General features: G+C 41.1%; 1 long non-coding RNA gene across 2 annotated transcripts; it reads left to right on the top strand.

Moving 5' to 3' along the window:
• Positions 1 to 22043: 22043 nt before the first annotated feature.
• Positions 22044 to 50363, top strand: Gm30665. 2 transcript variants are annotated; one of them, XR_384357.3, is made up of 3 exons: positions 22044 to 23738; positions 24340 to 24446; positions 24819 to 25452. It is a non-coding gene; the product is annotated as a predicted gene, 30665 (long non-coding RNA). The 2 variants fall into 2 exon arrangements; XR_384358.2 differs by lacking the exon at positions 24819 to 25452 and adding an exon at positions 49930 to 50363 and having other exon boundaries at positions 23546 to 23738.
• Positions 50364 to 72089: the final 21726 nt, after the last annotated feature.

Genomic DNA, 72089 nt, shown 5'->3' with positions numbered 1-72089 from the left:
AGGAGGAGGAGAAAAGTGTTTACTGAACTACTGTGGTATTTTGAATAAAAAACAAGACACTGTATATGTATGTTTCAGTTCCTAAGTTGTTTATGTGCTCTACCAAGTTATTTTCCTGCCCTTATGCTCAACTATACCGCCTTAGTGTGATGGCTGTTCTTGGTGTCAACTTGACCACATCTGAAATTAACTAAAATGCAAGCAGTTAGGTAAAATTGTGAGAGTTTTTTCTTAATTGGATCATTCATTTAAGGTGAGAAACCCCACCGTAAGTAAGGATCTTTTGAGGTGGGGTCACCCACCCTAAATCTGAGCCACACCTTGAGGTTGCAGCTCTCTCTGCTTGCTTGCCCTCACTCTCGTTGATAAGTTCATTTCTTCACCGGCCTTGGAGCCTCTTTCTTTGGAATTCTGGCTTATACTAAAGACTGATTGATACATCCTGCCTTGTGGATGGAGCAACTACTGTCTCGGTCAGGAGAAGCCATTGTTAGAATAGCTTTAAGCCACTCTAATAAATCCCCTTTCTCTCTCTGTTTCTTTATCTCTCTGTCTCTCTCTGTCTCTCTCCCCCCCCCCACAATCACTAATTCATTTCCATTTTAGAATAGGTTTACAAATTTTACAAAAAGCTGGTAAACCTGTTGGTTGGTATACCATTAAATTTATAAATGAATATTTGACACGATGTCCCCTGTGTCACCTTTGAGTATCATATCAATTGCCCATGTTTTTCATAGCTACTCCTGGCCACACAAGGACATCTGATTCTCTAAATTTGAGCAACTAATAAGTGTTACATCTTAATGTGTTTTCTTTTGGTGTTTATGGTAATGACCACATCTTATTTGTTTGTTTGTTTTTATTCTTCTCTCATACAATATATCCCAACCATAGTTTCCCCTCTCTCCATTCCTCCCACTTCCCCCACCCCTCGCCTCTCCCCAGATCAGATCCCCTGCTCCTCTGTTTCCCTTCAGCAAGGGAAGGGCTCCCAGGAATATCAACTGAACATGGCAGAACAAGTTACAATAAGCTGCAGTGTGCCTGCAGCACACAGTTCCATTCCCCAACATTAAACATGTTGATATTCCTCCTCTGTTTTCCAAAATGCTGGGATTTTTTCCCCTTTTGCTTCTGTGTTTTTTGAGGCAATATTCGCCGGCAATTCTCATCTTCTATAGTATTTTTATCAGTATTTTGAAATTATTCTGGCCTCAAACAGTGAACTCAAAATGTTTTTCTTTTCTTACTTGCTAAAGGAAGTACACAAGATTGACACTATACGTTCTTTAACTATAATAGAATTCATTAGTGGAGCCTCTGGACCTACAAGTTTCTTGTAGAAATATTGCAAATTCGGGCTTTAAAAAAATAAAAGTAGGTCAATGTGGATTTTTATATCAGTTTTTGTATCTGTTTTGTTATGTTGTAGTTTGGGGCAGTTTTTAGGCCTAGATGGTTGAGTTCAGTGCCGTGACGTTTTTTACGTGATCTATACATCCTGTTTGTGGGGCCAGTACTGCTGAGCTTGCTTCGGTCCGGTCCTGGTGTGGGCTTGTGGGTTCTCCGTGACCAGAATTTACATGGGTTTTAGATTTTATTAACATTTCTACAAAAGCAAGTTCAAGCTTAGTTGGTTTTATCCGTTTTCCATTTCGTTGATGCCTGGGATTTTGTTTCCTTTCTTGTCTGTATTTGAATTTATTCACTCTTCTCTATTAGAGTTTGGCTTTCTTTCTTTTCCTTTCTTTTCTTTTCTTTTCTTTTCTTTTCTTTTCTCTTCTTTTCTTTCCTTTTCTTTTCTTTTCTTTTCTTTTCTTTTTTCTTTCTTCTTTTCTTTTCTTTTCTTTTCTTTTCTTTTCTTTTCTGCATTTACATTGTTCACAAACTTTCTTAAAATGGAAACTCGGGGGAAATTTTTCTTCCATGCATCAATGAGGTCATTTTGCAAATTCTATCATATCCTTCAACTCCAAATATGTCCCAATTTCATCCCAATTTTTTTTTGACCCAAGATTCTAGAAAGGAGTGTTGCTGAACTTTTTTTGTAGATTTTTTTATTGCTTTGCCTTCTACTTAAATCTCACAAAAAAAAAAAAAAGCACCTCATATGATTCCACTCCTTTCAGGATATTATGACTTGCTTAATGGCTGAATTAAGTAATTCAGTAAGTATGGGCTGTCTTAGAAAAAGGTCCTGTGTACTTGAAGGAAGTTTATCTCGTGGTTATTGGATGCAGCGATCTGTGAGTGCCGGGCAGGGCAGTTTGGTGTTATGCACATACATCATTTCTCTACTTCCTGTCAGCTTGCTCTATCAATCACTGAGACAAATGCTAGAATCTAAGATTTATCTGTATCGCCTGTAACTCCAGTTAGGGTTTTTTTTTTATCCAATAATTCAAAATTCAACCTGTTTTCAAGCTCATACATGTTTAAAATTGTCAGAGAACAGGGCAAAATAAGACCCTGACATATCAACTCCCTATAACCTGTGTAAGCGGTACTATCTAGAAATACTTTGAGTTTTATTTCATTGAGTTTTACTTATTGTCATTGGAATAAAGCAATACCATCTACCCAACACTTACTGTTGCCATGGCGTGTCTTTCCCCACCATTTTAATTTCACAACATGTATGTCTAAATAGTTAAAGTGCACTTCTTCCAGTCGAGTCAGGTATAACATTCTCTTGTTTAGAAAGGTAGTTGAGGCTGCAATTAAGTCTTCCCATGTGTTATTCATGTGCAATTTGTCACACTGGTTCCTTACTTCTGTTTCTGTATTTCTGATCAACTATATTTCTGTCAGACTTTATTTCTCTATTGACTTTTTTGGTATGTTGACTTGTGCCTTAGTAGTGTTTTAGAGAGCACAGCCTATGTTGAGATGAACATATGATTTTGAAACCCCAGCACCCACGTATGAAGCTGAGTAGAACTGTGCCAGCACGGGTGGGGTAGACAGTACATCATAGTGCAACCTCTGAGAGTCCCCCACTTTGTGAACGATGCAAGAAGCTCATAATAGTATTAATCCAGACGTGTCCTGTTTTGGCTCTTTCTTCTTTTAGTTATAAGTCTCACATCTGCATATACTATAATTAATATAGCACATTTTTCTTTAAAGCTTTAATATCTTGTAAGATTTCACTCATGTTTAATTTTTATTTATTTGTGTGCATGCTGTATATGTGTGTTTGTGTGTATGTATGTGTATATATGGATGTGTGTATGTGTATATATGGATGTATATGTCTGTATGTGTGAGTGTATGTGTGTATGTGTATTTATGTGTGTGCATGTGTATATGTGTTCATGTGTGTATATGTATGTATATACATATGTGCATGTGTGTATTTGTGTATATGTGTGCATGTGTGTGCATGTGTGTATTTCTGTATATGTGTGTATGTGTATATATGTATATGTATATGTATATATATACATATATATATGTGTGTGTGTGTGTGTGTGTGTGTATGTGTATGTTTATGTATGTGTGTGTATGTGGTGTATGTATGTGTATGTGTGTATATGTGTGTGTATATTTGGTGTATGTGTGTGACAGCCAGCAGGCTCCAGTGATCTCGGGGTTTCAGGCTGGCACACACTGGCTTTTTGCAAGTGTTCTGGGGATTCAGACGCAGGCCCTCATGTTTGCATAGCCTGTGTTCTTACCTGAGCCTAGAATGTCTCCCTAGCCCAAAAGGTTCAATGACGTTAGAAGCAATGGAGTATGTTTGCACACATATAATAAGGATGCTGCTAAGAGTTTCCTAGGCTTGCTCACACTCACACTCACACTCCCCAGTGCTCCTGTGAGGTTCTCTCTTCTGCCTGCTCTCACCTGTCTTCTGCTAAAAGTCCCTTCAATACAAACCTGCTAGAGGCACGTTCAGACTCTGTGACCAGAATGTGTTTTGAAAGATTTTTTCACATGCTATAGAATTCTATGGTAACAGTTTTGTTTACCACTTTAAGGGTTCATCTCCTTGTTCTCTGAAATCATTACTTAATGAAATATGACCTTTAAAAATCACTATTTCCTTAAAGGTATGGCTTCTTTCTGCTGATGTCATTATCAGCAGTTCAGAGATAGGCTACGGGAAATTTTTTCTTTATTTTTTAATGTCTTTGGACTGCTCCGGATTAGATTACAATGGCTGGATCTCTAGGTTATTGTGCTCCATCCATCTTGGAAACCCAAAGCTTCTGCTTTTCAAATACTTTTTCTTTCCTTCAGGTTTTCAGTTGTACATCGTTAAGACAAGATTGTGGCACCTCAGACAATTAGAAGATTTCCATGTCACCCTATTTCTAATGTTTTGATATCAAATTAACATCAATTAATTATGTGTGTATGTGTGCATGTATGTATGTGTGTATATGTATGTGTATGTGTGTATATGTGTATGTGTGTTCATGTGGTGTATGTATATGTATGTGTGTATATGTGTGTGTGTATATGTATGAGTATGTGTGTATATGTGTGCATGTATGTATGTATGTATATGTGTGTATATGTATGAGTATGTGTGTATATGTGTGCATATACATATGTGTGTATGAGTGTATATGTGTGCATGTGTGTATGTGTATGTATGTATATAAGAACTCCTCTCATAGGCTTCGATCCAAAGCATGGATAAATGTGTCCCATGGAGTCTTCAGTTGGGTGCTGCATGGCTTTCAGGGCTAGCCTATCTATAAATATGGCCTCCATAGGTTCCTTCATGGATTTGAATGTTTAGTTACCAGGAAGTGTAACTATTTGGAAGGAGTAGGAGAATTAGGAGGTGTGGCCTCATTTAGGAAGTGTGTCACTGGGGGTAGGCTGGGAGGTTTCAAAGGCCAGGTCCCTCTCTCCCACTTCTCTCTGCCTGCTACCTAAGGGTCAGGATGTAACACTCAGCTCCTTCTCCAATGCCATGCTTGCCTGTCTTCTTCCATGATCCACACCGTGTTAATAAAGGGCTCACCTCTGAAACTGTAATCAAACCCTAATCAAACATTTTCTTTTATAAGGCTCCCCCTGTTTATAGTGTCTCTTCACAGCAATAGAACAGTGACTAAGAGACTGTTTCTTTGTTTTTTGTTTTTTTGGTTTTTTTTTTTCTTTTAGAGATTCCCTTTGTCTGCTAAAACTCCCAATCTTTTCTGCCTGTGCTCACGTTTTCCAAAAGACCTTTCCATATGTTCCATTCAGACATACCAAATATGCCACTCGTTCACGCTGACATCTGGGCTGGTGGTTCAACATCTGGGTCATCCCTGGTTTGTTCCTCTTTGCTGTTTTATTTTCCATTGAATCACGGGTTCTCGTTTCATGTCTCAAAAATGTTCTATGTCTCCAATTTTTGCCATGTAGACATCTGCTGGAGACTAGAGTTGCAAAGCGTTTACCTCTATGAAATACTTACTATTCTGTTCTCTGCCAGGTGATTACAGAGTGGAGGAAAGATGATTGAAAACACCCAGTCATTAGTTCCACAGCACTGTTTTTGAATGAACTTAGTTACATGCAGCTTAATTGTGAATTTCTGGTTCTGAAGGTAAGGCTTGCAGGTCATGAGGCCTATGCTCCAGGGAGACTCTGGAACCAGTTATGGCCACGATGGACAGCTGTGATCTTCCTGTGCCACAGGAATTCTCTTTCTGCTTTACAGTCCAGCAGATGTAGCTTTGGTAGTTCTGAGAAGCTTTCTTTCCTGATAGTTTTAGTCAAGGTTTTATTGCTAGAAAGAGACAGCATGACCACAGCAATTCTTATACAGGAAAATATTTAACTGGGGATGGCCTATAGTTCAGAGGTTTACTCAGTTATCATCATGGTGGGAAGCACGGCAGCACAAAGACAGATGTCCTGCTGGAGAGATAGCTGAGAGTTCTGCAGGCAGCAGGAAGAGAGAGTGACACTGGGTTTGGCTTGAACATTTGAAGCCTCAAAGCCCAGCCCCTGTGAGATACCTACTCCTACAAGGCCACACCTTTTAGTGGTGCCACTACACTATGGGGGCTACTTTCATTCAAATCACTAGACAGCTACATCTTCCTCTCTACCACCTAGGTAGTTGGCCAATTCTCACTCAAAGGCCTGCCTCTACTGTGACTTCCTAGGGAGACATGAATAAAATCTAGTTTCTGTAGATGGAGCACTTACACTAGACTGGAAAAAAAGAAAAGAAAAAAGAAAAATATTCACCAAGTCTAGTTTAGTGAGCAACTGAGTTTATTGTTTTTATCTACAGGAAAGGGGTTGAAGCATGAATGGCTCAAAAGCATATCCATTACCACAAAGCCCAACCAACATACGTGACTCATGGAGGATGTATCCCTAGAACACCCTGCATGATATATAGGCAGCTAGACAGACTGGGGAGTTTCCTCTTTCCGGCAGTTTTTGCTGCTTGGGCAGGGCCTTTGTGAATATTTTCAGTTTCAGGAACTTTCTAAGACTTGGGTGTTGACTATTTCTTGAGTCTTAGCAAATCTTCTTCCACTATGGAATGTTTATATAAGAAAAAAAAAACCTGTCACATAAAAGATACCATCTGTTACAGCTCTGGCCTCCTCTATCTTTGGTGGTCCCTACCATGTACTCTGGGAAGGTCTTATGTATCTTTAAGGATTTGTGTCTTAGCTTTCCTGCCAAGTAAGTAATAAAAGCTCTGTGTATTCAGGGGTATCTGTGTATATTCTACTTCCCTGAATTTGGAGAGGAGTTGGAGGTTGAATATGATCAAGATTTATTACATGAAATTCTTAAAACATCAATAAGAATATTTTAAAAATATTAGCTATAAAGTGGAAACATGATCACAATTTAGGCGCTGGGCTTGCTGAGATGTTGCATAGAAACCTGTTGCTAGTTACAGCTTGTTTTAATCATTGGCCAAATATATAAGACAGACAATCATATGTCATGTTGGAAGCTGGAGACAGCCACATAGTGTTAAATTAAACACAGTCATACTCTCAAAGACCTTATCCCTTGGCAGGAGGCACAGACTAGTCACCTGGCCTTTGTAAGTTGGTTACACCGAAAGGGATAAGTATGCTTACGATTTGAATTTTTTTAATATAATTTGGTGTGTGATTGATTTGAACAGAGGGACTGCTTGCATCTGGATGCTGAGTAAATGTGGCCTCAGCACAGCCTCCTGTCCCTGAGATGTAATGCGGAGGCATTAAGTTCTAAACTGTAGGAGTACTAAGTTTCACTCCTCCCTCCTCCCAACTCTAAGGAACACTGTTAAAAGGTAGTTTGGGGAGTCGTCCGACACCCGCAAGGGCCCACACAGGATTCCCCACGGGATCCTAAGACCTCTGTTGAGTGGAACACAGCGCATGCCCCAATCCAATCACGCGGAACCTGAGACTGCTGTAAATAGGGAAGCAGACTACCCGGGCCTGACCGGGGGCACAAGCCCCTTCCACTCCACTCAAGCACCGGGGTACCCTGCCAGCGGAGTCGCCCGACACCCGCAAGGGCCCACACAGGATTCCACACAGGATCCTAAGACCTCTAGTGAGTGGAACACAACTTCTGCCAGGAGTCCGGTTCGAACACCAGATATCTGGGTACCTTCCCTGCAAGAAGAGAGCTTGCCTGCAGAGAATACTCTGCCCACTGAAACTAAGGAGAGAGCTAGGCTCCCAGGTCTGCTTATAGAGGCTAACAGAGTCACCTGAAGAACAAGCTCTTAACAGAGACAACTATAACAGCTAGCTTCAGAGATTACCAGATGGCGAAAGGCAAATGTAAGAATCCTACTAACAGAAATCAAGACCACTCACCATCACCAGAACGCAGCACTCCCACCCCATCTAGTCCTGGGCACCCCAACACAACGGAAAATCTAGACCCAGATTTAAAAACATTTCTCATGATGATGATAGAGGACATCAAGAAGGACTTTCCTAAGTCAATTAAAGAATTACAGGAGAGCACTGCTAAAGAGTTACAGGCCCTTAAAGAAAAGCAGGAAAACACAACCAAACAGGTGATGGAAATGAACAAAACCATACTAGAACTAAAAAGGGAAGTAGACACAATAAAGAAAACCCAAAGCGAGGCAACGCTGGAGATAGAAACCCTAGGAAAGAAATCTGGAACCATAGATTCGAGCATCAGCAACAGAATACAAGAAATGGAAGAGAGAATCTCAGGTGCAGAATATTCCATAGAGAACATCAACACAACAGTCAAAGAAAATACAAAATGCAAAAGGATCCTAACTCAAAACATCCAGGAAATCCAGGACACAATGAGAAGACCAAACCTACGGATAATAGGAATTGATGAGAATGAAGATTTTCAACTTAAAGGGCCAGCTAATATCTTCAACAAAATAATAGAAGAAAACTTCCTAAACATAAAGAAAGAGATGCCCATGATCATACAAGAAGCCTACAGAACTCCAAATAGACTGGACCAGAAAAGAAATTCCTCCCAACACATAATAACCAGAACAACAAATGCACTAAATATAGAATATTAAAAGCAGTAAGGGAGAAAGGTCAAGTAACATATAAAGGAAGGCCTATCAGAATTACACCAGACTTTTCACCAGAGACTATGAAAGCCAGAAGAGCCTGGACAGATGTTATACAGACACTAAGAGAACACAAATGCCAGCCCAGGCTACTATACCCAGCCAAACTCTCAATTACCATAGATGGAGAAACCAAAGTATTCCACGAAAAAACCAAATTCACACAATATCTTTCCACGAATCCAGCCCTTCAAAGGATAATAACAGAAAAGAAGCAATACAAGGACAGAAATCACGCCCTAGAACAAGCAAGAAAATAATCCCTCAACAAACCAAAAAGAAGACAGCCACAAGATCAGAATGCCAACTCTAACAACAAAAATAAAAGGAAGCAACAATTACTTTTCCTTAATATCTCTTAATATCAATGGACTCAATTCCCCAATAAAAAGACATAGACTAACAGACTGGCGACACAAACAGGACCCAACATTCTGCTACTTACAGGAAACCCATCTCAGGGAAAAAGACAGACACTACCTCAGAGTGAAGGGCTGGAAAACAATTTTCCAAGCAAATGGTCTGAAGAAACAAGCTGTAGTAGCCATTCTAATATCGGATAAAATCGACGTCCAACCCAAAGTTATCAAAAAAGACAAGGAGGGACACTTCGTACTCATCAAAGGTAAAATCCTCCAAGAGGAACTCTCAATTCTGAATATCTACGCTCCAAATGCAAGGGCAGCCACATTCATTAAAGACACTTTAGTAAAGCTCAAAGCACACATTGCACCTCACACAATAATAGTGGGAGACTTCAACACACCACTTTCATCAATGGACAGATCGTGGAAACAGAAATTAAACAGGGACACAGTGAAACTAACAGAAGTTATGAAACAAATGGATCTGACAGATATCTACAGAACATTTTATCCTAAAACAAAAGGATATACCTTCTTCTCAGCACCTCACGGGACCTTCTCCAAAATTGACCATATAATTGGTCACAAAACAGGCCTCAACAGATACAAAAATATTGAAATTGTCCCATGTATCCTATCAGACCACCATGGCATAAGACTGATCTTCAATAACAACATAAATAATGGAAAGCCAACATTCAAGTGGAAACTGAACAACACTCTTCTCAATGATACCTTGGTCAAGGAAGGAATAAAGAAAGAAATTAAAGACTTTTTAGAGTTTAATGAAAATGAAGCCACAACATACCCAAACCTATGGGACACAATGAAAGCATTTCTAAGAGGGAAACTCATAGCTCTGAGTGCCTCCAAGAAGAAACGGGAGAGAGCACATACTAGCAGCTTGACAGCACATCTAAAACTCTGGAAAAAAAGGAAGCAAATTCACCCAAGAGGAGTAGACGGCAGGAAATAATCAAACTCAGGGGTGAAATCAACCAAATGGAAACAAGAAGAACTATTCAAAGAATTAACCAAACAAGGAGTTGGTTATTTGAGAAAATCAACAAGATAGATAAACCCTTAGCTAGACTCACTAGAGGGCACAGGGACAAAATCCTAATTAACAAAATCAGAAATGAAAAGGGAGACATAACAACAGATCCTGAAGAAATCCAAAACACCATCAGATCCTTCTACAAAAGGCTATACTCAACAAAACTGGAAAACCTGGAAGAAATGGACAAATTTCTGGACAGGTACCAGGTACCAAAGTTGAATCAGGATCAAGTTGACCATCTAAACAGTCCCATATCCCCTAAAGAAATAGAAGCAGTTATTAATAGTCTCCCAGCCAAAAAAAGCCCAGGACCAGACGGGTTTAGTGCAGAGTTCTATCAGACCTTCAAAGAAGATCTAATTCCAGTTCTGCACAAACTATTTCACAAAATAGAAGTAGAAGGTACTCTACCCAACTCATTCTATGAAGCCACTATTACTCTGATACCTAAACCACAGAAAGATCCAACAAAGATAGAGAACTTCAGACCAATTTCTCTTATGAATATCGATGCAAAAATCCTCAATAAAATTCTCACTAACCGAATCCAAGAACACATTAAAGCAATCATTCATCCTGACCAAGTAGGTTTTATTCCAGGGATGCAGGGATGGTTTAATTGACAAAAATCCATCAATGTAATCCATTATATAAACAAAGTCAAAGACAAAAACCACATGATCATCTCGTTAGATGCAGAAAAAGCATTTGACAAGATCCAACACCCATTCATGATAAAAGTTTTGGAAAGATCAGGAATTCAAGGCCCATACCTAAACATGATAAAAGCAATCTACAGCAAACCAGTAGCCAACATCAAAGTAAATGGAGAGAAGCTGGAAGCAATCCCACTAAAATCAGGGACTAGACAAGGCTGCCCACTTTCTCCCTACCTTTTCAACATAGTACTTGAAGTATTAGCCAGAGCAATTCGACAACAAAAGGAGATCAAGGGGATACAAATTGGATAAGAGGAAGTCAAAATATCACTTTTTGCAGATGATATGATAGTATATATAAGTGACCCTAAAAATTCCACCAGAGGACTCCTAAACCTGATAAACAGTTTCGGTGAAGTAGCTGAATATAAAATTAACTCAAACAAGTCAATGGCTTTTCTCTACACAAAGAATAAACAGGCTGAGAAAGAAATTAGGGAAACAACACCCTTCTCAATAGTCACAAATAATATAAAATATCTCGGCGTGACTCTAACTAAGGAAGTGAAAGATCTGTATGATAAAAACTTCAAGTCTCTGAAGAAAGAAATTAAAGAAGATCTCAGAAGATGGAAAGATCTCCCATGCTCATGGATTGGCAGGATCAACATTGTAAAAATGGCTATCTTGCCAAAAGCAATCTACAGATTCAATGCAATCCCCATCAAAATTCCAACTCAATTCTTCAAAGAATTAGAAGGAGCAATTTGCAAATTCATCTGGAATAACAAAAAACCTAAGATAGCAAAAACTCTTCTCAAGGATAAAAGAACCTCTGGTGGAATCACCATACCTGACCTAAAGCTTTACTACAGAGCAATTGTGATAAAAACTGCATGGTACTGGTATAGAGACAGACAAGTAGACCAATGGAATAGAATTGAAGACCCAGAAATGAACCGACACACCTATGGTCACTTGATCTTTGACAAGGGAGCTAAACCATCCAGTGGAAGAAAGACAGCATTTTCAACAATTGGTGCTGGCACAACTGGTTGTTTTCATGTAGAAGAATGCAAATCGATCCATACTTATCTCCTTGTACTAAGGTCAAATCTAAGTGGATCAAGGAACTTCACATAAAACCAGAGACACTGATACTTATAGAGGAGAAAGTGGGAAAAAGCCTTGAAGATATGGGCACAGGGGAAAAATTCCTGAACAGAACAGCAATGGCTTGTGCTGTAAGATTGAGAATTGACAAATGGGACCTAATGAAACTCCGAAGTTTCTACAAGGCAAAAGACACCGTCAATAAGACAAAAAGACCACCAACAGATTGGGAAAGGACCTTTACCTATCCTAAATCAGATAGGGGACTAATATCCAACATATATAAAGAACTCAAGAAGGTGGACTTCAGAAAATCAAATAACCCCATTAAAAAGTGGGGCTCAGAACTGAACAAAGAATTCTCACCTGAGGAATACCAAATGGCAGAGAAGCACCTGAAAAAATGTTCAACATCCTTAATCATCAGGGAAATGCAAATCAAAACAACCCTGAGATTCCACCTCACACCAGTCAGAATGGCTAAGATCAAAAATTCAGGTGACAGCAGATGCTGGCGAGGATGTCGAGAAAGAGGAACACTCCTCCATTGTTGGTGGGATTGCAGGCTTGTACAACCACTCTGGAAATCAGTCTGAGAAATCAGTTCCTCAGAAAATTGGACATAGTACTACCGGAGGATCCAGCAATACCTCTCCTGGGCATATATCCAGAAGATGCCCCAACTGGTAAGAAGGACACATGCTCCACTATGTTCATAGCAGCCTTATTTATAATAGCCAGATGCTGGAAAGAACCCAGATGCCCCTCAACAGAGGAATGGATACAGAAAATGTGGTACATTTACACAATGGAGTACTACTCAGCTATTAAAAAGAATGAATTTATGAAATTCCTAGCCAAATGGATGGACCTGCAGGGCATCATCCTGAGTGAGGTAACACATTCACAAAGGAACTCACACAATATGTACTCACTGATAAGTGGATATTAGCCCAAAACCTAGGATACCCAAGATATAAGATACAATTTCCTAAACACATGAAACTCAAGAAAAATGAAGACTGAAGTGTGGACACTATGCCCCTCCTTAGAAGTGGGAACAAAACATCCATGGAAGCAGTTACAGAGACAAAGTTTGGAGCTGAGATGAAAGGATGGACCATGTAGAGACTGCCATATCCAGGGATCCACCCCATAATCAGCATCCAAACGCTGACACCATTGCATACACTAGCAAGATTTTATCGAAAGAACCCAGATGTAGCTGTCTCTTGTGAGACTATGCCGGGGCCTAGAAAACACAGAAGTGGTTGCTCACAGTCAGGTAATGGATGGATCACAGGGCTCCCAATGGAGGAGCTAGAGAAAGTACCCAAGGAGCTAAAGGGATCTGCAACCCTATAGGTGGAACAACATTATGAACTAACCAGTACCCCGGAGCTCTTGACTCTAGCTGCATATGTATCAAAAGATGGCCTAGTAAGCCATCACTGCAAAGAGAGGCCCATTGGACACGCAAACTTTATATGCCCCAGTACAGGGGAACGCCAGGGCCAAAAAGGGGGATTGGGTGAGTAGGGGAGTGGAGGTGGGTGGGTATGGGGGACTTTTGGTATAGCATTGGAAATGTAAATGAGCTAAATACCTAATAAAAAATGGAAAAAAAAATATACAATAAAAAAAAGTTAAAAAAAGAAAAAAAAAGGTAGTTTGGGGTTTAATCCTATCTGTCCCCCTTTGTTTTTTTTATCTGTGGCATATTAATCAGCACTGACAAGCTCAGAATGGCAAAGGCAGCAGAGGAAAGAAGGGTCTAAATGACTACATTGATGGAATTGGCAGCAATTGCTTAGTGTCACCACAGTACGGGGCACCAAATACTTGTTCCTTGTCCATTCTCATGTCCACTGTCCATATTGCTCATTTTTTTGTTAGAGCTCTCAAACTTTCGTTGATTCCATTCTGTTCTTGCTACAGGCTCGACACTTTGATTACTCAATTTATTATGATGATTTATTATTCCAAACAACCAATTGTGTAGTTGTTGGCTCTGCGTAATCTTTGGTTTTCTGTTTGACTAATTCTTTATCTCTCCCACAAACACTTCCTTTGTTTTTACTCTATTTTTCTCTTTAGATTTTTAAATGTTAAAGATTTAAGTCCTCAACATTTAGCCTTCCAGAAAAGACCAAACATGTTATTGTTTTCGAGAGGCAGAGGCAGGCGAATTTCTGAGTTTGAGGTCAACCTGATCTACAGAGTGAGTTCCAGGACAGCCAGGGCTACACAGAGAAACCCTGTCTGGACAAACAAAAACAAACAAACAAACAAACAAACAAAAGTAGTAATCACCAAACCGGGCCCAGACTAAAAGCCTTGCCTAGCAGAGCACAGCCAATAGAAACGAAGAACAGAGAAGAAGGTTTGCAAAGTTTATATCTAGCAAGTGTTCTGATATCATAAATATAGAAAGAACTCTTACAATTCAACAACAAAATAATTAAATAACCTGTTTTTTTTTAAATGAACAAAGGGCATGGGTAGATGTTTGCCCCAGAATGATATGCAAATGGCTAACAAGTAGAGACATCCAATGTTATCTAATAAATGCAGACCTAAACTCCAGCAAAACCTTACCTCATACTCATCGAGAGAGCTTCTATCAACAGACAAGAACAAGGAAGGATATGAAAGGGAAAACTGCCACCCTTATCTGCATCTCATAGATTTGTAAAATGGTACATTTGTCAACATTCTGCTATGGATCCTAAAAAATTAGAAATGCGATTACCAGATGATCTGACAGTTCGTCTCCTTGTCTATGGAAGCAGGATGTCCCTGACGTACCCATATATCTGTGTTCACAGTATCCCAAGAGTTTCAACTCCATGAAAATATCCATCTATGAGTGAGTGGATCTACACAATGTAGCATGGACATACCTATTTTGGGAGAAGTGGGCACTTCTCATCACAGGCTACAGCTCAGATGAACCCTGAGATAAGCCCAATGGTCAAAATATAAGTGCTTCTATTTTGTGAGGTAATTTAAAGTAGACACAGGAAATAGAGGAGTGGCTACAAGGATGGGGGAGGAGAGAGAGGGGAAATTGTGCATTGGGTGTAGATTTTTTGCTTTTTGGAAGAAAAGCAAAGCTCTGTGCATCCAATAGCATCAACATAGTCAACGCCACTAAAGCGGAAACCTTGAAAAGTTTAGGTAGTAAATTTATATGTCATTTTTTTATGCCTCCCCAAACTGTGAACTTAGTGATATGAAGTTTCTTATAAATATTTTAGTGGGATTTCTTTAAAAAATATATTTACCCTTCATATTTCCAATTGTGCAATATAAAGGAAGAACGATGCTTTCTATTAAACACATAAATCAACAGGATGTGAGTTGGGCAGTACAGACGCAACATCTACAACGCGAAAATCTGAAATCCCAACTGTTCTGCTTCCCATTATTTAAATGCCGTCATAATGCCTCAAGTGAAATGTGGGGCTGCCAAAGGCAGCCTGCTTTGGTTGAATGAGGGTTGCTCCAGTGACCCAGTAGGAAATTTCACAAGGGACTGAACAATGAGCCACGTTCCAGAGACAGGTGCCTAATACCACAGAGTCCCCAAACCCATAATTCTGTGACTATAAGTCACACAGACAATGTTCCAAGCTTTTGGCATTCTGGCTAGACTCACCCCCACAGTTACCTGACTATAGCCAGGTGTGCTCCTAGCAACAGCAAGGTAGCTCAGCCCACTTTAAAAGGGGCTGCTTGGCCCCTCCTTACTCTCTTTAAGCTCTCACCTTTCTTACTCTCATCTCTAGTCCCCCTTCTCTCTCTCCCTTCCCCCTCTCTCCACTTGGCTATGGCCGGTCTCCCTCTTTCTACCTTCCCTCTTTCTCTCTGCCTTTCTACAATAAAGCTCTAAAACCAGAGACTGTCTCTGTTCATCAAGGCCCACCGTGCTTGAAAGATGAGATAGGCTTTCCCCTAACGAGCTGTGTCTTAACCTGCTGGAAGGCCTTCCTGTGCTCCAGCCGTGGCAACTACCCAGCATCCCCTGTCTCCCTGCCCTCTCTTCCCTTCTGCCCCAGGGCTGACAGAGCCACCCGTCCCCCAGGGTCCCCATTTTGTTCTCAGCTCTTCCCCGGTGTCTAGCAGTGTCTGGGGTGCCCGAGACTGAGAACCTGTTATCTCTGGCCTCCCTGAGGCTCAGAGACCTCGGACTGCCCCTTGTTCACCCACATGGGCTGGGTCCATAGCTTCCCACAGACACCCACCCGGGGCCATGTGGAAAGAATGTGGCAGTCCTCTTGCATCCACCTGCCCAGAGTACCAGAACTCTGGTGGGACTTCGGTTTTCTCCCACTCCCTTTATTCCCCCATGCCCACTGCCCCACAGTGAAACGCTTTACACCTGCCAGTATGACGCAACCTTTCATAAACAACAAAACTATTTGAAAACATTAGGTATGATCAGGGTCAGGCCATGCATTTGAAACACAAATGAATTTGTTCTTAGAGTTGAATACTGCCCCTAAAGTTGTTCATTATGGATATGCCAGTGTTACAAGTCCTGAGCCTGAAACACTTCCCGCCCTAAGTACTTCAGATAAAAAATGCTCTACCTGCGTACATTAGCTTGTACGAATGTTCATTAAATATGGCTTTGTTTTCTCCTCTCCTCCTCTCCTTCTCTTCCTCCCTTTCTTCCTTTGCTATCCCTTTCAGTCCTCTAGTTCCTCTGTGTCCTCTTCTCCTTGCCCTGACTCAGCTGCCACTCACTGAAAGCATGCCTACCTTCCTCTCCTCTTCCCTTAACTTCCACGATGGCAACACAGACATACGTCCTTAAAAAAGGCTACCTTTAGTCTACTTGTCCTCAATCCAAACATCAGCTCTTCCCACATGTGATTGAACAATCAGTTCAACCCTGCATTATAGATGATATTGTCTTATACTTTTGCTCAGTTTTAATGCCACAATTTTGTTATTGACAAGATTTTTCAATTCTTGGTATTTTCCTTATGTATCAGACATTTTCTGATACAAAAGAAATAGTTCCTGTGTATAGTTATGTCTTTAGGAATCTCTTCTTTTTCCAATATTCAAAACAACATCCTTGGACCATCATTGACATAAGGCATGACCTGAGACTGACCTCTGGGTTTCCATTCTAGTCTATTGCACTGTCTCTGTCTTCATCTTCACTAAAGCATGTAACAACTAATCTAAGAGGTTATTGTTCTTAGGAAACTGTTTTTCTGCCTACTTCTGAGTTATGTTGTCCACTTTTGATAAGTTACAGTTGTCCTATACTGTTTGAACACATGAACATTTATGTTTGTACCCTTATTGGAATTCTTAGTGCTTCCCAAATCTAGGGATTTGTGATTTTAATCATTTCTGAATATTTTACTTCAAATATTTATTTTCTTACATTTATTTCCCTTTCGAACATCCCTCTCTTTTCCATGTTGTAAAACCTTCCCTTCTCTGAACAATTTCTTGTGTTCATCTCTTTCATTTACATTCAGTTATTGTTAAGCCCTTAACTGTGTTTTATTTAATTAGATACTTTTACTCATAAGATCTTCATTGGGTTCCTCTGTGGTTTTTCCTGCTTACTTTTATAGTGTCTTCTTGCTTATATATTTTCCATCCGATATTCCATAAAATGCATGAAGCAGGGTTGTTTTATGAGTTATAACTGATCAGTTTTATTGCTGGAAGAACATATGTTACTAAATTGCTTCTTCGTAGGAATTTTCTGAGGTATGAGTTGGAAGCACTCTTTTCCAGAGTGAGATGCATTTGTCTTTAGTCTGCATTGAAGAAGGGTACCAGAAAACTGGGTCAGCTTTAAGTGATTCTTTGTAGACATTAATGCCAAAGGTACTAGTGACAGTCCCATCTGAGAAGAACTAGCATTTCAGTTGTCGCTCATTGTCCTGGCTAGTTTTATATAAACTTGACAGAAGCTAAAGTCATCTGAAAGGAGGGAACCTCAAATGAGAAAAAATGTCTCCATTAGTAAGACATTTTCTAACTTTGTGATTGATGGGGAGAAAGCCCAACCCCTTGTGGGTGATACAATCCCTGGGAATGTGGTCCTAGGTTCTATAAGAAAGCAAGCTGAGCTTTGCTCTGTGTTAAGCAAGGCAGTAAGCAGCCCTGTTTCATGGCCTCTGCATCAGCTCCTGCCTTTAGGTACTTAGCCTGCTTGAGTTCCTCCCCTCCCTCCTGTTGTAGATAATGAACTGTTCTATGGAACTAAGAGTTAAACAAGCCCTTTCCTCCTTGAGTTGCTTTTGGTTATGGCATGTCATCACAGCATGAGCAACCCTAACTAAAACAAATTGGTACCAGGAGTGGGATATTGCTGTGACAGACCTGACCATGTTGCTTTGGGGAAGATTATGGAACGACTTTAGAACTTTGGACTTGAAAAAATCAGTGAGGATTCAAAGTTTGGTGAGCTTTTCAGTGGGAGCTTGGAAGACAAGAGTTCTGGGGGCAATGAAGACAATGGAGGTCTCGAATATGCTATTTTGAGTTAAGAGTACATGGTCCTGGTTTTCTGGGGCTGAAGAATGAGAGACCAACATTATTGAGTTTAAGTTTTCTGGGAAGTGTTTCTTTGGTATCAGAACATGAACACTGTGATCTAATGGTGGTCAAGGGTATACCTTGTGCTGGCAGCCAATCTTGGTGGTGTGTAAGTCACCTAGGTGCTACTGGTTTTGAAGGCAAGAAGGGATCATGGAGGGCAGCTGAGGCTTTGCACTATGGGGCAGGGCTGGAGTCTCTGAAGGGAGCCCAGGAGAGGCTATTGGCAAAATTGGAGCCCAGTTACAGCAAGAGAACCCAGCATGTTGGAGATGCTAGTACCGTGGGATGACCGCCAAGAACAACAGTCGTGTGGAGTCGAGCCAGTTGGAGCCAAGAACTAAGCTGTGTGTGATACAGAAGGTAGAGCCAAAGGAGTGAGCCTTTGAAGAAGCCCAGACGATTATGAATGGATCCCAGGCACTGGACATTGAGTTATTTATGTTTCAAGTTTGGGTTTACTTTGTTTAGCTTGTAAATGGTTCTTCCCTCTTGAGGTAAGAAAGAATTTAAGTTATATTTGATTTTATAGGAGCTCACAGTTGAGAGACATTGAGCTTTTAAAGAGATGTCGGAATCTTCCAAAGATGGTGGATTTTAAAAGATACTGAATCGGTGTTTGAATATTTAAAGCCCCGAGACTTTTAAAAATTGGGATGTTTATTTAGCAATGTTGATATCCATGTGTGATCTTGGGAATAAACAAAAAAGTTATGATTTAACAGTGATATTTGTATGACATGTTGACAAGGGGTTATTGTCCTGGCTATTTTTTATATCAATTTGACACAATCTAGTATCTGAAAGGAGAGAACCTCAATTGAGAAAATACCTTCATAAGATCCAGCTGTAGAGCATTTTCTTAATTAGTGATTGATGGGGAGGGCCCATACCATTGTGAGTGGTTTGAGTCCTGGGCTGCTGGTCCTAGGCTTTATAAGGAAGCTTTCTGTATAAGCCAGTAAGCAGTGTTCTTTTTTTTAAAGATGTATTTATTTATTATATATACACGTACACTGTTGCTGTCTTCAGACACACCAGAAGAAGGCATCAGATCCCATTACAGATGGCTGTGAGCCACCATGTGGTTGCTGGGATTTGAACTCAGGACCTCTGGAAGAGCAGTTGGTGCTCTTAACCACTGAGCCATCTTTCCAGCCCTGTAGGCTCCTGCCTCCATTCCTGCCCTGCTTGAACTCCTGTCCTCACTGTTTTTGTCGATGATGAGCTATTATGTGGAACCGTAAGTAAAATAAGCTCCCTTTCTCCACAAGTTGCTTTTGGTCACAGTGTTTCATAATAGCAATAGGAACTCTAACTCAGGAAACTTTCCTTAACCTCCATCCCAAGCCAGAGATGGGAGGACTCATCTTTGTCTTCCCAGATAGCATGCCATCTCTTATAACAACTATACTCAGGACAGTTTCAGTCTGTCTGCTGGTATTGTCTACCCAAGATCGGAGCAGACAAAATCCTCAGTGACTGTGTATTGCTGGCATAAGTACAGCCATATCAAGGGTCCCAATACCTCAGACCCATGGGAATGGCAAGGCCTTCCTCTGGTCAGAGTTTAGATGTTGACAGTGTGTGCAGAAACTACCCCCTCCACAGCTTCACCAAGACGAGTGCACTCTGACTGAATTCCACTATAGTGACCCTACTGATACTAGCTAGCCTGTTCTCTCCTTTAGCTGTGTCTGATAAACCTACTTTCTCATTCAACAAACCCACATACTTGTTTACCTGTATAAAATTAATGTGCTGAGTGTCCCATCTGCCCGTGCATCTCCACCAGACTGCACAACACACCCACCCGATCCCAGTTTTTCTGTTCCATGTCTAGTTTCTTCATTCCTTATCACCATAGACCGAACAATTCCAAAGCCATGCAGGTGGCAACAAGCAAGACTTTGCTGTAGGAGTGAGTACATGCAGAGAGCCAGGCCATCTTTCTCTCTTAACTTCTGTTGCTGTCTATGTCCTGGTACCAGGACATGGCTTTTACATCACCTACTCATAGTTTTCACTCGGAAGAAGACATTTTATCAAACTCTCTTGTATACTGAGAGCACCCATAGGTCTCAGTAGCTCTAGCTTGCAATGTTTCTAGTAATCAAAGATTATATTTGGACTGTAATTACCAAATTCTAGAAAAATAATGCTTTGACTAGCTCTGAGTGCTTAGCTAATGGCCGTATTATCAGTTTTGGGTGTGTTTATAGAAGTTTTAGTATAGAGCATTTTCACTGTAGTCACAAAGTTCATACATTTTGGAAATAACTTAGTCTTGCACAGTGTCATTTTGCAAAGCAATGTCCTATTATAATTTGTGAAAATTCTTCTCTGTGAAAATATTTGAAATTTTCTTTCTTCATTGAGACCTTTATTCCGATTGAAATGGATCTCTATTGAAACCAATTTCCATAGCAATAATTAGTTGCTAAGCCCCACTTACGTAGTAATCCACTGCTTCCTTATTCTTTCATAATTTCCAAGTACACAAAATCTCTAGTGATCCACTTTACTACTAAGTGTATTTAATGATAATCTCTCCGAGCTTGTGTTTTCCTTTGTATAACTATGTCTTACAATTTTATTGAAAAACTAAGTCTTTGAAGTTGAATTAACACAGTGCTTATGAATTTTATAATGATTTAAAGCCTCTTTGGTTTAGAGTTACTATAGTTTACATTAGTATTAGTAAAGTTAATATTTTTGAACAGTGATGTGTCTGCCTCATTTCTTTCATCAGGGTTAGTTCAACACTGTTATGAGCATGAAGCAAAGCAGAAGGCTTTGAGTTTAGAGCTGATGGGATGACGGAAACGTCTAAGTTCTTGAGAAACCATTAGCTTCTTAATCCGTAGAGGGGAGATGGCTTCAGCATCCTTCACTCTGGGCTTGACTATTCATGAGCCTACATCTTACCTTCCCTGTGTATCTCAGTGGTTTATAATTACTTTTTACTGTTTATTCAAGTTCTTTGTTCCCTCCCTTGTATTTCTATGCACAAATTGTCTCTGTACTAATTACATAAACGGTTTCTGTGTTAAATATGTTAACAGTCAGTCATATTTGAGGTGATAATTGTACTTTGTTATTTGAAATTTGTATTGAATTTTCTCCCTACAGTTTTTAATCTCCTGGCTTGTATGATTTTTTTGTTTTATCTTTGAATATATTGTGTATATAAAAGGTGTATAATGTATGTGTCAGTGTGTATGTACATGTGCGCACACGTGTGTGTGTGTGTGTGTGTGTGTGTGTGTGTGTGTGTGTGTGGGTTGGTTGGTTGGTTGTATGGTATGAATAGGAAACATCTCCAACAGACTCAGATGTTAAACTTTTGATCCCCAACTAGTAGTGGGAATTTTAGGAGTTAGAATCTAGCCAGAGAGCGTAGGTTCCAAGGCTTTCAATGTTATTCCTGGTTTTAACCCTTTGGAACTCTCTTTCTCTGCTTCCTGTTCATCATGAGGTGAGATGTCTCACCAGGAGTCCAGAATCAACAGAGCTCAGAACAATACACTGAAATGTCAGAAGACATCAACCAAAGTGAATCCTTTTTACCTTAAATTATGTGTGCTAGGTATCATTAACTAGAATGTTAACAGAATCAATGAGATTCCCCATAAGTAACAGGGTGCTTTAGAGGATTTTAATATTTTATAAACTGAATGGTCAAAGGTTTTTTTTTTTTTAAAACTTTTCTTTTGGGTTGTTTTGCTTTGGTGCTTTTTAGTAATGTTTGAGAGACTATTTCACTGTGTAGCTCTGTCTGACCTGGAACTTAGGTAAATTATACTGGCTTTGAACTCATGGGGAGCCTTCTGCCTCACCCCCAACACACACACACACACACACACACACACACTAGATAGATAGATAGATAGATAGATAGATAATATTTTTCAAAAGAATTAGTGTAAAGGTGGCTAAATATGGAATTTGATGATAAAGTACTTCTCTAGCATTTGCTAGCCTGGCTGTCTCCAGCACTGAAAGAAAAAAGGTTTCTATAAAGACATATATTATATGATATATAATTTATATCAATTCAATATGCCAATTTATTTTGCCTGAATTGCTGTGGTAGTAATTGAGAGTATTTTAACATATAAATGAAAGTTCATGAACAAAGGTACCCACTTCCTCATTATTTTCTTTTGAAAAGAGATTACAAGTGTAAGATAAACTGACTTTAATTGCAAAGAAAAAATGTCAGGAGTGACATTTCAACACTTCTGCATACTAATGAGCTCAGCTAAAAGAAATATAAAATCAACCAGGCGGCTGTCATTAGTTTCTTCGGGATCTCGCTTCCAGAGGAATAAACAATTAATGTGTTAAAATGATTCACTGCTAACATATCATTAGGGACCATAAATATCATCCTGACCATGTTGATTGGACCCTGACAGGGATGGGCACAAATGCCATTTAGTTTGCAGTATGACACGCTAATGAAAATGTTCCAGAATGTTCTGAGATTGGGAGTAAGGGTGTCCCTGTGAGAAGAGAGCACAGTTGGCAGTGGAGAGTTGAGTCAATAAGTCAGCCATCAGACCTTCGGACCAGTCACCGTGTTGCATGCTTCTGACACATCTCACCATAACCCTCGACTTGGCAGCCTCAAAGCAGGGCTGTCTCAGAGACTGTTGCTTAGGCTATGTGAGGCTGAGTACCTCCCAGAGTTTACAGGAGAACGTCCTTCTCGCCTGTTGTAGTTAATTGGGTCACAGTAGTACTTGGTCTTGAACCCTTGCACTGTGTGTGTTACCATCCACAGTCAATCATCCCAATAGAGTGAGTTAATTCTGCACTTTCTAAAGCATTTTAGTGAAGTAAAACTCAGGGTTTTTTTTTCCATATGAAAGTCAAAGAAAATATATGCAGGATATCTTTTAAGAGGATATCTTTTAAGCTGTTATTGACTTTCACTTCATACTCACACACAAGTATTGGGTTAGAAATTTTTATGCAAGTTAAAACAATTTGTCAGCAATTGAGATAAGCAGGAGGGTACATGCTTTGAGCATGCTTGCTGACACAGACAGGGACAATTCTAGCAAACCTATCTCAAGTCTAACCTTCTCCTTTATTAAACAACAATGAAGGAAAAAAAAAACCTTATTAACTCCTCGTCTTCATTGAAAACTGTCCTCAGCATCACAAATTTTAAATAATTCATCCATTCATTCATTTCAGTGCATGCTGGGAACTTTGTGCCTCACAGAATGCCGACGATAATCTCAAATAAAAAGCCTCACCCACTGCCACTCCCAGGGAACTTATAAGCTGTTACAAACCAAAGAACAAAAAATTATGAGGGTGCAATTACAATTCAGACCAATGCCTTAAAGGGAACAATATGTTCCTGTGAGCAAAGGACCTAAACCATGGAGGTTAGAGCTGGGGAGAAAGAGAGGGGGGGAGGGAGAGGGGGAGGGAGAGGGGGAGGGAGAGGGAGAGGGAGAGGGAGAGGGAGAGGGAGAGGGAGAGGGAGAGGGAGAGGGGGAGGGGGATGGGGAGGGAGAGGGAGAGGGAAAGAGAGAGAGAGAGAGAAAGAAAGAGAGAGAGAGACCAGGGACCAAGGGAGAGAGCCAAGGAGGTTGGGGCTGGGGACCAAGAGAGAGAGCCAAAGAGGCTGGGGCTGAGGACCAAGAGAGAGAGCCAAAGAGGCTGGGGCTGAGGACCAAGAGAGAGAGCCAAAGAGGCTGGGGCTTAGGACCAAGGGTGAGAGCCAAGAAGGTTGGAGCTGGGGACCAAGGGCAAGAGCTAGGGAGGCTGGGACTGGAGGCCAAGGGAGAGAGCCAAGGAGGCTGGGGCTGGGGACCAAGGGAGAGCTCCCTAGTGAAATGACCCTTGAGCTAAAATGAAGTGACAGGGATGACTGAGGACAAATATTCTAGAGGGACAGATAGTGAGTACAAAGGCCCTTTGACCAGAGGGAACTTGAGGGCACTCATCCCTGCCCTCATTCACAACGTTTGTGTTTCTCCCCAGGGACAGAATCTGACTAGAGCATTGCTGTTTGCTGCTGTTGCTGCTGTAGCTGCTGCTGTCCCAGGGGTCAAGGCTGAGACCAGGACAAAGGGAACCGTCTGGCTGGAGTGAGAGAATAAGTAGAATATCCAGTGTATAGATAAGCATTCCCAGAAACCCTGCTTTTAGAATGAGCAGAGATGTGCGCTTCGGGCCTTATGTAATAAGATCAACTCTTATCAAAGCAACGGTGAACAATTTAGTAACCTGTGACCCTGAGGAGGATCATAAGACACAAGGCAAACAGCTAGATAAGCCCAACAGTAGGAAGTTTGAGTTGCTGTGAGTCTTGATAAGTTTTCCAGATTTTTCATGTTTTATGAGGTTCTCACTTTCCCCTCCACCCATTATACCACCCTGTGTATATCTCTTTTAAGGAGGACAGCATCAAAGGTTGAAATTGACATTGATTAAGATTCATTTTGGTCTCATTTTCATAGCTACTGAGAGGGGACTTCACTTCATACAATACAATGTCTGCCTTCCACTCAGTCAAGAAGAGGTTGGCTTTGTAGACAAGAGAGCTGAGAAAACGCAGAGACAAACCCCCAGATTCAGGGGCTGGACAGACGATGGTTCAGCATCCCAGAGCACAAGCTGCTCTCTCAGAGGATCCAGTGCAGTTGTCAGCATCCAATGGCAGCTTACAACAATCAGAATTCCCAGGGCATCCAGTGTCCTCTTCTGGTCTCAGCAACCACCAGGCTCAACCATGATACAACATATACAAGTGAAGGCAAGAGACTTGTACACACAAATTAAAAAACAAACCTACGGAACACGATGGGTCATTTTATAGTGTATCTCCTTGCACAAGGTGGGGGCAGGGTGACAGAGCATAAAGACAGTCCTCCCTGGTTAATATCAAGGCATGGAGAGTTACCTACTTGTGCAAGGTTGAAGAAGAGAGAAGTAGCTTGGTTGAGAAGTCTGAGGATCACCTATCCAATCAGAACTTTAGCATCAATCACCCTGTTTTGATTTTTATAGGAATCTGTTGGAGTCTGGAGCAAGATATTAATATAAAACAATGGCCTCCTGTAATTTTTCCCTAAGAATTGAAACTTAATATCATTGTGCCTTTATCTCATTTATGTTGGCATTATATTGGCCTAGGACTTCCTAGCATAGTCCTTCTTTCTCTTGCCTTATGTCCCCTCTTATCTGTCATACCTCTTTATTATTACTAAATTCTAGTTTTAAGTGTGTGTGTGTGTGTGTGTGTGTGTGTGTGTGTGTGTTGGAGAGTCAAAGGACAACTTGTGTATCATCCTCAGGAATGGCAATGACCTCCCGTGACGGAGAGTCACTCATTGGCCTGGAGCTCACCATGTACACTATTTGGTTGGCCAGAGAACCTTGGGGATCTACTGGGATCAGAGCCTGTGTTCCTGAACTGCCTTGTGTACATGGGCCTTGGGGTTTTATATTCTTATGCTTGCAATGCAAGCTATTCACCTCCCTTTTCTAATTTTTTTCATTAGATATTTTCTTAATTTACATTTCAAATGTTATCCCCTTTCCTCATTTCCCTTCCAAAAACCCCTATTCTCCCCCCCTCCCCCTGCTTACCAACCCACCCACTCCTGCTTCCCTATCCTGGCAAGTCCCCTACACTGAGGCATCCAGCCTTCACAGAGTACCAAGGGCCTCTCCTCTCATTGATGTCCAACAAGGCCATCCTCTGCTACATACTTGGCTGGATCCATGAGTCCCTCCATGTGTACTCTAATGCACTTCTTGGGCCTCTGTATGCACACTCCTCACACCCTTGACCTTTCACCTCTAGGCTTTCAGAAGACTCCATATTTCTGTCCGTCCCCTCAAATACTGCCTCCCAGAGTATCCTAAAGTGACCTCAGTTTTCTCTCACGCTCCTCTGACTCTGGGAGCTGGATTTTGTCATTGTCTGTCCAGCATTTCACTCCACCTCAGTTCAGTTCCTTGCTCATCACTAAACCTCTCTAGCGTTGCATTTCTGCTCAACCTTCTGTTTTTCTTCCCGGAGTCAGCCGCCCACACTGCCATGCCTTGAAGATCCAGGTTCTCTGGGTCTCTCCAACACTCCTAACCACAGTCATAAATCTAGATGACTTTAGTGTCTCTGTAGAGAGTGTTTATGACATCTGGTCTCCCATCCTCAACTATAGAGGGAGTCTTCCTTCCACCTTAGCAGTCACTGCCGGAGACTTGTCTCAGCCTTGTCATTGCTGATAACTGAAACTACCCCATTATCTCAGTTGTAAACACCTCATCTTCAGACCACTTGCTTCTCTCTTTCCAGATCAGTCTGATTCCTCAGCCCTGTGCAGAGCTATGGTCACTTTTTTTTCCATCTCAGTTGACTGTCCTTCCTACCTGTGCTTTATGCATGCATTTCTCTGCTTATGCTGAAGTCATAATAAATAGAGAATGAAGGGACAATGAGGTGGCTCAGTGAGCATAGGAGCTTGCAGCCAAGGTTGACAAGCTGAGTTCAATTCCCAGGACCCACATAGGAAGGAGAGAGCCCCTCCCCACCAAACACAAGTACACTGTGGTACATGCTTACTTCCCAAAACATGATAAATAAATGTGAGAAAATTTTTGAAAAAGAAGTGAATATAAGACCATAAAGTGCATAGAACTATTTAACTATTTTAAAAATTACAATAAAGCAATAATTATAAAATATGCAAAATATAATGACAATGTCTATGTATACCACATTCAAGTTAAACTTCCACCTACATTCAAATCCATTTAAGTATATTTATTTGGAAATAAAGTTTACAAAGAAATAAGTAAATCATTAAAGACAGAAGCTGAAAAGGGATAGGCAGTAGGAATTTCCAGGAGCGATGAAAGAAAAGAAAGTACAAATCAAAAGCAATAAAAGTAGAAAGCAAAATAAATAGAATGAAAAGAAAACTAAGAGGGAGATTGATAAAAGCAATGAATGATTAACAAAAAGTGAGCTAGAGTTCTGAAAACACTAAAAGGTAAGATAAATGACAAAAAATACTCAATGGCACTCTACCTTCAATTATAAATATGAAATATGACATTTCACCTGAATGGAAAGTAGCATTGAACTCATGATAAAGTCAGTATCCTTAAAAGAAGAAGCACAAAAGTCATTCTCTCTCTGTCTTTCTCTCTGTCTCTGACTCCCTTCTTCTTTCTCCCCCTCTCTCTCCCTCCATTTCTAACTCTGGCTCCTGCCCTCTCTTTCTTTCCATCTCTCTCCCCTTCCCCTCTCTGTTTCTCTCTCTACCTTTCTCTCTCCCCTCTCTGTCTCTGTTTCTTCCTTCACTCTCTCCCCCCTCTCTGTCTTTTTCTCCATCACTCTCTATCTATCTCAGTCTCCTTCCTTCTCTCTCTCCATCTCCTTCCTCCTCTGTCTTTCTCTCTGTCTCTGTCTCCCTCCATCCCCCCTCTCTCCCCCTCACCCACACACACCCACCCACTTTACTCCTATTCAAAGGAGATACAGCTTTCTGAAACTCAGGATACATAGCCATACTAGTACCCTGATATCCGACTCTTCCATCTCCATCTCTGGGATTTTGAAAAGTTAACTTGTATTTCTTGAATCACCAACTCTATCCCATTTTGTGGCAGCAAGGAAAGCAGAGGTTAAAATTACTAGTGTAATACCCAAGGCAGGGACTAGAAGCAGGGTACAGTAGACTGCGGCTTCTCTGTGCAGAAAATAGCAGCTGGAGTCAGAAAGTGCTCTGGCATGAAGTAAGATGTGTCCCCAGTCACCTGGATAGTAGAAGCTGGAGCCCTAGTGTTGTGTGGAGATTAGGAAGTACAGGTGTGGTGACGGGCATTGTGCCAGACATATTAAGCACTTAATAAATGGTGGGCTGTAATCTTATTAATAAATGACAGTTGAAATCTTATTAATTAACAATGCAGTCTAATTTTCTGCTTGTTAGGGTTGTGGCGGCTTGAGTCAGGGAGGTGTTATAGTTGCTAGCAGTGACTGAAGGATGAGGAAGCTACACTGGGTGAGAAAAGAAAAGCAGAATTATGTCAACTCCCAACATGTATGCTTCTCTATCATGTTAACGATGTGTCTATAAGAACATTTAAATATGTTAAATACCACATAGCTACTTTCTGAAATGGGTCTCTACTATCTAAACCCAAAAACTTCTTGAGCAAAAAGGAATGTGGCCATGTCCATTGACATGGAGACAGTGGGTCTCTGTGACCACTGCCCTTTAGAAGATTCTGTCTCAAGTTTCCTTTCAGTGACCTGGAAAATGTTACTTGAAGCCCATTTCTCAATCCGATCAACTTCCAAGCTGCCTAAATTCCAGTTCTTCCAGAAGCCAGATGCCCCTCTAACTGAATTGTCTGCTCACTCTTTAATCAAGGAAATGGCAAGCTGATATCGTAACTGCTTCTGTCTGGCAAAGAAGCACACACTTGTTGATGGATGGGCTTGATGCAATTCTAAAAGAAAATATCAAAGACAATGCACGATCCTTAATGTGCTACTATTTAAGGGAAGCAACTGAGAGAAAGGCATATGCTCTGATTTTATAGGGTTTGTTTTGTTTTGTTGGTGGTGTTGGGATTTGAACCCAAGGCATCATGGGTGATAAGCCAGTGCTCCATGGCTGAGTTATAACCTAGGACTGAACAGGACACTTTATGAGTGAATACAAGTATGCACTGCCATTCTTCTTGACTGATATGTGGCCATCACCCATGCAGAAGGCTCTGGATCAAAAAAATCCCCAGGGACCTGAAGGCACAATTTTTTTTTTGTAACCTACTTTTAATAAGGGTCCAACTTCTCCTCTAGCCCACCACCCAGCAGAGGTAGTTGAAGAGAAAAGTTATTAGGGTATGGGGAAAGTGGACCTGTTCAACAATAGTTCTTTGGGGTGAGCTTGATGTTCTTGGGCAGCAGTAAAGTCCTGTAGCAAAACACCAAACATGACTTAGCAGCTGTAGACCAGTCCCCCTAGGCAGGCCGACAACAGGCACGAACCAGAAGCTACAGTCCAGTCCTTTCAGCAAGCAGACACGAGGCAGCTGTAGTTGAATCCTGAAGAACTGCGAGGCTCTTCCACTGGTCTAACTCGAGGCTACAGAAGTGACCAGCTGCCACAGGAACCCCCATGAGCAGCTCTTGGGAGAGTTTCTCTCAATGGCGGTGTTATCACAAGTTGAGTTCAATAATGCTATGTAAGGTGAACCAATCCATGCGTGCCTTTAGTGAAGAATAGTGAGAAAGAGCAAACCAAACCAATGCTTTGTGCTTGTCTCCCACTGTCTGTGGGGTCATATTTCTACTCCTTCATCAAGAGTTCTTTCACATGTCTGCTATATCCAAACATCCTTTCACCCGTGTCTGCTTCAGGAAAACAGCCTTTCATGTGTTTGCTTGAGCAAGACATCCTTTCACCCGTGTGCCCCAGCAAAACATTTGGCATAACTAATTTTCTCAAAAAACTAGAAGTTTCCACTTCAAGAACCTATCAGAAGTCATCAGGATAACCATTCCAGCTTGGGATAATACCCAAATTGTGCATATTTAAATACAACAATGTTAGATTTCATCAATCTTGGCATATGAGAAATGTATATAATTCTAAAGTGGACACATATTGTAAATGGGCTGGTCAGTTTAACAGGGATACCCTGTACACAATAAATATACAATTTGAGAGTAAGGTTCTATGGCTGTTGTAGGTGAGGTGAGGTTCTGATTGCCTTCAAGTCCTTGGACTTGTAGGGGAACAAACAGCTTTGGATGTTATAGGATGTCCTGACCTCTGCTCATGCATTTGCCTCTTTCTGCTCTTAACTTGGTTTTTTCCATGGGCAGACTTGGCCAGAGGTACCTACGTGTGCTCGGCTTTACGGTGATTCATCTCAGATGTTTCTTCTGTGTATCTCAACTTGTTCTTATCACTACTGCATGTCAACAGGCTCCTTTTGGTTCCACTGCCTTTTACTGTCCCCACAATAACCAGATTTTCACACTGGGAAAAGTGACCTCAGCACACAAGCAAGCGAGCTAGTCAATACCAATGACACTCTTTCCTTGTGGAATCTTGACTCGAGTACAAAGGACATCTATGAAAATCCTCTTCTTTTAGAAAGTTTTGTGCCATTGACTCTTCCCTTGCTCAGACAAATCAATCCTCTTCTGTAGAGTGAGCATGCCAGAGACTTCACAGACGCCATCATCCCAAAGTGGTCGCATATAACAGTCCAAAACTTTCATCGTGAGATTATAGAGATTGCAGAGCACCCGAGAGCTTCCTCTGTGCATTTATGATAACAGACTCAGCCTCTCTAGTTCATCTTCCTTACTTATGCACAACTGTCCTACGCTGCTTGAGTAAACGAAGGAGCATTTTAAAATGTCCTTTCCTTGCAGCAATGATATGCTGTTCTTTAAGCCACATTATTGAAATGTGAATATTTAATTTGTACCAAAGTTCCATGTCTTACACGCATTCTCACGACCGGCCAGGAAAGACACAACAAACCAGAATCTTCTGCGGCAAAACTTTATTGCTTACATCTTCAGGAGCAAGAGTGCAAAACTCAAACCCAAAAACGAAAGCGAAACCCCGTCCCTATTTAGGAGAGTTATCCTTCGCCTAGGACATATCACTCCCTGATTGGCTGCAGCCCATGGCCGAGTTGTCATTACGGGAAAGGCAGAACACATGGTGGGAAAACTGCCCCTGCACGTGTGCAGATTATGTTTACCACTTAGAACACAGCTGTCAGCGCCATCTTGTAATGGCAAATGTGAGAGCGGCTCCCAACATCTCCCCCTTTTCTTTTAATAAGAAAATAAGAGCAATAGGCCACCCATATTAATGAGAGTGGAGATAGAGGTCAAATCCCCAGTGTGCAGGTAAAGGAGCCATGTACAGGATTAGCTCTTAGGCTCACAGGCTTTTACCCAGAACAACCCTGACCTGCTCCCGTGTCGTTTTTCCTGGGGAGAAGGACACTTGAACACTCAACCTTCTTGAAAGATGACATGTCTCCCTAGAATAGGCTCATATATGCCGCAGAGCCCTTCTACTGCAGTGCTTAGCCGTGCAACTCTCTCGGGCTGCTGAAGCACACTCACTCTATCCCGTGCAATGAGACTAGCCTCGTGGGGTGCAAGAGCTGAATGGCCAGCGACCTATTGCTTAAGCATAGATATATCAGGGGAAGCACCATGTTCTAGAGCTTCAAGTGCCTGGGCAATAACCACCTTGTCTCTCCTAGTTTGGGCCTTAAGCTTACAGACCAACCAAAGAAGCAACACTAATCCACAGCAAAGTATATCTCCAAATAATCCCACCCATACCCATTCTTTAAAGAAGGAAAATGCTGAGGAGATCCAATTGGGTAATCCTTTGATCAGGGACAGGTCCAAGCGCGTGGAGTTGACCTGAATAATGGCAAGTCTCAATTCCCGAAGGGTCTGTTCAAATTCAGCCATCCAATTCTGTAACATATACTGAGAAAGACTTTTTGACAAGTTAGCTGCCCTAGTAAATTTCTCATACTGAATGGAAGTAACGCATAATGAGGGGTCCCCCAAGCTCCCGACAAACCCTGAGCCAGTCTTGTAAACCTTTGTTCTTTCTTGGGACTATGGCCGCTCTGCACTCCTGTGTGGCTTGCTCATAAATAAGCTATTCTACCAGAGGTGCGGCTTGCTCTGAATCTCCAAAAATACGCTCTGCTGCCTCTGTCATTCTGGCCACAAAATCTGAGAATGACTCCTGAGGTCCCTGGACGATCTTTGTTAGTTGTCCAGTGGCTTCACCTGCTCGGGAGAGTGCCTTCCAGGTCCTAATAGCCTTTTCATCTGATTCAGAACTATTAAGAACTGGCTCCTTGAGCTCACCTAGTGATGAGTATAGGCTCCTTCTCCTAGAGACCTCCGCTGATTGATCTTTTTTCTTTTCTTTTTCCTTCTCCTTCCTTCTAATCTCTCCCCAGGTATTCTTATCTGACCTAAACTTTTCCTCGGGTTCAAGACCCGTGGAAAGGCCTGTATACTTATTTTGTGTACCATATTTCCTCTTTGCTCCTACTCTCTCTCCCCGCTTTACTTCTGATAGATTGCCCTGAATTTCATCCAGAATTTTCAGCCCTGCCTTAACCACTTGATAACATGTGAAAAGGAACAAAAAGGCTCCTAACACTAGAGAAAGTTCAAGGCCAAACATACCTTGTAAAGCTATTTCCCACTTTACTTCTGATAGACTGTCTTGAATTTCGTTAGAAAGTTCAAGGCCAGACTTACCTTGTAAAGCTATTTCCCACTTTACTTCTGATAGACTGTCTTGAATTTCGTTAGAAAGTTCAAGACCAGACTTACCTTGTAAAGCTATACTTACGGGTACCCTGTTCCCCAGCTGAAGAGTTCTGAATTCACGCAGTTGAATCCTTCTTAACAGTCTGTGTTGCGGGAACACTTTATTACCACCGTTCCCCAGCTGAAGAGTTCTGAATTCACGCAGTTGAATCCTTCTCAACAGTCTGTTTTACGGGAACACTTCATTACCATGACCCGCAGTTCTGGTTCCGGAATGAGGGATCTTCCTTGCGCCGGTGATGGTAACTGTCCCGGGTTTTCTTGTCCCGGGTTTTCTCGTCCCAGGTCTTCTCGTCCCGGGTCTTCTCGTCCCGGGTCTTCTCGTCCCGGGTTCCAGCACCAACTCTTACACACGTTCTCACGACCGGCCAGGAAAGACACAACAAACCAGAATCTTCTGCGGCAAAACTTTATTGCTTACATCTTCAGGAGCAAGAGTGCAAAACTCAAACCCAAAAACGAAAGCGAAACCCCGTCCCTATTTAGGAGAGTTATCCTTCGCCTAGGACGTATCACTCCCTGATTGGCTGCAGCCCATGGCCGAGTTGTCATTACGGGAAAGGCAGAACACATGGTGGGAAAACTGCCCCTGCACGTGTGCAGATTATGTTTACCACTTAGAACACAGCTGTCAGCGCCATCTTGTAATGGCAAATGTGAGGGCGGCTCCCAACATCCATGGAAAAGTGATGAGTGAGTTAAGCACCCATCAAAGATGTGAGGCAAGATGCTAGTCATGGCTCAGCCAATGACTGTTTGACATAAGACCCCAAGGCTGTGTCAACACATGGTGAGAACAGCTGGTTGAAAATGGAGAGAGATCAATATTGTGACACTTTAGTGACATGAGGGGTCACATTTCAGGTAGATGTGTCTTGTTTTCAATGGACCCTTTTGTTAACTACCTTGACATCCCTTATAGGTAGGTCAATATTAGCACTTTCTGACATGAAGCACTTTGGTCCATCAAACATGACACCCGACAAGTGTCTCATAATGCTACTTGCATGTGACAAGTGTAGCCAAGTCTTATAGACACTGGTGGCTTTTTTTCCCTCATGTCTAACACCAAAAACTAGTCCCGCTTTAGCCAGGTTTGTAGTCTTCATCCTAACTGGGTCATAATGATATGAACATCAGATGCTGTTTAAGTTGAGCTTTCAAGAGCAGAGTTCTCGACACTGGCTTTTACTTCTCTTTGAAGTTTACAGTCATTTTATTTCAACCTCAGATGGACAAGAACAGATAGATACTACATGTGGGTCTCAGTTTTGCTGTGCATTCTTGGGGAATCAGCTCTGCTTTTGAATGTAAGCATGGTCAGCTGCACTGTGGGAAAGCCAATCTCACCCTCCAGGGCTTGCTAAATGCCTTCTTTCCCACTGGGCAGCTATCAGGTCAGGTGCTGTTGAAGAATCCATCAGAGGATTTTCACTTTTCAACTTGGTTAAAATCGCATACCAAGCCAAACACAATTAGGTACACTCATGGGGCAGATGTTACAGCATTCAATAATAAAGTATAAATTCCTTCCCTTAATTTGAGTAATGCATTTCACATGACCTCCTTTGAAAATTTCGAAACTGATTTTCCTCAAAACAGGTCTGTATGTTATTTGGATGCAGGCCCAAACAGGTTAAAATTGATTTAATACTTTCCTCTCAGAGAACATTATGTAAATGAGAGCAAGTCAGCACTGAACGGCTTATGGTAATGCCTGCTTCTACACAAATTAGATCTGCATCGGGGATAAAGAGACAGCAGTGAATTGTTTGAGCAACTTCTGAGTCTCCAAATGCAAGATGCTATGGTCATTTTAAATAAATTATTTCATATTGGGTGAAGCCAATGTCCACTGTTAGTTTGTTGAAAGCAACTCATTGATAGGATTAACTAAATAATGTATGGATATGTGTGTGTGGTCAAACTGGATAGTATCATTGTAGCACCAAAACCACACATTTCGGACGGGTATGATAGTCTATTTCATCTTCTGTTGTCCAGAAGTTGTGCGTTTTGTTACGTTGCTGTCACAAAGTATCTGAGGAGACAGTTTAGAAGGAGAAAAGGCCTATTTGGCTCATAACTTCAGGGGTTTCAATCTTTGGATGACTGGATCTATTATTTAGGCCTATGATGAGGCAGACTGTCATGCTGGTTGGAGCATATGGAAGAGGTGACCAAGTTACCTCATGTCAGATAGGAAGCAGCAATATATACAGAGAGAGAGAGAGAGAGAGAGAGAGAGAGAGAGAGAGAGAGAGAGAGAGAGAGAGAGAGACTAAAAATACTCTACATTTCATCCATAGTGGCTTACTTCCTTGAAACAGATTTTCTCCCAATATTCCATTTAGCAATGAATTTCTCACAGGATTAACCCTTGATGTGGTTAGTGTCCCCATGTTCCAATCTCTCCTCAACACCACCACCAATTTGGGACCAAGCTTTCAACATGTGAACCAACCCATGACAATACCTTTGATAGATAGACCTTGGGTTACCATTTTACTTAACCACAACTCAAGGGGGATTTTTGTTTCTGTTTTAGGCATTTTGGTCAGTTTTCCCTGTAGTGGAATTTAGAATATGCTGAGTTTTCCCAATCTATATCAGTAGTGCCATTACAGGCTCCAAATGACTCACTAAATGCCATAAGTGGAAGCAATTCCACCCATCTTTGATTTCAAGGATAATATCTGCAATGCACATGTATTGCTACATCCCAGTGTAGCATGCATGACAGCAATTGGTCCTGGTACACATGGCTTCTTGGCCTTCTGGGAAGCCTCTCTAGTCACAGGGTGAGACATATTTGTAATTCTTCTGTATTATTATGCCAGTGAGAAAGTAAAGTCGATAAGATTTTCAGAAGACACACTTAACTCACAGAGCTCATGAAGGCCCCTGCAAAGACCTGTGCTTTACCAGCCAGTCAGATGCTTTCTCCACAGCACATGCAACTCTGTGATAGGATATAGAATGTCCTGAAGAGAAAAGAAATGCCCCCTATTGATTTATAGGATATAGAATGTCCTGAAGAGAAAAGAAATGTCCCCTATTGATTTAAATTTGCTAAGTGAAGACTAAGTTGGCAAAATATCAGCATGGAAAAGGGTACAATTTCTGCATGCAATGGCATTTTTTTTATGTATACCTGGAGCTACACAGCAAAGGAATAAATTCAAAAGGCCAGTTAGATTAGTGATTCTCAACGACTCCTTTGGAGGCAGAACAACTATCGCAATGGCCACTTAAGACCATCAGAAAACAAAGATACTTAGATTATGATTCATAATTGTAACATAATTGCAGTTATGAAGAAGTAATAAAACTACTTTATGGTTGGCAGTCACTACATGAAGAACTGTGTTAAAGGGATACAATATTAGGAAGATTGAGAAACACTGGGTTAGATTCGGGGCCATACAAAGGCAGTGAATTATGAAAGGGCTGCTCCAATGAAGGGGGCTTTTGGCCTCTAGGGATGATTAAACTTGGGGAGAGTGCCTAGGAAGTCCACAGAGGAACTCATGGGAGATGTGGCTCTCTGTGAGGTTGTGTGGATTTTTATTGTTGCTTCTATCCTAGCTCTAGAGTTCTTCCCTTCTTGCTGGTGTGAAGTGACTCCTCTTTCATAAGACTTTTATGTTCTGTTTTTTAGACACAGACAGGAATAACACAAGATACTTTTTTAGAATCTGTTTTTTTTTCTCAGTTGGCTTCTACTCAAAAAATAATTTCATGTTAAAGCTGCATATTTATAGCTGAATTGCCTTCAGCCTACTTGGGAAGAAAGTATGTTGAACCATGACTTCACATTGGTAATGGAATGGATGGAGAGCAACCCCTTCAGACACATTCAGTAGCCTTTACGCCCAATATAATCTCCCAGTATTCTTTCTGCATTACAGCTTTCATGGTCTTTAAATTATCTAATATTTACTGTCTAGTTTCTAGATAGCAGCCATCCTATATGTCAAAGCTTTGTTCATGTCCCTTATGGACCTGTGTGATCAATTTCTGCTTTCAGATGCATGCCTCATTTCTACATGGCTTGATTAGTACATCTATAGAAGTTTCTAGAAATCTCAGTGAAGTAGAGAAACCATATTGTGAGGGAGATGGGCATTTTTAATCTTGTCTTTGCTCTGTGAGCCATTGGCAGCAAGTCCTTCAAAAGCACCATTATGCAGACAAAGTTTCAGTCCTTGTAGTCACTAGTCACAAGGACAGAGTTGACATAGTTGATGACTGTTCAGTGAGGCCAATGATGACGTTGGTGAGTAGTGGGGAAGCGCTCCTTAGTTGTATAGTCTTTTCTTAATGGATCTTATTATTTCCCATAGATGTATTCCTTTTTCCAACCTCTCCTCTCTCTTTACATTCAGATTAAGCACAATCATCCTTGATCAGAAGTATTCATTTATTTGGAAAAAAAAAAAACAGTCATGGCTTAGATCAGTGCTTCTCAACCTTCCTAATGCTGCAACCCTTTAATACAGTTCCTCATGTTGTGGTGACCCCCCCATCCCCATCCAAAAGATTATTTTTATTGCTACTTCATATCTGTAATTCTCCTACTGTTATAACTTGCATTGTAAATATCTGTGTTTTCCGATGGTGTTAAGTAACCCCTGTGAAACAGTCGTCTAATCCCCAAAGGGGGTCACAACCCACAGTTGAGAACTGCTGTCTTAGAATGATGCAATTGACATCATCATGTACCAGTAGGTAGCATGTTAAAGTTTCATTCACTATCCACTTTGAGGCCTAATCCCTCAGGCAGCAGACTGTAACAGGGTAGCCTGCTGGTACTCATGATGAAAAGCTCTATCAAGCTTCAGTATAATGTGTACATTGTTTATTTACTCACATGATGAATTTCTTTGGCTGAGCAACTACCTGGTATAGCATATGCTTGGCTCATGGTCAACAAATAATTTGGAGTGGGTGAATCAATCTGTGTTGTCTAGGGTATAGGTTAGGTAGAACTAAGGGGCTAATTACCCAATGATTAAAATCTAGACTCAGCGACTCCTTGGAACGGATATAGACAAACAAATAGAAGTTAACTAATTTGGAATTGAATTGAAGACAATTAATCCTTCACCTTTGGAATACAAATAACCAGTACAATATTCTCCCACTGGATGCATTTAGACAAAATAAGATTCATATTTTTAAATGAAAAAACAAAGTATAGATGATTCATATGTCTAGGGAAGTATTCTGATGGGAACTTCCAACTCTGAATAAAAGCACCCTTCTACAAAAGCATGCTTTTAATAATAAGGAAAGTGGATAAATTTGTGATATCTGTGGTGAGTCATCTCCAGGGATTTTTTTTTTATTCTATGATATCTGTGTGGCTTGCTATGGGCAAGCACACACCATAGAGAAAGCCCATGTCTACTCTTCCATCGGTAGGACCCATCATCCTCATCTACGAGCAGGGTAGATGACATCATTTTGTCATTTTGATTCCAGGTCAGGTGACTATGAACTTCCCCACCTTGGGAACCAGCAGCAAGGACACACCATTAGACCTTCATCTTACTGACAGCCATTAATATGCCTATTGCAGTGCGGAAAAGCATGTCCTGGGATGGAGACATTTCCTATATTGTTTCTTAGAAAGGGAGATTTAGGAGAATAAAAAGACATAGCACATAGTAGAGGAGATTTATAACATATACATACATACATACATACATACATACATACATACATACATGTGTGTGTGCATATGTCATATAATATACATATATGTTCAGTAAATGACTGTATATGGTCAAATCATATACAGTCATCTGTATAGGAGCAAGATGGGCCATCTAATAGAAAACAGACAAATGACTTGAACAGAGATTGTAACACAACATAATAGAAACTCCTTCCAGGTATTAAGTTGTTTCTAAGTAAATAACTGGGTCCCAAAACCCCGCGAATGATCATGAAAGTAGAAAAGTACCCGGGGTACGGAAAGGAAAAATTGACAGAACCACAGCATTCAAAATTAATGAGTTTTTCAGAGAAAGAAAAGAAGGATAAATAATGAAGAGAAATACAGACCAATAGAGATAAATCCACAAACTATTAGATGTTAATAATATTAAACAACTTTTAGAATACTATATGCTTAGGGCTAGACAGAAACATGAGCATAGTTAAGGCCTTCACATAAGACTTGGAGCCTAGAAACTTCTAGGGTGAAAAGATACAACTCAAGATTTAGAGAGCTGGAGCTCTCTGAAGAAAGAAATGAATAGAAAAGAAAATAGTTCTAAATACTGATAATGTGCTTACATTAAATTATAAAGCAGCAGGGTTGAACGGAGCAAGCGAGGGTCCTAAAATTCAACTCCCAACAACCACATGAAGGCTCACAACCATCTGTGCTGGCATACATAAAATAAATAAGTAAATCTAAAAATAAAATAAAAAAAATTTTTAAAAAATTACAAAGCATATAATGTAGAGGAAAACATCAGCAGGGAGCAAAGAAAAAAACCAAGAGTGGGGAAAGTATCTGTGAATTATACATGGGGCAGGGAATTAATATGAATACCTACCAAAATGAAACACTGAAAATCTCATCCAATTAATAGGACTAGGGAACTAAGTAGACATCTTGCAAAAAAAAAATGTATGTAGCCAATAAATACATAATCTACCACTTGTGGATGTTATCTGCAGTACACTGGAGTTGACATGACACAGAGATGCTTGCTTTTGCTGTCCTAAGACATGGAATCAGCTTAGACCCCCCATCAGCAGAGGGGCTGTTAAAGAACGTCTGGCATAGATACACAATGGAATTTTATCCAGCCACAAAAGAAGACATTTCCTAGACAATTGAGGCAACTGGAGATTTATGTTAAGTGACATAAAGGTAAAACACCATATATTTTCTCTGAAGGGCAGACTAGGTTTAAGTTGAGAGATAGATGGATAGACAGACAAACAAGGAATAGAAACGTGGTGCAGGAGAGATGGCTCAGCACTATCAGATATATCTTACATTATAAAGTCAATGAAAAAGCAGACACTATTACATGTCACACACATCTTTGCTCTTGAGTCCAATCCCATGCCTACATGTCTTCCATGTAGCCTGACTGGAGCTGTTGATTGAAAACAGTCTTCCTACTAGGAGAAAAAAAAATTAATTTAGTCATGGTTCTACTCTATCACTTCTTTCCTATTTTTCTTTCATCTAGTAGTTTTTTCATACAATATGTTCTGGTTGTTCTCCTCCTCAACTGTTCTGAGATACGCACACACAAACACACACCACACACACACATACACACACACACACCTCCCAAATCCCCATCCTTTCTGTTTCTCTTAGAAACAGACATCTAAGGGATAATAATGAGATAAAATGAGATTTAAAAAAAAAAAACAGAATAGGACAAAAAAAAAAAAAAAAACAAACACAAGAAAAAGATCCAAGGGGGAAATAGCCATATAAACCACAAAGAGACAAAGACACATGTTTGTTCACAGAAAAACCCATAACAGCACACAGCTAGAAGCCATAATACATGCAAAGGTCCTGTGAGACTTTATTAAAATGCTATGACAAAACATGACGCTGCCGCTGAGTGTTTTGTGTTGGCCACTGATGGGCATGGGTGGTTAAACCTTAACAGTGCTTTGTGTCTCTAGTGAGAATCCTTTAAAAGAAACTAATTTTTCAGTTGTGAGTGATTATCGATTGGATATAGAGTCTGGGTTAGGGAGGGGCCTGCATTTACCTTTCCCTTTCAGTTGTAGGACCCACGCAGGTCCTGTGCATGCTGCCACAGTCTCTGTGAGGTCACACATGGAACTGTCTTGCCATGTTTAGAGGGCCTACTTTCCTTAACGTTCTCCAACCCCTCTGGTTCTTACATGCTTTTAGCCTTCTAGTCTGCAGGGTTCCCTGAGCCCTGAAGGGAGGGTTCAGATGGAAACATCCCATTTGGGACTGAGTGTTCCAAGGACTCTCACTCACTGCACATTGTGTGGCTGTGGGTCTCCGTCTTTGTTTTTTTTTTTATCTACTGCAGGAGGAAGCTTCTCTGATGATGATAACCGAGCAAGGCCCTGATCTATGAGTATAGCAAGAAGGTCAGTAAAGCACAAAATGTTCTCTCCTTGCCGTTTGTTTCCTACCTTGCAAACATCTTTACCTCAGATAGGCACGCTGGAAATGTCACCAAGTTCTCTGAAATTAATCATGTCTTCACATTTGAAGAAGACAAACCAATGCTTGACTGAGTCACAGTTGACATTCGGGACTTCAAAAACATCCTCCAGTAAATATTAAATTTCTGGAAACAAAATGAACTTAAAAACTTAACTTTGGTGGAAACAGGTTCCTTGTAGTGAGGAATAGTTCCTGGAAGAACTCCTTTGAGGTAGGCTTCCTGTCCACCACAGTTGCAGAATTATTCGACTTTTCCTTGACCAAGATTTTGTTGGAGTCAGATAATGTGTCAAAAATTGAAGGCCTCTTGAGGCAGAGCAGTATGAAGGCACACACACACACACACACACACACACACACACACACACACACACACACACTTCTGACTGAATTGCTCTGCTTGGCTTCATGCTAACTTTGGCAATATGTTCTAATTTTCTGGCTCATTCTCTGGATCATTCTGTCTTCACCTGTGTCTAGCTTGTTCTCTCTAGCACCTGTCTTTGTAAAACTGTCCCACTAAGACTGCCATACTACCACACACCTGTTGTGGGAAATATTAAAAACAAACCGGCATGTTTCTGCTGGCAACTCTCTGCTCCAGCACCTGGCCAGCTATGCACTGTCAGGCAAAAGCCATCCTGTTTTTATCTTGTGGAGACTCTGACTCAGAACTCCACGTCTCTCCACCCAGCTCACTAGGTTCCCACTGACGGGTCGTTACCATGCCAACCCCGTGCTTCAAATCCCCCATGGCCTTTGTGGTGCACATCTGGCAAACCCACGCTTTGCTGCTATACCTTTCTCTCTTGAACCCAGATGAGCCACCTTGTGTAGGAAAACACAACACAAACCTAATTCAGAAACAGTGATAACTCAATCTCTGGGTGCAGCAACTAAAACCTAATCTTGTAAGCCTTATTAAAATCTGATTCCTCCTGTGGCAAATCCTTGCTGATCTGCCATGATACTGAGAAACTCTAGCAGCTACATCTTACCCCTCTGCTGTTCCATTCCAAAAAGGGCCTAACTCCCTCCTGTGTCCTCTCTTCCTCCCTCCAACCCAGAAGTCCCGCCCATTCACCCAGTGATTGGCTCCTTTATTCATTAGGTGATTGGTTCACAAGAACAGCCAGGCCCATCCACAACATAAACCCACATCCACACACCCACATCCACACACTCACATTCACACACTCACATCCACACACTCACATTCACACACTCACATTCACACACTCACATTCACACACTCACATTCACACACTCACATTCACACACTCACATCCACACACTCACATTCACACACTCACATTCACACACTCACATTCACACACTCACATCCACACACTCACATTCACACACTCACATTCACACACCCACATCCACACACTCACATTCACACACTCACATCCACACACTCACATTCACACACTCACATTCACACACTCACATTCACACACTCACATCCACACACTCACATTCACACACTCACATTCACACACCCACATCCACACACTCACATTCACACACTCACATTCACACACCCACATCCACACACTCACATTCACACACCCACATCCACACACTCACATTCACACACTCACATTCACACACCCACATCCACACACTCACATTCACACACTCACATCCACACACCCACATCCACACACTCACATTCACACACCCACATCCACACACTCACATCCACACACTCACATCCACACACTCACATTCACACACTCACATTCACACACCCACATCCACACACTCACATTCACACACTCACATTCACACACCCACATCCACACACTCACATTCACACACTCACATTCACACACCCACATCCACACACTCACATTCACACACTCACATTCACACACCCACATCCACACACTCACATTCACACACTCACATTCACACACCCACATCCACACACTCACATTCACACACCCACATCCACACACTCACATTCACACACTCACATTCACACACCCACATCCACACACTCACATCCACACACTCACATTCACACACTCACATTCACACACTCACATTCACACACCCACATCCACACACTCACATTCACACACCCACATCCACACACTCACATTCACACACTCACATTCACACACCCACATCCACACACTCACATCCACACACTCACATCCACACACCCACATCCACACACTCACATCCACACACTCACATCCACACACCCACATCCACACACTCACATTCACATACCCACACATGCACTCTCCCTGTACTGCTCTTAAGTAGCCTCTCCTGTGCTGTTCTTGTGTGAGTTGGACAAATCCTATCTCTGACTCATTTTGTCAAATCTTTCTCTTCTTCTTCACTTTGTCTACCCCTCAATTAGATATCACTTTCAAACATGTCTGCTTCCTTCTACAAACTAACCTTAAACTTCATTGTTAGGGATTAAAAGCATGTATTAAGGACATGTCTGTATTCTTGCCAGATCATACTATAGTACAGGGTGTGTCTACATTCTGGCTGGGTCATATAGACTTAGTTCTTTGCCAGAGCAGTCATGTTGCTGGATTAAATTTCTCCTACAGACTGTCATTTTAAACACAGATTCTAGGACGTTGTCTGTTCCATTTGCAAGTCTGAGTGTATAAAACATACACTGCTATCAGGATTTATCTTTTGCCATTAGGATTCTTGAAGCATTTTATTTCTTACCATTATTATTGTTGTATGTGTATGAAGCATTTTTAAGTGTGGGCACACCTATGCTAGGGTGCATGTGTGGATTTCAGAAGACAACTGTGGGAGCTGGTTCTCTCATTCCACTGTGGATCCTGAAAATGAAACTCATGTTATTAGTCTTACCCAAGCAGGCATTTCCTGCTGAGCCATTATTAGAATTTATAGCCTTGTTATGTATGTACCTGACCTTTGTAAATTCTGTCTCTATTTATTGCCATTGGACATAAACGGTCTTAGGCAAATGATAGGTGTTTTCTCCCCATGCAGAAGAATGAAGACACGTACACACATGTGTGCATGTGTACATGCATGTGTGTGCATATAAACACACAGAGACCCATGAAAACTTAACCATAAATTGTTTGAAATAGTTTTCCAGGGTCAATTTCAATTCTAAGAAATCTCAAATTACCTATTCACTTTCACTTTGCAAGCTAGTAATTAGAGGAAAGAAAAAAAATTATATACAGTGTGTCATACTTTCTATTTTTATCAGTCATTTAAAAACGTGGCCAAACTCATTAATTCTGATGAAAGGAAAAGTTTCCTGCCATTGTTTATTTCAAGAGAACTAAAGCTCTCCACTTCAATTTAAGGCATTAATGACATAAAATGGAGTTTTATCTATCATATTCATACTTCTTATTAGAATTTTCTTTCCCTTTTCCTGTGTGGGATGTGTGTGTGTGTGTGTTTTATGACATATTGCCATTTTTTCATGGAATTTTAGCCTCTGTATGTAAGTTCTTATGAGCTGAAGCAGATATTTAAGTGGTTTGGGACCATATTGTAATGTTAAGAGCATGCATTTTGGAGTGGAATGTTGGGGTTCAATAATGTCTTCAGTACTAACTATGTAACTTGCACAGTATATTTAAATCCTTGGCCTTTTATTGCCTCATGTATTAAATGGATAAAATACTAAGTCCTAGATCAAGGTAGTTTAAGAAAATGAAGTGAGCTCATGTGTATAAACTGTATAGACAATGCTTAACTTATTGTAAATTCTCAATAATTGCTATATATCTGTTATCTATGTATTACTCATTAGATTTCATGAGACAAAAATATCCATTTATGAACATACTGACTATTGTTAGAAAATTAACTGTGTTTAGGGAAATATTTGGCTGAACAAGGTCTAACATGTAGGGAATACAGTATGGACTAGTAGACAACAAAAAGATCAGAAATCTCTAAACCAAACTGAAGAAGCACTGGCTGAGAGCAGAAGCATGGTGGGAAAGCACAGGGAAGAAGGGAGAGCTTTGAACTGCTGGTGGAGGGGGATAGGGCCTGGCTCCAAGATGGCAGAAACAACATAGAAAGGGAGCCAGAACCGCCATGAGCTTCTTGCTACAAAGTTGCACTGGAGTATGCAAACATCTTCCTTTTGTCCTCAAGGGGCATAGAGACCCCAGGGCTGTTAATTGTGTGGTTCCTAAGCAGAAACTGCCCAGAAGCCATAATCATGCTCTCTTCTCTGTCACTGAGGAGTTTTCATTGGCTTTCAGTTGTGCCTATTCTCTGATTGTCACAAGACTCCCGAAGGTGAGTGTCTTCTTGAAAGCAGGGCAAGATATGAATAAAAATGAGCCTCATATTGGAAACCTAGCCTCCTAATTCTGTTGAAGATATTTTTAATTATTCGTGCATTTGCATGTGTATGCATCTACTTTATGTGTAGACAGAAGAGAACAACTTGCAGGGGCAGCTCATTCTTTCTTCCACTCTGCAGGTTCCAAGATCAAGCTCAGGTAGTTAAGGCTTGGTGGCAAGCTCCCTTTCCCATTGAGCCATCTTGTCAGCCCCGAGTCTTGGTTGAGTTCTTACTTCCTCTTCTGGTTTCTATGGCAGAGTAAATATATGACTGATGTTAGGTACATGTTTTGTGTGCTTTGACATCCTAAACTGCCTCACCCACTATCATCCATATTAGGCAGCTATTTGTAGCTGTTAAATACCTGAGATAAAGCAACTTAAAAAGAGAAACAGTTTATTTGGTTCACATTTTCAAAAGATTGACATTGTAACCACTTGAATTTTTACCCATGTGTTATAAGGGAATGGTACATAATTGGTGGAGAGGGTGGTGAAAGAGTCCAGTTCTTTATCCTTGTCATCAAAGAAACAAAGACAGACTGACTTGCAGCTTGATAGACAGAAGGAAGGACAGGTCCCAATATCATTTTCAAGAGCAAGTTCCCAGTGACTTAACTCCCCCTGGGTCCCATGTCTTAGAGGTTGTTTCCTACCAAAGCACCACATATTTGCAACCATCTTCCCATACATGAGCCATTAGGGTGCTTCCCACCCATACTTTCTTACTCATTCCTTCTAACATTCATACCTTCTTAAGATTCATACCTTCTTAAGATTCATTCCTTCTTGCCATTCATACTTTCTTACACTCATTCCTTCTTACCATTCATACCTTCTTATAATTCATACCTTCTTACCATTCATACTTTCTTACCATTCATACCTTCTTACCATTCATACCTTCTTATCATTCATACCTTCTTATAATTCATACCTTCTTAAGACTCATTCCTTCTTGCCATTCATACTTTCTTACACTCATTCCTTCTTACCATTCATACCTTCTTATAATTCATACCTTTTTGCCATTCATACCTTCTTAAGACTCATTCCTTCTTGCCATTCATACTTTCTTACACTCATTCCTTCTTACCATTCATATCTTACCATTCATTTTTCCTTACCCTCATTCCTTCTTACCACTCATACATGCTTATATAGTTTTACAGATGGTCTTGTCTACAGGGTACACTTTATCAGTCAAGAATTCAGAGCTCCTCAGGTAACACATTTATGGCTTTCTATCCATTTTTTTAAATAAAGCAAGGATAGCATCATTAAAGGTTACCCTAGCACCCTAATCTTATATAAATATCTAACTCTAGCATTTCTTAAGATGTACTTTCTTAAAATGGGCCTTCTTGAGGCTGGGGTTCTTGGCAAAATCTGCTTTTAGTAGGCTAAGGTTCTTGGCAGTTTCAATGGTTTCCTCAAGTTCAGGTTTGTTTTTTAGGGATAAATATTGAAGTCTGTCATGGGGCATGTACTATGGCATGATATGATGCAGCTTCGGATTTAATCGAGATCTGAGGCAATGATGTGAAAGTCCTAGTATTGAGTTTGTTGTTCATTCACTCACACACCTTTGAGACCTTTTCTAGAAAAGCAATTGTAGCAAAAGATGAGAAAGTCTGTATCCTTACAGAGAGGAAGGTGGGGGTGGGGAAGGATAGGACAAGGAGGCAAAGGAGGTGGAGGAGAAAAATTGAGATGAGGAAGAGGAGGAGGAGGAAGGGAACGAGGAGGAGGGAGACAAGGAAGAAGGAGAAAAGGAGGAGGGGAACAGGGAGGAGAATGACACAGAGGAGGGGGAGGGGGAGGGGAGGAGTGGGAGGAGGGGGAGGAGGGGGAGGAGGGGGAGGAGGGGGAGGAGGGGGAGGAGGGGGAGGAGGAGGAGGACTTATTTAAAGAGACTGATGGACTGGAGTCTCAAGAAGTTGAGCTGTTTCTGCACAGAGAATCTGACTCCAGGATTCCGGATTCAGAAGCACAGCTCTCATCCTATAACGTCCATTCAGAGGACAGAGCTTCAGCACAGACAAAGCAAGTGCTTTGGAATAGAAGCCCAGAATAGTTCGGCATGCATCTTTGCTGGATCTTTATTTTCTCTTTGTTTGAAAACGTTCCCTTTTTTTGTTTTTTATTTTTCTCTCATAAATTACATCCTGACCCCACAGTTTTACCCACTCTCCTCCCAATCCCTCTTCCTACCTCCCCTCTCACCCAGATCTATTTCTCTCTTTAAAAACATAAAAGAACAGGTCTCCCAGGGACATCCCAAGAACATGACGAACATGGCATACCAAATTAGAATCAGACTAGTCACAAACCAAGATGCCAGATAAGACAACCCCATAGGAGAAAAGGGTCCCAAGCACAGGTAAAAGAGTCAGATACATTCCCCACTCCTACTGTTCAGAGTCCCAAGAACACCAAGCTATAGAATTATAAGGTATGCAGAGGACCAGCTCAGACCTACACATGGTCCTTGATTGTGGCTTCAGTTTCTGTGAACTACTATGAGCACTGCTGACTTGATTCTGTGGGCTGTGTTCTCAATGTGTCTTTGACACCTCTGGCTTCTACAATCCTTCCTTACCCTCTTTGGCAGGATCCAGGAACTGTTTGGCTGTGGGTCTCTGCATCTGCTCCTATCAGTTCCTGGATGATGTCCCTCGGACGACAGTTGGGCTAGACATCTCAGGTTATAGTTGCTCACCTGCTCCAGGCATTGGTCTCACGCTGTTAGGAGTGGGAAAACTCTTAGGGGCTCTGGGCTTTCCACTTCTATGTGCTAAAAGAGGCATCTCCTGGGTCCTCCCAAATAATAAACTCTTCTATCCAAGCCACATCTCCTGGAAGGTGCCCAAATATACCTGTCCTCTTTTAAGCTAAGCCATGTCATTAAGACGTGTTTTCTCCTATTTGTCCACTCATTTGTGTGTGTGTGCGTGTGCGTGTGCATGTGTGTGTGTGTGTAAGGAACCAGCATCTAATCAGGTTACTTTGCCATACTACTGAATATCTTTTTATTAACAACATTTTGAGCTCTGAATCCAGTGCTACATCTTTACTTTAAAAATAACGCTGCTGTCTATTTTGTGGTAATGGCCAAAAATATCTAGTTTCCTGATGACTAGAAGCAAATAGTTAGGATCTTTCTGGTATTAAGTAAATGAGTCCAACTGGTAAACAACGAAATTAAGGCAATACTTAGACCCAACTGCTATTTACAAATCACTCCCTTGTATTGCTCACATTCTACAGAACACTGAGCCAGGGAACTTGTTATAGACTATCAAAAGAGGAATAATGTGTTCTTAAATTAATTGTCTTCTGGAACAAAAATAATAATTCAAAGACTGTACTCTGAAATTGAAAGATATTTTTAAAAATTCCACCCAGAACAATCCAGTTTGGAGAATAATTTATTTTATAATAGGAAACAGGGACTAGGAAATACAAATATGTATATATTTAATATTATTAAAATAGCTTTGGATTATTAATAATCTGATATAATAGTTAAAGAGGTTTTTCTGGACAATTCTTTTTAATCTTACAAAAATACTGAATTTTAGGGTCCTAGAAATATACAGTAGCTTCGTGGCTTCCCTTCCTATATTTTTCGTGATTTTTCTCTGGACTGATTCCCTCTTGTCTGCTGGTTGCCCGTAAGTAACATCTGGCTATGCATGGATGGTAGCACTTTTCTTTGTAACTAGATCAGGGAGGCTGATTTATTAATGGACTCACTGACTGGCAACAGAGAGCCAACCACGGCTGGATGGTGATATGTTAACTAGCTGTGAGACTCAGCTCCAATTTTGTTAGTAACTGAGCAGAGTGAAATATTTATGTCCTCTGCCCTACTTCAACAGGCACATTATAACTGATTTCCTTTTTATAACAATTGGATTACAAGGACCTGACTACACATGTAGAACAAAGGTTTAGGCATGTAGTTTTGTATACTGTCTACAGAGGCCACTGAATGGGCCAGACTGTCGTTATGTTCCAAATGTGGACTATGTGTGAGATGCAGAAGAGCTTTCAAATCTGATGTGTCTCTGCTCCAGGTGTATGAAGTGACTAAATAACTTGAAGGATTTTCAAATACCTATAACAATTTTACATCTAAACACTTAACCTATCATAAGAATGCCATGTTTACAACATACACATTGTCTTAGTCAGGGTTTCTATTCCTGCACACACAAAAAAATCATGACCAAGAAGCAAATTGGGGAGGAAAGGGTTTATTCAGCTTACACTTCCCATATTGCTGTTCATCACCAAAGGAAGTCAAGACAGGAACTCACACAAGGCAGGAACTTGGAGGCAGGAGTTGATGCAGAGGCAATGGAGGGGGCTGCTTACTAGATTGCTTCCCCTGGCTTGCTTAGCTTGCTTTCTTATAGAACCCAGGACTACCAGGCCAGGGATGGCACCATGGGCTCTCCCACCTTGATCAGTAATTGAGAAGTCATTTCCCTGAGGGAGAACTCCCTCTGTGAGAACTCCAGCTTGTGTCAAGTTGACACAGAAAGTCAGCCAGCACACCCATCATTCTGTGTTTACTACTTTTGTGGTGTGAACACTGCTGTTGTAGCAATGTTGAGACATACCATGCCTTAGTGTTACTTAAGTCCTCTTGTCACCACAGGTCACCTTGGGTCACTAGCACGTGTTCGTCCTGCCGATTGAAACCTTTTACTCTTGGACCAGCTCATACTCCTTTCCCACTCCAGAGTTCGGCACTTGTGATAACCACCACTTGGCGCCACTGCTGGCCATTTGACGGTGTTAGGTCCCACGTGTGAGTGATCTCATCATTTCAGGCCTTATCAATACATCGGAAGATTTCCTTGTACCCTCAAAGCATGCCCAGATGGAGTCCCAGGCTAAGAGGGGGATATGGACACAAGCTCCCATTGTTAAAGAAGAAGCTACATAACTGACAACCACTGGAAAGGACGATTTAGTCTCTCCAATGGAGTCTCACCTGCTATACAAACCATTCTTAAGGACAGCCATACCCAGCAGTAGATGACAACACAAAACAAACTCAATGGGATTTTTTGAGATTATTTTTGCCTCATGGTTTTAGAACTTTTTGACTTTTTAAAAGAAATCTTATTGGTCATTTGATTGTATATTATGGGTTCCAACTTAAGTGTTTTTATGTTTTGTGTGCATGTGCTTCTGTGTGTGTGTGCGTGTGTTTCTTGTACTTTTTTTTGCCTCTTTTTACTCTTTTTGGGGTTATTCTTTTGCTTTGTTTGGGGTTTTTTTGTTGCCTGAATGTTTTCTAAAGAGAGAGAGAGAAAAGAGACAAAGGGTTGGAAGGGAGGGGGTGGGGAGGATCCTGGAGATGAGGGGGAGAGGCCATGATCAGAATATACTGTAGGGAAAAAAAACATTATTTTCAACAAAGAATAAAATATAAGAATAAAACAAAATGCTATTTTAATATGACCTCTTTTATAAATTTACATGTCAGTATCCATAATTCTAAAAAAAGTTCAAATAATATCAAGGCTGCTTTAATGATACGAGAACAAACAGATATTATGTTACCAGTGCATAATATTGTTCACTGAATCATTTATCATGTTTAATATCTCAGATCATTGCATATTACATATGCATGGCAACAATAAGGGTATTTAGCATAGATATTGCTTTCCTCCGCTATTGAAATAGCATTGTCCTGAGACATGATCAAAATGTGGTCAAGTCTTGTCTGTATTGACTTTTACATAATGATAACCCTGAGTGTCTCTGTGTGGTTTTTAACCATGATAAATAGTAGAATTGTAAGGTTATGTTTAAAAATAAAATCTATGCTCAGGTGCAATCCAGAACAATAAACTCCAGATGTGGTGATGAGACTCAGGCATTGGTATTTTCTGAATCCTCCCCCCGGCCGCCCCACCCCCACCCCCTCAGATGTTTTCAATGTACATCGAGGGCTATCTGCTCCTTAAGGAAATAAAGCCATTAACAGAACTGAAAACCTACTTGTTTCAGCTGCACAGATCTACCACCAGTTTTCTCACCAAACGTCTTACTCTGAAAAACTATCTATTGAAGGATGAAAATCCGAAGGAAAAGTCGCGGTGATGCTTTGAAAGGCACTTCGGAAAATGCGATGCCAACTCTGTCCTGCCAACATTGGCACATGCTTCCTGTAGAAACCGAAACTGCATTCCTTCTCGTTTTCTTGGAAAAGCAGCTTGGAAAGTACCCATGTAGCAGAGAGTCTACCACAAAACCCTAGCAAGAATTCGACCAATCTATGCAAAGATAAACTCTTAATCTACACTCAATTTTCCATGGACATATGATATTTTTAGAGTATTCTTCTGGCAAACACAGATAAGGCCACCTCTTACTTTCCATTCCATATACAAACTGTCTTTCACGGCAAGCCAGAGCTCCATGGTATGGACCAGGCTGCCTATAAATGACGAGGCTAGTGCGCATGTGCCTGTCCCTCAAGCCCCTCAGGATGGATGGCTCCTACCCTCTGATTCTAGCTGAGGCTGAGCAATTCGCAAGGAAACAATTCAACCCTGTGCATAATTCACAAAACGATAGGTGCACGCACTACTGATGAAGAAAAGAAAGAACGGGAACAAACTTGTCTGAGTCGTGTCTGCTAACAACTGTGTTTTGGTAAGAGACGAGGTGAGGAAATAGTTGTCATCTCTGTACTAAACCTACTTGGGTAGGATGCTGCTGCTCAAAGGGTCTTCATCAATGGCGGGTGATCCAGCCATCATTTGCTACTAATCTGAGATAAGTCCAGCAATGGAAGTAAGCATTCAGAAACTTTATAGCGATTTGACAAAGTCATTTTGTAACTGTAAAATCGAATAAAAATGTTGGCTTGTGTCTTAGATGCCTTTTTCCATTTCATTTTTTAAATGTAATTTTATTACATTTCCGTTTATATTTTAAGGGGGAAAAGAAGAAAAAAAAAACCCAAACCCTCAGCCAGTGACACTGAAAATAACAAATAAAATGGCCCTTTCACCACCAGCAGGCTCTGCTCTAATTTTCTTCCAAAAGCATTTTTGTAAAACCCAGTGTTCCTAGTGTTAAAACGAGATTGAAAGACGCTAAAATGAGATTTAAAAAAATTGTGCAGCTGTAGTTCAATTGTGCTGCTTCTGAACTCCTAAAATAGAAAGTAACTCATCTCCCTCATTTTCTTTATAGAGTTACAATGTTAATGCGAACACCACAGCATGCATGTAAAACTGAGGTGATATGACGGAACTGTTGACCTTCCTGGGACAAGGATAGTCTTTGGCCATTGCTTTGCCTGCTTTTATGTCCCTTCCTCTCTGACCCTTATTCTTTGTGCCTCCCAACCTCCCATCAAAATCACCTGCAACAGATTTAGTTGTTTGTACACTATGAGCCTTCTTTTAAAAATATGCTGCATAACAACATATTCTACTATATCACACTTTAGGGAGAAATGGCCATGTCGTGGAGGCTTGGCCCAGCGCTGGTAGAGACAGAGGCAGTGGAATTATAAAGTTGGAACCTAGTGAGGAGTCCGGAAGTAACCATCTTCAAGGAAGCCCTTAAGGCCTCAGCCCTTTCCTCCCCTCCCCCCGCCCTTCTCTTTCTGTGAGTATATTGAGACACTCTGCCTAGCCACGCCCTCATACCTCCCCACCACCTCAAAGTAATGAATCCGGCTGATGACCGAACCTTCAAAATTGTGACCCAAATAAACCTCTTCTCTTCGTTAAGTTGGTTTATCACATTTATTTGTTACAATGCAAAAGGATGGACTAGCAAGCAAGCACTCGGTATTCGGATTCAACTGAACATAGAGCTCTTGTCACAGTTATTCAAAGAAAGAATTTTTATCCCAACATTACAAGGGGGGGGGGGTGTCTTGCCTTACCACCTACTCAGTTATGACCGAGACTTTAGCATAAGAATCACTGCCCTTTAATGTGGCAAACGCCGAGGTTTAACTTAGTGGCTGCAGATGTCTGACACTCCTGTTACGGAGGGATAGGGTTTACTGTTCTCCGCCAACCAACAGGATAATGGGAGAGTGACGTTCTGTGACTTTTGTGGCTGTTTCAGGAAAGGCTGTGTGGCTTCTTTCTAGTTCTCCTGCAACTCCAGCACTTCAGACATCCCCTTTGGGAAGCTCCATCTAAGAAGGGAGTCTCTGCTGGCAGAAGCTCAGCAAGACTACGGGTGTCTACTGCACTCAGCGTTTAAACTTCCTTGGCCTACATGTAACGTGTGAAGGAGTGAGGGAGTCTGCAGGTCATTCCAGTGTGGACTGTGTAGATCACTTGTAGTCGGTCAGTTCCTTCCAACCATCCTGGCTTTACCAGGAGAATACTCAGATACCACAAAGCCGAGACAGCGCATGCCTGCTGCTCTTTGTTCAAATCCCCGAGGCACACTATTCCTATGTAGAATAAGATGATGAATGGTTATGCCTCCAATTTACAACCAATGGTTTTGCAGTAAGACAGCCCAACCTAGCAAGGGATCATGTCTTCCCCGGTTACATGTTGCTCTAATATGAAGCACAGCACAATTGATACCGGAGAAAGCTGATGAGTGGAGAAGCTCTGCTCTTGGAAGAAAGGGATCTTTTCTTGACTCTGCTTTTGATAGCAAATTTGTCTTTCAATATCCACAGGGGATTGTCTTAAACACACAGGCGCGCACACACACACACACACACACACACACACACACACACACACACTTATACCCCCCAAACACATAAGTAAGTAGAAGAGTTGATATTATGATATTGCAGTTTTTAAAAATAAAATACATCTCCCCCCAGCTTTTAGACTCTTCTATATTTTAGTTGTGAGCCTAGCCTTTAATGACTGAGCCATCTCTTTAGCCCTAGTGTCAGGACAAATTTGAGTTGAGGGCTATATTTGGGTAAACTGAAAGTACTTTATTTGCCTAAGTCTGGTTAATGATGAAAGGTGGTATCTCATAACTTTGCATTCCCAGCGCATGGAGGATTTAAGTCTATCCAGATGCTCTTCTGCTTAGCTGTTATTCGGTTTGCACTGGCTCTCTGCTGGCCTTGAGACTTCAAGGGCCACTGTGTGCAAGTGAGCCAACGTCCTCCGGTGCCTGAGAGCACCAGTCAGGAAGTCAGCGTTGATACAGAAAGCAGAACACCTTACAAATAACTGACTTCCAAATTCCTACACCAACCCGCAGCAGCACCAGTCTTCCTGCCTGTTTGATCAATCTCCATTACATCTTATGCCAAAACCATTTCAAGCTTTCATTAGGTATTATTTGTGTAATATAATGAAAACTAAAAACTGTTCAATTAAAGCAGCTTCTAACTATAAAATTTAGTCAAATATCTTCTGTTGGGCGATACATCACTTTTGCCGCCATCTAAAAATAGGGATTATTTCAGTGTTTATATGACATGCATGGAGCGCTAGGTCCAATTCTCCAAAGTACATAAAACCCAGAATGATGACACACACCTGCGATCCCAGCAGGAAGATCAGAGCGGTACAATGTCATCTTCTTAGGCTATATAGAGAATTCAAGGCTGGCCTTGGCTCTATTAGACCACCTCAAAACATGAATGAATAAATGAATAAGACAGTAAGTAAAATGTTTTTATGTTGCTGCTTTTTATTTAGAGGCAGCCGTTCTAGGAACTCATCAAGGCTGCTGAATGAGGGACAGTTTCATTATGGAAGCATGGCTGACAACCTCTGAGACTATGTAAAGACAAAGAAAAGTAGGAGCCGGCTTACTCGTGAGATGCTGTGGGTCAGTTCTGAAGTGGTGCAGCTAAAGGATGGACGCACATGAACTTTGTAAGGAAAACAGGTTAACTTAGCATTAATTCAATGGAAACTCAAAGCCCGAAATTGGGCAGCCCTGTTGTTTTTGCCCCTGAGGAGGTCACAATGGGAGAAGAGTGTTCAACTGCAAGAGAAGAAAGAGAATGCCACTCAAAATGAGAAGCCAGAGAAATTGGATCCCACAATCCCTTCTTAAGATATATCCCCCAATAATAAGTACCTCCCACAAGGCTCTACCTCTTAAAGGGCCACTAGCTCACCACCACAATGACAATCAAGTTTCCTAGAGAAAGACTTTTGAAAATGCATCTGGACCACTGCCGAGTGGATACATCTTCAGTCTCTCAGAGAAGACACGATGTAGGCTCCGATGAAGGTGGCACGGTTGACAGTGGTAGCCAGTGGTCAGATGTAATTTGAAGCTAACACCATCAGGAGTTTTCAATTGTACTAAAAATGGAATGTGTGAGAAAATAAGAGTCCAAAATAACTTCGAATTTTGTCTCATGCCACATGAAAGGAAAGCTGGAAATAAAGCAGGAGCCCGGTGCTCCCTGGCATCCAACCTGGGGTTCTGTGCAGATGCTTCAAAGGAGCCCAGCCCACGACTGAGGTCTCAGTAGCCACAGCGTGACAGCAGAGCTGCAAGCTGTCTTGGTGACTTTGAGAAGAAGTTCTTTGTCAGGCCCCTTTATTTGGAACTTGAAACACATATTCTGGACGCCAGGGTCCGGCAGCTGCTTTGAGGGTTTGCTCTCGAGCTTCTTAAAGCTTCAACCTGTCATTACTGAGGTCGGAAGGGGGGAGCATCATTTTGATGTCCTTGCAGATTTTCTGGTTGACTCAAAATAACTCTACATGGTATAGTAGACGGAATCCAACTGGGAAGTAGACCAGATTCAAATTCCTCATCTCCAAAGTCAAAACTAGATGAGTGAGAGATTTTCAACCCATCGACACAAGTGATGTAGACTTTTGGAACCTCTGCTGGGATCTACTCTCTCTTCCTTGGGTAAAAGGCAACTCTCTGAAAACAGTCAAAGGAGCCCCTGATGCTTGCAAGGACCAGTGGACGTTCAAGAGCAGTGGTCTTGACACCTCTCTAGTTCCAAAACTTGGATTTGGTATTGTTAATTATTTCTCTGTCTGAAAATGGTCTAAGGAGATGAGATTCAGCTACAATTTTATTTAAAGGATTTAAAAATAGAGAACGTGGTGCTCTTGTACTCGTGTGGCCCAGAGCAGACAGCTCCATGGCTCATGTAATAAAGAGGCTCCGCTGTCATTGGTATTGGAGTTTACGGTTGGAAGGCTTGGGCTTCAAGCTCACTGAAGGCCATGTGAGGGTAGGGCTGGAATTCCAACCCAAGCCTTTCTGTCTACAAAACCGAATGATCCAACAGGAACAGGAGATGGGTTTGCATGGATGTACTTGGATGCTGCAAAAAGTTCTTTCAGGCTAGGACGTGGCTATACCTGAGCTCCTTTCCCCAAGCAGGTGCCCTTGTCCACTGGGTTTGTGCCACCTGGCCAACACTGCTCCCACTAGGCTAAGACAACTGAGCAATGTTCTCACAAAAAAAACTCTGTGTGTGTCATTTGCTGGTATGGTTGAATTACCTTATTGCAGTCTATGAGATTGACAGATAAAGATTTTTTCTTGAAAAGCACAGACAAATTTTGCTGCCTCCCTCTCCCTTCCCTTTGGACCAAGAATTATTAACTATATGCCTGTTAAAAGATGACCTGAAAAACTCTACAAAAGCCAGATAAAACATTAATGTGAAACTGGCCAGTGAACCCGAGAATCCAAGAATCATTCACTAGATAAGACAAAAAAGAAAGAGGACAGCTCACCAAGAGCCTAAGAGGACATTCAAAATATAAATCCAGGAACTCAAGGTCTTTAGAATAGTTTTCTCAGGGGGAAAAAGATTCTGAGAAGTGATCCAAACGAAAGTTTAAAAATTAAAAAATGAAATGGGAGTTAAAGAGACAAAAACTTGTAATGAAAAGAACCTAAAACTATTTATTTAGTCAAGGGTATTTGGCTTATTTCAAAAACACTGCTAGAAGAAAGAATTTTCTCTTCTCTCAGGGATAAAGGCACAAAATATTAAAAGATATCACTAATGGAGCACATGGCGTGCTGCCCAGTGAGCTGTGTCTAACACTTGACTAATTCTGAAGTCATGTTAATTTCATGTTATAATTTGCCACATAATGGCAGTCACGTTGGCCATACAGAGATGCGGTCTAGAAAGCCTCCGAATACTGTCTTTGAAAGGAAGCATGCCGTGATCTCATTGAGAGGTGACTTCCTCATTATCCTGGGGCTGAAAGTGCTCTTATAAATAGCTATTAGTTATTTCTGTATCACACGGGGAAAGAGAAAAGTAACGCTTTGAATGCTGTGTGGCTCTGGGGTTACACAAGCACAGAAAGCCAACTGAAGTCGGAGGCTCTTTCAGCCAGGAAAGGGACAAGTTAGACCCCACATCGGATGGCTGAGACTTTCTGCAAGGCATTCTGGGAGTTTACTCGGACTTGCCTTTCCTCCTTTGTTGCTTCTTGCTTTTCCCTTTCCATGTTTTCCCTGCCTTGGATTTTTGGTGCAGATACTTGTAGTTCCACTAGGAACTCATGGATCCTTCTTTTAGTCTCATGTTAGCACCTTGTGCTGCAATCGAGTTGGTAGACAGAAGGTACATCCTGACATCAACAGGTTTCTTTATGACCTGGAGAGATGGCTCTCCATTTGAAAACACCGGCTGCTCTTCCAGAGGGGCCAAGGCTCGATTTTTATCATCTATATGGTAGCTTACAACTGTCTATAACTCCAGTGTCATCTATATGGTAGCTTACAACTGTCTATAACTCCAGTGTCTGGAAATTCAATACTCTTCTTTGGCCTCCTTGGGTACCAGGTACAAACTTGGTGCACAGACATCCAAGCAGTCAACACACACACACACACACACACACACACACACACACACACATACTATATGTGTGTAAATATATAAAGTTTCTTCCATGCTAAGTTCAAAATCTGGAAGCATGGTGCTTAGAAATGCTTTTCACAAAGTAGGAACGACCGACTCACCAAAGCACAGAGTAGACACACGTGAGCACACCAAGGAAACACTCACTATTTACTAGGAGAAAATTTAACGACTCTAGTAGGGGAGTTAAGACTGAACATAAAAATAATAAGTCAACAATTCAAGGTTGAATTGGAGACTTTTCAACATTTACTTGAAAAGGATACAAAGGGTCTTCCTCCCCTGTAACTTTGAGAACTTTTCTAGGGACTTAAGTGAAAAGAGGGATGGACCTAAATGGTTGTGGAAAGAGATGATAAACACCAGGCAGAATTCTGGCCTTCTATGGCCCGTAAAAACCATTCAAAATGAAATGCGTGCCAGGCCCCACCCTATCTATTCAGTTCTGCAAGAGGATAAGCAGCAGTGTGGTCACCAAAGTGATAGCAACTAGCTTAGTTAGTAGTTAGGCAAGATTTAGAATCTTAACCATCTCTTTTATTACTTGGCAGCTTACAGGGTATCCAATTCAGGCCATGAATAATCCCTTTGAAACAAAACATCTCCTCTAGTGGGATAATTAGACCATTACTAAGGACAAACTATCCAACATCAAAAGCTTAGAATCTAAGAAACCACGTGATGGGCGGTCCTCTCCCTAAATTAAAAGAGCATGCTCAGCATTAAGACTTTAGGGCAGTAAATAAGGGATCTGGAATAATTGCACACAAGTCAAGGAACTCCAGCTCACACTGGAATAAAACATGACCGGCTTCTGAGAAGAGAATGTATTAGATATTTTCAGAGCTCGAGCAAGCTGGTGCTTGGAAGCCTGTCCTCCATTTGTGATCGAGCCATTAATCATCCCCATGAGGTTTCCTGTTACTCCAGCTTGTCTTTAGTAACAAAGTCAAGAATGTTGCTCTAGTAGTGTTTGAGATGAGGGCTGAAGTCAATGGAAGGCCCAGGTAGTGAAAATTACAGTGCGACTACTCCTAAAAGTACAAGATGTTTCCTCTCATTTTCTATGTGCCTCACGTGCACAACCAAGTTACCTGTTACTACTGATCCAAGCATCAAGCCACCACATGCGGTAAAAATGGCTATCAGCTCGTCAGCTCTACTCTTGCTTAACTTTTGGTTTTACGTTGGTGGTGAGCTTATCTCATTCCCCCCACAACTGCTAGGGAATGATCAGAGTATGTTAACTTTCAATACACATTTCTTATTAAAAGGTTTGGGTTCAAGAACATACAAACCCCCACAGGTTACAGCATTGGAACACTTGGTCCCCATTTGGTGGAACTGTTGAGGGAAGTCTAGGAGGTATTGCCTTGTAGAGGAAGTATGTCACTGGAGCCAGGCTTTGAGAGGTTAAGTACTTGCACCATTTCCAGGGTGCTCTTTCTGCTTTCTGCTCACTCTAGAGATTTGCATCCATAGCTGCTGCTCCAGGTGCTGTGCTTTTTGCCTGTAGCCACATTGTCCCCAGCATCACAGACTCTTATCCGTTTGAATCCATAAGTCAAATCAACGATTTATTCCATAAGTTGCCTTGGTCATAGTGCATTTTCATAGAAACAGAAAACCTAACTAAAACAGACAGTACTAAGCAAATAAAGATACTTAGATTTTCTGCAAATGTAATGAGGCCACTTCTAAAAACCTGCTATTTCAAGGCACCAGTAATAGATGGATATGTTCTGAAGTCCTCTCTCTCTCTCTCTTCCTTCTCCCTTCTGCAGACATTAAGTCACAGTGAAATTATCAAATAAAGACATTTGAAAAGATGAAAGGACAAAAGAGCAGAAACAGCAGCATTTCCTAGGAATCTATTCAGTGGGATGCTGTGCTCGTGAAGTAGCACAATTTTGAACCAGCCAAGTAGCTAAGTTCAAAAGCACTAATCATTTAGCAGATCTATTTTGCTCTATAGAACTCTGGCATGCTGAGGATCAGAAGTCCTAAGATCAGGATTCATGAGACCGTTCCAGCCATCATCAAGGCCTGCCTGCCTTCTGGACAGGTCTACTTACCTAGATAATAGCCACCTTATGTTACCACTGCTAAATAATTCTTTAGATCAAAGTAAGTCTATCTAAACATTGTACCAAATATTTTCTACCTTTGAAAAGCATAAAACGTTGTCTTCTGGGATCAGTTCTAGAGCTTTCTGAGTATCCATTGCTCATCCAGGGAGAGAAGTGGTCATAATATGGGTGGGATTTTCTTCTCTGACTGTATCCTCTGACCCACAGGGTGAATAAGAGCCATTATTCTGGATTTTTTCACTATTTTTGTGAATTTTACTTATTAACACAAATTCCTGAATTTTATTGTTGAGTGTATTTCTAAATGTAATTTTATGCAGCTTTACTCTCCCTATTAAGCAGTTTAGAATTGAATGATTGTTGAATGAATAATGGTCTAAGTATTTTTCAGTTCCATTCTAACTCAGTCATATATTCATTTCATGTCTGTGCAGAGATAATTCCAAAGGATTAAGGTTTTTTAAGGACACATAAATGCTAAATATGAGCAAGGAAATTACTTGGTGAGAAATTTAAAGTAGTGTTTTTACTACTCAGCTTTTAAATTTATTTATTGGTTGGTTTGCTGTGTGTGTGTGTGTGTGTGTGTGTGTGTGTGTGTGTGTGTGTGTTGTGTTCAATTGTGTAGGTGTTTACTTACCATAGCACACATGTGGAAGTAGTTTAGTTAGTGTTTCTATTACCGTGAAGAAACACCATGACCGCAGAAACACTTTTAAAGGAAAACATTTAATTGGAACTAGCTTACAGGTTCAGAGATTTAGTCATTATAATCATGATAAGAAGCATGGTGAAATGCAGGCAAACATGGTGCTGGAGAAAGGTCTGAGAGTTCTACATCTGGATCCACAGGCAGCAGAAGGAGACAGACACACTGGGTCTGGCTTGAGTACCTTAGACCTGAAAGCCCACCCCAAATGACACACTTCCTCCAACAAGGCCACAGCTCCTAACTGTATGTATGGAGGCCATTTTTATTCAAACCACCACATCGAGTCAGAGGACAATTTGCAATCATCAATTCTCCCTTTCTACCTTGGGGTCAAACTTGGCAGCAAGCTCCTTTACCCACTGCTCCACCCTTTTTGTTGCTATAACAAAAGATTTAAGGTACTCTAACATTATAATGGAAAGGTTTATTTAGCTCACAGTCCCAGATATCGGGAGAGCTAACAGTATCTTGGCTCCGTCACTGGGCCATCCTCTCATGCAGAGCATGTCAAGGAAAGGGACAAGGTGGGCATGCTCCTGTATCTGGTCTTCTTTCCTCTTCTTAAGAGTCACCAATCAGATCCAAACCAGCCATGGGAGTGTCACCCTGGCAACGTGATCTCACACCAGTACCTTTCTCAAGGCCCTGGCTATCACCACGATTATTCGGTTGTTTCTGCTCTCCTGATACTTCTTGCTTGCAGTCACATGGAAAACCCTATTCAAACCGTAGCAGCATTATCTGGAGTCTTAGCAACTCATCCTTCAACACCCAAAGTGCTGTCTGTGTTCATTTTCTCCTCCCATAGAAACCATAGTTAATATAAAAATAAGTGTAGACAAAGAAAGCAATGGGTTCATAAATAATTCTTGCTCGCAAAGCTTGCTAATAAAGTTACTTGGCCAACACCTCTTTATAGAAATCATGTTGGAAAAATTATTAGTAGATATTCATTTAAGCTCAAAAGTCATGCTTACTTTGTGTCATATATATGCACACTACTCCATGCGGGTATGCATGGAACTACTATAGGGTGGGACTTTTTCCACCATACACATCTCACTGTTAGAACTCTGTGGCTGTGATATTTAAAGCCTGTGCCAGCCAGGAATCTGTTGCCCCAGGCCATTCAACCAGACACTCCTGCAAACAGAGCAGTAACAGGAAAATTTGGGGTTGCGAAGGGGATAGAATATTGCTCTTTCTTCCTGCCATTGCCCACATAATTGTATGATAGAAGTCATCTGTCTCTCTGATAATTATCCATAGCACTCTTGTTCTTTTCTACTCGCAAAAGAATAACTCTATTCCATGAGACTTTTCACTCTGAATCCAGAAGTGGCAAGCTCCTTTCCCCTACGCAGATAAGGAGCAGGTTGCTAATTTTGTCCAGCTTCACACCTACTTATTTGAGTCTTATTTGTCTGTTTTTCCATCCTTGTTCACAAGATTATCTAAAGCAAGTTATAGATTCATCAAAAATATAGCAAAATATATGCCTACATGATTTCCAATTGGGAACAAAGAGAAAGTGAGCAGGAAGAAAAAGAAGAAGTAGGACCAGTTGTCACCTCGGTTATCTAACTCGGGTCCTGAAGCCTCTTGTACTTGCTAGAGCATGGCTGTTCTAGGCATGCTTGCTCTTGACTTTCAGGAAGGAGAGCTTGGTTTATCCACTTCAAGATGTCCATAAGCAAAAGTGATCTAATCAGGGGAGCAGAGCTAATCCTGGGCTGCAATTAAAACAGACAAACAAAAACAAACAACAACTCCTTCATTTGATATATGTAGATCAAAGTTTGTCTATCGCTATCAGCTTTCTTACTTGGTTGCAAGAGCTTTGTAGCCTGTGGTAGCAAGTCTGTCAGAATTCAGTATGATGTGCTCCGGGACATGAAGTTCCAAGCTTGTTTGGCCTAATAGAAGGAAATGCTAGCAGTTCCTAGATGGAGAAGTGTCCCTTGAGGTTCTCCACAAACATTGTTCCTCAGCTGAGCCTTTAAAAGTGTTTGGTGGCACAGAGATTCCAAGTCAGTGCAAGCAGAGGGACACAGCTGTCCTCTGTTGTCTATGTTTGGCCTTCAGCGGCTGAGCCAAGTGTAGAATTTACATTCCCCCACTGAAGATAGAGAAAACAAGCAGGCATAAGCCCTTGGCTTGGAGACCACTGGGAGACACATTCAGGTGAGTTGAAGCATTTTGAACCATTCTAACTCAGATGGATCAGTCACCATGTTCAAGTCTGTGTGGCACAAGTCTTTAGTACTTGCATCCAGAAAAGTGGATAAAAACCAAATGTTTCCAAAAGAGCACCTTAAGTCCTCTAAGGGTAAGCACTGGGATATTATTTTTGGACATTTTCTCTTGATTTTTAATATAAGCATTTGTAAAGCAGGACACTGTCTCTGTCATCACGAGAGTGGACACATAAAATATATTCAAAGAATTGAGGTCAGTTTTCAAGAAACTTGCAATGAAAGCACACATAGTGGAACTGACCTCAAGGACTGCTAGGATTCCTTTCCATATTTGTACTCTAAATTCTGTAAAAACTAAAGTAGAGATGCCAGCTTCCATTGTTTAGGATATTTGGGTGGAAGAGAGGCGAACCTTAATCACAAAACATGTAAACACTCCTAAAGTAGTTTGGTTGTCTGTTTACTGATGGCCTTCCTTGAAAAGTAGATGCTGTTTGGAAATCTCTGTGGTAGATTTGAAGACAACTGAGAGATAGTTGCTCTTGTCCCATTGAGAAATGGGCTGTGACTCCATTCCTGAGTGTCAGTGTCATTGCTAGCAGCTGGATTGAGACAGTACATGAAGCCTCCAGGGTCTCCCTTGGTGTTTACAGCATGTACTCTTAAAGCCATAGAAGCTGCTCTGTAGGATACAGTCACCCCAATGCCACCCGGATGACACCCAGGCTGGTTGTGAGAAAAGCCTTTTCATAGAGAAAGCAAAACTGGCCGGACCCCATATTATAAATGAAACCCATGCAGGTCCTTCCAAATTGGTTGAGATAATATGATACCAAAGCATGCCCCTGGTGAATCCCGTGCAACTTCCTAGCCCACAAAATATATTTGGTAAAGTAAAAATGACTCTTGGCATATACCACTACATTTTGGGCTACAGCAACAGATAGCTTGAATGTCTGAATTACCCAACTACATGACAGAAAGCTATCTAGGAGGCAAATACAGGTTTTTTTTCCTCTATTCATACAGCAAGTATGCACATGGCATTGATAATGGTGCCAGGTACTTTGCTCATGACAAGGATCCAAAGTTGAGTATGACATGATCCTTGTCCACAGCTACTTGTCTCCCCGGTGGGCCGACAACTAAACTAAGACGTTGGGTTCAACTATAAGCAAGGTAAGCATGCAACGACACAGCTCCAGTGAACACAAGCACTACCACACACATGAAGGGTTCCTCTTACAGTTCGGACAGTTTAAGTTTCACCGTGTTTGAATTGCAAAAATAAAATGACACAGCTATTCCAAAGGCTGTAGTATGAATGTGTCTCTCAAAGTTGAGAGATACTGGAGCTTGGTGATGGGCATTAGGCTGGAAGTCCTGAGAATATTATACAAGCACATAGGAGAGACAGAAGGGAAGGAGTTTTGCATGGGGCTTTTTGCTTTCACTATTAAAGCCTAGAGAATTAATTGAGTCCATGGACATATTGTCATTATTATTGATAACATGATTTAGGGATTGTGACATTCATTCTAATTGATGCAGTATAACTAGCCCAAAATAATTTATTAATATTATTATTTAAATACATATTTTGAAATATGTGAGAAATTGTATCAAGGAATAAAATAAAAGTAAAGTCAGGAATTTGTTCCATGTGGTCTTGAGAAAAATAAAAGTATATACCTTCATGGTGTTTATGATGCAATTTCACATGATCATTTGAGAAAGCTAAATGTATTAAGCATAGGTAAAAACATTATAGCACATTAAATTGCAAAGCAAACTTCCAAGAATCAAAGAAAATGGATAAGTTTAATCGGTTTAAATTTCTATAATTTTGGACAGTTTAAATTCTTTTGGGGTTGAATGGCAAAGTAAAAAAATGATGTAGCCCAACAGATTCAATACAGACAGCTTGCTGCTACACTAAAATAAGAAATCCAGACATAAATTTACTTTTAGTTTGGGTAAATCAAGCAATCCTGGTAACCAAATGACTTTTATCCTTAGGCTCTGCAAGCACCGACATTGTCTTAGGACATCACATTACACTCAGGTATTGACAGTTCCTGAATTGCCCTCCACATCTGTGTTTAGCCTTAGATAGACACCATTTCTTCCTCCCATCTTATTTTTACACATAATACTTTATAATGAATGAATTCATGCAATGAACCCCAACCATTCTTGCTTCCCATTCCTCTCAGGTCCACCCTCCCACCCTCAGGCTGCCACTGACACCCCAACCCCCACCTCCTCAACTCACACCCTACTCCATCCCACCCCTGCAAATATGCCAAATACTATTTGTGTTGACCATATACTCACTGGAACATGGTCAAACTCCCAGTGGCTGGCCCCTTAAAGATAACTGAGTCCTTTCCTACCCTGAGAGGTTATTTCTCTGCCAGCGAAATGAGCCAATTCAAACCAGATTAGAATATATTAAAGGGAGGTTTATTGGGTAGCTGCTCTTGGGAGAGTTCACTGACCCCTAGGATCGAGGCCAAGGGGAGGGATAGAGAAGGAAAAGAGAGAGAGGGTGCGGGTACATAGAGAGGAGAGAAAGAGAACAAGAGAGAGAGAAAGAGATCAAAATGTCTGGATTATATAGGAAGGAGCCTCGTCGGGAAAGGTCAGCCTAGCCCCTGGGCTGGAAAGTTCAGGGTTGGTGGTAGGGTGTGCCAGGTAGGGACGCTGGGAGAACCTGGAGGCCAGTTTTTGATAATGTAAGGTACACACCTCTGTCCCTTGTTCTGGATCCAAAACCAAACATCCCAGCATTTTGTTGATTATAAATAAATAAATAAATAAATAAATAAATAAATAAATAAGGGGCACTGTAATCATCCATGTGTTCTTCCTGCTGAAATCTGCTTTCACATACTATTTGAGCCCAGGATATCATTTTTTTGGTGAATCATAGATCCTTACACTACTAGACCTGCACTTTTCCAAGCTGCAGAAGGTCTCACAGATCCTGGACAGCAATGAAACAGCCAACTCTCCGAGGATTTGATCAGCATCCCAAAAAGCCATTTGTTCCCCCAAACAAAACTGTGCCCCAATATAAAATGGGGAAATTTTGTATCCAGTTGTTTAGCTTTTCAGTAGAAACCAACTAATAGACTCAGCTCTATGGCTGAGTCTAATAAGCTTGTTCAAATGTCTTAACGCACTATTAAGTTAAAAAAAAATGTTTGGGAGATGACAGTGTGGGTCTTCGCAATTATATGGTTAAATAAAGCACACTGGTAAATTTGAAAGAAACTTCACAAGTGCATCCCAAAGGAAAGATAAAACTTCTACTGTTCTTATTATAAATAAAATAATGTGTTTTTTTTTTCCCTTACTAGATTTTGTTTCTTTCTTTTTTTCTTTTCTTCTTTTGGCTACTTAACATAAGACAGGCTCCTATAGGAAAGGGGCAGGGGGGGGGGCTTCAAAATTTAAAAATGCCGCCATCTGATTGGCCTGTAGGCAAGTCCTTGGAGGCATGTTCTTGATTGATGCCTGATGTGGGAGAACCCAGTACAACCCTTTCTTCCCCAAGGTGCTTTTGGTCTCCATCTTCATCGAAGCAATGAAAAGCAACCTGGAACATTCCCTTTGAACCTTTTTTCTTGCAAAGGAAGTTATTGGGGTAACTTTTCTTCATATTTTGTGAAGGTGTGTCTCTGTGTTTTTCAATTTTCAACTCTGTACCTGCAGAGAGCTAAGTCCTGGCAGGATTCTATGACCCATTACCAAATTTTCTGTTCTGTAAATAGGTGACCTCCCTCATCCGCCTAAAAACAATCTAAAAATGTATCAGAGTCGTCCTACTGCTGATCGGTCTGTAATAAAAGAGTTGATGGCCAATAACTGTAGCAGAAAGGAGGGGGCGGAACTTCTGGGCAGAGAGAGTATAACAGGTTTTAAAAAAAGCAGAAGCAAGATATTTTGGAGGTGCTGGATCTATCTACAAATAAAAAATAGGAATTTATTATAAAAATGATCCTAGAAATCTGAATGCTGGATCTATCTACAAAGAAAAAATAGGAATTTATTATAAAAATGATCCTAGAAGTCTGAACGGTGTTTATTTTTTGTTCCAGTACCATGCTGTTTTTAGCTTTATGGCGTTGTGGTACAGCTTGGATTTAGGTATGGTGAGAACTCCAGAATCACTCAATTTACTCAAGTTGCTTTGACCATTTGGGGTCTTCTTTTTTTTTTTCCACATGAGTTTTTAGGATAATTTACTATTTTTTGTGAAGAATGTCACTGAAATTTTGATTAGAACTTCATTAACCATGTGGATTATTTTGGATGGCGTAGCCACTTTGACAATGAAAATTATGCCAATGCATGAGATTATTCACTTTTTAAAATTTTTCAAAGATTTTTTTATTTTATGAATGTGAGTACACTATCTTCAGACACACCAGAAGAGGGTATCAGATCCCATACAGATGGTTGTGAGCCACCATGTGGTTGCTGGGAATTGAACTCAGGACCTCTGGAAGAGCAGTCAGTGCTCTTAACTGCTGAGCCATCTCTCAGGCACCGCATGAGATTATTCTAGTCCTTCCATCTCCTCATGTCTTCAAAAGTCTCAGATTTTTATTATAGATGCCTCCCTTGGGTAGATTTATTACAATGTATATTTGAAGCTACTTTAATTTGGATTGTTTTCCTAATTTATCTCTCATTTTTAGTCTTAAAATATAGAAAGGGTTTCTTTCGTATTATATCTCACTTCTCTTTTTGTTGACACATTATTCTAGCTAAGACTTCGAGTGTTATGTTGAATAAGAGTGGAGAAATTGGACAATTTTATCTCATTGCTGATTTTTGTCTCACTTATTTTCATGGTCCACTTATTTTCATGGTTCTCTACAGAGAAGAGTAATCAAAGGGCACTGAAAATGGCAAATAATAAGGTCTTGTTGATGACTTTTAAATAGAACAATTGGGTTCATACCTGTTTATTGTTTCTTTGACAAAATTGTTATCTTAGGATGTATGAATTGGTTAAAAAAAAAAGTAGACTACATAGACTAGTGGACTAAGTATAACTAGTGGACTAGTTATAAACAGTAAACCTTTATCTTTCACATTTCTCTAGACTGAAGTCAATAATTATCGGGTTACAGTGAGGACCCTTTGACTGTATCTTCAGGTGGAAGAAGAAAGTGAGAAGTCTTTGGGCTTCCATTTATGAAGACTTTCATCCTACTTGTGAGGGGTTGGCTTATATAAATCTCAACGGATGTTAGGATGATAGGCTATGAAATTTGGAGTAACAAACCATCTATAACAGTGAGAAATTTCACAGTAGAAGATTAAAGAAGTGAGGTTTAACTCTCAGACAATAACGTCGTGAATATGGATGAATCCAAGTACAAATAAATAGTAAGCTGAATATGAGAATTCTCTGAAAGAAAAACTTTCCTGCCTACAAAGGAAAGGGGGTGGGTAGCAATGTAGACATCAATATTGTGGGGCTTTGCATAGGTACTTCATCTCAAAAGACCTTCAACTTTTCATGTCTATTTAAAAAGAAAATCAGTCTGTATTACACCTCCAAGGCCCTCTGTTTGAGACACATAGCATTGAGTCTGAGTAATCTACCAGAGAAGGAAGCTATCAGACGTCACAGTTCATCATGACAGTTCTCACTAAGAAGCATAAAAGCACAAATCAGGTTATTTCTTATCTCCACTCTACTATATCCTATTACTCATGAGATTAAGAAATTCTATCAATATACATAAAATATAGAAAAGTTTATCCAGTGATGAAAGGTTAGCCTATGCTTCAGCAGCCAGCTTTCCTAGAGATTTTTAAAAGCAACTTTGGTCATATTTTATTTGTTTGTTTCTTTACTGTATGAAGACCAGAGGACAACTAATAGAAATCAGCTTTCTCCTCCTGCCAGATGGAGCCCAGCAATAGAACTCAGCTCACCAGGCTCGGTAGCAGATGCCTCTCTTCCCCAGCTAAGCTATCTCATGAGGCCTTTCTTAAGAATGTAAAAAGGTATTTTTTTTCAAGATACCATTATTATATCTTAATAGCGTTCTCACGCCCGGCCAGGAAGAACACAACAGACCAGAATCTTCTGCGGCAAAACTTTATTGCTTACATCTTCAGGAGCTAGGAGCGCAAACCCCCAGCCCCAAAAGCGAAAGCCCCTTCTATTCTTTAGGAGCCAGAGCTCCGGCACGCCAAAGCGCAGAGCGCGCTCTATTGTTTACATCTTTAGGCAGCGAGAGAGCGCAGGGCGCGCAGAGCCAGAGAGATGCCAGCGAGAGAGAATGGCGGAAAACCCCGTCCCCTTTTTTAGGAGAATTATATTTCGCCTAGGACGCATCACTCCCTGATTGGCTGCAGCCCATGGCCGAGCTGACGTTCACGGGAAAGGCAGAGTACAAGTAGTCGTAAAATACCCTTGGCACATGCGCAGATTATTTGTTTACCACTTAGAACACAGGATGTCAGCGCCATCTTGTGACGGCGAATGTGGGGGCGGCTCCCAACATCTCCCCCTTTTCTTTTAATAAGAGCAAATAGGCCACCCATATTAATGAGAGTGGAGATAGAGGTCAAATCCCCAGTGTGTAGGTAAAGGAGCCGTACACATAACCTCCTCCCAGGCTCATCACCCAGAGGGGTCCTGGTCTGGTCCCGTGTTGTTTTTCCTGGGGGAAGGACACTTGAACACTCAACCTTCTTGAAAGATGACATGTCTCCCTAGAATAGGCTCATATATGCCGCAGAGCCCTTCTATTGCAGTGCTTAGCCGTGCAACTCTCTCGGGCTGCTGAAGCACACTCACTCTATCCCGTGCAATGAGACTAGCCTCATGGGATATAAGAGCTGAGTGGCCAGCGACCTATTGCCTAAGCATAGATATATCAGGGGAAGCTCCATGTTCTAGTCCTGCAAGCGCCTGGGCAATAACCACCTTGTCTCTCCTAGTTTGGGCCTTAAGCTTACAGACCAATCAAAGAAGCAACACTAATCCACAGCAAAGTGTATCTCCAAATAATATCAATCCCACCCATTCTTTAAAGAAGGAAAATGCTGAGGAGATCCAATTGGGTAATCCTTTGGTCAGGGACAGGTCCAAGCGCGTGGAGTTGACCTGAAGTCTCAATTCCCGAAGGATCTGTTCAAATTCAGCCGTCCAATTCTGTAACATATACTGAAAAAGACTTTTTGACAAATTAGCTGTCCTAGTAAATTTAACATACTGAATGGAAATAACACACAATCCCGGAAACTTTTGTTTACACCCCAGCTGAGCTATTTGCCATAATACATCTAGTTGTTCCTAGACAAGATCTATGAGTTGATTAACCAGCATGAGACCTCCCTGTATCTTGACATTAGCTGAGGCCTGTTTATCTATGACTGTAGTCACTGAGGCTGACAAAGTGTTAATGGTGTCAGTCATCTGGACCTGTCCAGACAGAGCCAAGGCTGTCTGAATCAAGGCTAAACCCAGTTTCTAGTTAGTGGTAAAAAAGCAGGAGAATACTTGAGCATTATACATCACCGTCATTAGGAGTGGAAATGTCGACATTATCCCCCAACGCTGCTCTCTTTTTATTATTGACGCCCTGGACATCACCAAGACGAGGGACATCAGTATTCCCTTGGTCAGTCTGGATTTTTCGGGTGAGTCTTTCTGGTATCCAAAATGGGTTGTCTTCATTCTGTGGGAAAACACAGATAGCTCCCCTGGATCTTATCAAAATAGGATCCGGGCCATACCATTTATTATCAAGGACATTTTTCCATTTAACCATCTCATTGGGCCTATCTGGCTCTGTACAATGACGTTCAGCCACAGTATGGCCATGAGCATCAATATTTAAAAAATTGAGTGTAAAGAGTGCCATAGACACAGACACTCTTGGTGCTCGGGGTACAGTCTCCTCAAAAGTTCCCCTCTTCTGTTTTATAAGATAGGCTTTGAGGGTGCGATGCGCACGCTCAACAATACCCTGTCCTTGAGGGTTGTATGGAAGTCCAGTCAGGTGGGTTACGTCCATCTGACGGCAGAACTGCTGGAATTTTTGAGATGTATAAGCTGGTCCATTATCAGTCTTAAGGAGTTTGGGTTTCCCCCAAGCACTCCATGCCTCAAGACAATGTTGAATCACATGTGAGGCTTTTTCTCCGGTTAACGGAGAAGCAAACATGATGCCAGAACATGTGTCAATGGACACATGGAGATATTGAAGTTTTCCAAAGGAAGAAACATGTGTAACATCCATTTGCCAGACCTGTAGAGGTCGAATACCGCGTGGGTTAATTCCCACATGAGGAACTGGCAAGAACTCACAGCAGCTTTGACATTGAGTAACAATGTCACGGGCTTCTTTTCTTGTCAAGGAGAAACGACTGCGTAATGTTTCAGCCGTCACATGAAAATTGTTATGAAAATTTCTTGCAGCCTCTACCGGGGATGATAGGGCAGCAGCCACCACTTTAGTGGCCTTATCTGCCAAATCATTTCCCAGAGCCATGGGGCCAGGTAGGCCTGAATGGGCTCTAACATGAGTAATATAAACAGGAAATCTTCTAGATAACAAAACTAATTGTATTTGCTGAAAAATATTGGCAACTCTACTGGAAGGCTTAATCACTCCAGCCACTTCTAAAAGATTTACTGCATTAACCACATAACAGGAATCTGACACAATATTAAGGGGTTCTAAAAAGGTTTTTAAAACTTCTAAGACCACTAAACATTCTACCACTTGAGGTGAATTTTCATTATATTGTTTGGATACCACTTTACCATTAGCCACATAGGCACCTATGCCAGTTTTTGATCCATCAGTATATACCACAATCCCATTTTTAAGTGGGTTTCTTACTGTTATTTGTGGAAAAACAACAGATTGATTTTGGGCAAACTGTAAAATTGGATGTTTTGGATAATGGTTATCTATTTGTCCTGAA

The sequence above is a fragment of the Mus musculus genome, chromosome 15, assembly GCF_000001635.26.
Source record: "Mus musculus strain C57BL/6J chromosome 15, GRCm38.p6 C57BL/6J".
NCBI lineage: Eukaryota > Metazoa > Chordata > Mammalia > Rodentia > Muridae > Mus > Mus musculus.
The sequence above is the reverse complement of the archived record's forward strand: the minus strand, read 5'-3'. Positions and strand labels throughout refer to the sequence as shown.